Source organism: Mya arenaria, chromosome 7 (genome assembly GCF_026914265.1).
Source record: "Mya arenaria isolate MELC-2E11 chromosome 7, ASM2691426v1".
In the NCBI taxonomy this organism is placed as follows: Eukaryota; Metazoa; Mollusca; class Bivalvia; order Myida; family Myidae; genus Mya; species Mya arenaria.
The window spans coordinates 1579183-1647179 of record NC_069128.1 but is presented as its reverse complement, the minus strand read 5'-3'; the positions used below and the strand labels follow the sequence as shown (position 1 = coordinate 1647179).

At 34.5% G+C, this 67997-nt stretch overlaps 2 protein-coding genes across 4 annotated transcripts; both read left to right on the top strand.

Annotated features, from left to right (window-relative positions):
* The first annotated feature begins 11589 nt into the window (after positions 1–11589).
* LOC128241874 (uncharacterized) lies at positions 11590–44806 on the top strand. 3 transcript variants are annotated; one of them, XM_052958990.1, is made up of 11 exons: positions 11590–11665; positions 34701–34746; positions 35862–37076; positions 37813–37910; positions 38201–38259; positions 39895–40064; positions 40494–40671; positions 41194–41391; positions 42186–42327; positions 42581–42709; positions 43131–44806. In XM_052958990.1, the coding sequence occupies exons 2-11, from the start codon at positions 34710–34712 to the stop codon at positions 43176–43178; spliced, it is 2274 nt and encodes a 757-aa protein (XP_052814950.1). In that variant the 5' UTR covers positions 11590–11665; positions 34701–34709; the 3' UTR covers positions 43179–44806. The 3 variants fall into 3 exon arrangements, with proteins under 3 accessions (XP_052814950.1, XP_052814948.1, XP_052814949.1); XM_052958988.1 differs by lacking the exon at positions 11590–11665 and adding an exon at positions 22214–22310; XM_052958989.1 differs by lacking the exon at positions 11590–11665 and adding an exon at positions 32901–32939.
* Positions 44807–65811: 21005 nt separating this feature from the next.
* Positions 65812–67920, top strand: LOC128240399 (uncharacterized). The gene is made up of 3 exons (XM_052957035.1): positions 65812–65848; positions 66123–67722; positions 67884–67920. Exons 1-3 carry the CDS (start codon positions 65812–65814, stop codon positions 67918–67920), a joined length of 1674 nt encoding a protein of 557 aa, XP_052812995.1.
* The last annotated feature ends 77 nt before the right edge of the window (positions 67921–67997 follow it).

The following is a 67997-nucleotide window of genomic DNA, read 5'->3' as shown; positions in this document are numbered from 1 at the left end:
TTTGGCCAAACGCGATTATATACAAAATAAATAATTTTGCTATTCATCGTTTTTTAATCATTTATCATTAACATAAGAATACCTTTTTTGCTTCTCACCGGGAAAGAATATTTTTGTTTAGAATATTTTATTTATACTTTCGTCAAAACTCAAGAAAATAATATACACGATTTTTATAGGCACCAACGTGGCGTGTCAGTTTGGCCAAACGCGTCAACAATTGTACAATTACGGTTAAATCTATGATATATTTCATTACGTTAAGTGTTAGGTGCAAGATGGGAACATTGTTAATCCTCCAGGCGTCTTGAAACTTTATTTAAAAACATGGATTATATATGCAACGCTACAATGAACAATAATGATAAACTAAAAATATAAGTATTCAACATCGTGAATGTTTAATTAATTCTTATATCCGGTTTAATTTATAAAATTACAACAATTCTTAAACAGAAAGGTAATATGATACTATACTAATTTGAGAAAATTGCCTTGCATACATTTTGATAAATGGGCGTTTACAACTTGGTGCTACATGGTAGTTAACTCTTTATGATTGTTGTTATCAACATATAATAATGATTTAAATATACGAACATTTCGTGATATTAAGGGAGCTCATATAACGTCAGTTATTTGAATAAGTAACATTCGAAATAAAGAAGTAAATATATGAGTAACACTGTGTATATTAGTTTCATTACAATATACATGGGCTGAAATCCCATCTTATGATACGCGAGATTCAGGGAATATGTAGGCATTATAAGGGACTCACCCTGTACTCGAAATAGCTCGTTAATGAGATAGGGCACAACAAATTTGAAGCTTTCTTCTAATGTACCGATGTCTGGCGCTAGTAGTCGTAAATAGTATTTGGTACGAAATATTCTTTAATTGGATCACATTCGGGGCCAATACTGTCTTTGAGAATCATTATTCGCGTTGAATCAGTTTTGCATGTGCATACAAACTAATAATGGTCAACAGGGGTGTTCCACATCATTGTTTGGAAGTCGTTCAGATAGGTCAGAGATTCTTAAGAAACAGAAATCCCTTAATAATAGTTGAGAAGCAGGGCCACTTACGTTGAACTAATAGAACTCTTCTTACCGGGAAAAATATACGCCCAAAGAGCGTACTGGTCTTGAAATTTAGCACTCTCGATTTCCTACGTTACCCCAACCTCGGTTCATATCTGACGTAATTGCGTCACCGCTTCCATTCGCCTACAAGGCTAATTTACACTATAAAATGCCTTGAAAAATGCCTAAAACTGGGGTGTGCGCCGCCGAAGATATCTCAGCATCACCGCACTTGCTGCGGCTGGTACGAAATATTCCATTTAGGGGACGCTCTATCCTACAAGATGCACCTGTCGGGGTGCCCGGGATGATATTTGTTTCAACGGTTACCAAAGCGTCAAAGTATGATACAATTCTAGGTTCCCACGTTAACCGTATGGGCGGGCCCAGGTGACGTTAAGTGACGGAAAGTGACAGATACCTGTCTGAAGTAAGAACGTAGTCCCCAAGACATTTGCCTTCTAAGAAAAACGCGACCGGTCCCAGCCTTCTAGGTCGTCGAGAAAGTGCCTAACTTAGCGGATCTAGGATCCCGAGTTAACCGTATTGGCGGGTCCAGGTAGCGTTAAGTGATGTAAAGTGACATCATACCTGTCAACGCAAAAGTGTTCAAAAACGCGATTCGATTTTCCCACGTTAACCGTTTGGGAGGGCCCAGGTGACATCCGGTGACGTAAAGTGACGACATATCGGTGTGAACTAAGAACCTAGTCACCATGCCAGCCTCCGTCTTAGACGAACGTGCCCGGTTCCAGCCTTCTACGTCAACGCGAAAGTGTTCTAAAACGCGAAACGAGGTCCCCACGTTAACCGTATGGGATGGCCCAGGTGGCAGCCGGTGACGTCATATCGGTCTGAAGTAAGAACGTAGTCACCATGCCAAAAGACGAACACGCCCGGTCCCAGCATTCTACGTCAACGCGAAAGTGTTCAAAAACGCGATTCGATTTTCCTACGTTAACCGTATGGGAGGGCTCAGGTGACAGCCAGTTACGTTAAGTGACTTCATATCGGTCTGAACTACGAACATAGTCACCATGCCAGCCGCCGTCTTAGACGAAAGCGCCCGGTCCCAGCCTTCTACGTCAACGCAAAAGTGTTCAAAAACGCGATTCGATTTTACCACGTTAACCGTATGGAAGGGCCAAGGTGACAGCCGTTGACGTTAAGTGACGTCATATCGGTCTGAACTAAGAACGTAGTCACCATGCCAGCCGCCGTCTAAGACAAACGCGCCCGGTCCCAGCCTTCTACGTCAACGTTAAAGTGTTCAAAAACGCTAAACGATGTCCACACGATATCAGTCTGAAGTAGGAACGTATTCACCATGCCATTCGCCGTCTAAGACGAACGCAACTGGTCCCAGCCTTCTACGACAACGCGAAATTGTTTAAAAACGCGATTCCATTTTCGATTCTACATGGAAAAATTGGTCCCAGCCTGATCACGTGTAGGGATTCTGAGATATCTTCGAGATTTCCAACCCCATTTTAGGGCATTTTATGCGGCATTTTAGCTATAATATAACCTTATAGGCGTTCATTACATCATTTCGTCACAATTTTCATTCGCATATAAGGTTATTTTATACGCTAAAATGCAGCATAAAATGCCCTAAAATGGGGTTGTCAATCTCGAAGATATCTCAGCATTCCTACACGTGACCAGGCTGGGACCAATTTTTTTATGTAGCGGACGCTAAACCCTTCAAGATGCACCCCTCGTCAAAGTATGCACAAATTTGCGACACTTCGTAAACAAAACGCGCTCCCATATAGCTACTAAGGAGGAGCTAATTTCGAAAGTATCTTCGGAACCAATAATGACAGGAGGTTGGTTTTGGTATTGAAATTTACGTCTCCCCATACCCTACGTGACGCACACGTCGGCGCGTCGCTGACGTTATTACGTCACAGTTTCCATTCGCCTATAAGGTTATTTTAGATTTAAAGCCATTTAGTTATGGTATATTTGTTCTCTGTGTATACGATTTTAACACAGAACTCTATTTGGGTATAACGTCAAAGTTTATTAAATAGTTTGCTGTTGTTTATCTCTCATGGCATGTAGATTGTTTTGTTCAGTAACCTAAAATGCCTCTTTGTAAATGAGATACAAAATCAGAATTTGACTTGCTGCTGGAAGCGAACCTAAGTCCCTTCTGTCGACTGTAATGATAACACGCTGTACAACTATGGGCAGCTCCTCGCTTACGGTTAAATAGAACATATAAACATATTTAACAATAACGTGACCTTTTTGCAATGTGCTTAACCAATAATTTTACGCGAACGACAATGTAAAATACCAAAGGATTTCCGTATTCATGGCTTACACATATTAAATGATAAATTTTAAGTTTTGCATGTTTAGAGAGCTAAGCATTGTGGGGGATGTTTATCACACGATACAGTACATCCAAATTATTATGTTGCAGGCCCTAACTATATTACACACATACAATGTATTCACTCAGTATAAAACATTTTTAATAAAGATTCACAAATTCTACCATAGTGGAAAGGTCAGAAATTGTCATACGACATTATAGTGCACAACTAATCTAATTGTAAATACACGTTGGTAGTGTGTAAGCTTATTTATATTCTAACACGGGCCTCACGCATTCGACGGAAGCTCCAATAAGATGTTAGTCATTTTATGTTTTGAGCATAGTTCACAGACAGAATGTAACCTTGGTTAGAGCTAGCCTGGTTCGTTAACGTGCACCAGTGTTAACTTGCGCATATAGGCTACTTGTATTTTAACGTGCACGTGAAAGATACTTGTATATAAACGTGCGGCTGTAAGTTACTTGTATATTACAGTGCACGCGTCGGTTACCTGTGCATTACCATGCGCTTATAGGCTACTTGTATACAACCAGAAGCGTTTTCTACTTGTACACTACCGTGCTCGTGTAGGCTACTTCTACATAACCGTACACATGCAGGCAATGTGTGCCTTACCGAGCGTGTGTAGGTTACTTGTATACTACAGTGCACATGTAGCCTACATGTACATTACCATGCAGGTGTACTTGTTGAATATTTCTGTGACGCTTCTTGTACATGACCTTGCGGGTGTAGGCTACTGGTATATTACCTTGCTAGTGTAGGCAACTTTAACATTACCTTGCGGGTGTAGGCTAATGGTATATTACCTTGAGTGTGTAGGCTACCTGTTTATTACCTTGCGTGTGTAGGCTACTTGTATATTACCTTGCGTGTGTAGGCTACTTGTATATTACCTTGCGTGTGTAGGCTACTTGTATATTACCTTGCGTGTGTAGGCTACTTGTATATTACCTTGCGTGTGTAGGCTACTTGTATATTACCTTGAGTGTGTAGGCTACTTGTATATTACCTTGCGTGTGTAGGCTACTTGTATATTACCTTGCGTGTGAAGGCTACCTGTTTATTACCTTGCGTGTGTAGGCTACTTGTATATTACCTTGCGTGTGTAGCCTACTTGTATATTACCTTGAGTGTGTAGGCTACCTGTTTATTACCTTGCGTGTGTAGGCTACTTGTATATTACCTTGCGTGTGTAGCCTACTTGTATATTACCTTGCGTGTGTAGGCTACCTGTTTATTACCTTGCGTGTGTAGGCTACTTGTATATTACCTTGCGTGTGTAGGCTACTTGTATATTACCTTGCGTGTGTAGCCTACTTGTATATTACCTTGAGTGTGTAGGCTACCTGTTTATTACCTTGCGGGTGTAGGCTACCTGTTTATTACCTTGCGTGTGTAGGCTACTTGTATATTACCTTGCGTGTGTAGGCTTCTTGTATATTACCTTGCGTGTGTAGCCTACTTGTATATTACCTTGAGTGTGTAGGCTACCTGTTTATTACCTTGCGTGTGTAGGCTACCTGTTTATTACCTTGCGTGTGTAGTCTACTTGTATATTACCTTGCGTGTGTAGGCTACTTGTATATTACCTTGCGTGTGTAGTCTACTTGTATATTACCTTGCGTGTGTAGGCTACCTGTTTATTACCTTGCGTGTGTATGCTACTTGTATATTACCTTGCGTGTGAAGGCTACCTGTATATTACCTTGCGTGTGTAGGCTACTTGTATATTACCTTGCGTGTGTAGCCTACTTGTATATTACCTTGCGTGTGTAGGCTACTTGTATATTACCTTGAGTGTGTAGCCTACTTGTATATTACCTTGCGTGTGTAGGCTACTTGTATATTACCTTGCGTGTGTAGGCTACTTGTATATTACCTTGAGTGTGTAGGCTACTTGTATATTACCTTGCGTGTGTAGCCTACTTGTATATTACCTTGCGTGTGTAGGCTACTTGTATATTACCTTGCGTGTGTAGGCTACTTGTATATTACCTTGCGTGTGAAGGCTACCTGTATATTACCTTGCGTGTGTAGGCTACTTGTATATTACCTTGCGTGTGTAGGCTACTTGTATATTACCTTGAGTGTGTAGCCTACTTGTATATTACCTTGCGTGTGTAGCCTACTTGTATATTACCTTGCGTGTGTAGGCTACTTGTATATTACCTTGAGTGTGTAGGCTACTTGTATATTACCTTGCGTGTGTAGCCTACTTGTATATTACCTTGCGTGTGTAGCCTACTTGTATATTACCTTGCGTGTGTAGGCTACTTGTATATTACCTTGCGGGTGTAGGCTACTTGTATATTACCTTGAGTGTGTAGGCTACTTGTATATTACCTTGCGTGTGTAGCCTACTTGTATATTACCTTGCGTGTGTAGCCTACTTGTATATTACCTTGCGTGTGTAGGCTACTTGTATATTACCTTGCGTGTGTAGCCTACTTGTATATTACCTTGCGTGTGTAGCCTACTTGTATATTACCTTGCGTGTGTAGCCTACTTGTATATTACCTTGCGTGTGTAGCCTACTTGTATATTACCTTGCGTGTGTAGCCTACTTGTATATTACCTTGCGTGTGTAGCCTACTTGTATATTACCTTGCGTGTGTAGCCTACTTGTATATTACCTTGCGTGTGTAGCCTACTTATATATTACCTTGCGTGTGTAGCCTACTTGTATATTACCTTGCGTGTGTAGCCTACTTGTATATTACCTTGCGTGTGTAGCCTACTTGTATATTACCTTGCGTGTGTAGCCTACTTGTATATTACCTTGAGTGTGTAGCCTACTTATATATTACCTTGCGTGTGTAGCCTACTTGTATATTACCTTGCGTGTGTAGGCTACTTGTATATTACTTTGCGTGTGTAGCCTACTTGTATATTACCTTGCGTGTGTAGCCTACTTGTATATTACCTTGCGTTTGTAGCCTACTTGTATATTACCTTGCGTGTGTAGCCTACTTGTATATTACCTTGCGTGTGTAGCCTACTTGTATATTACCTTGCGTGTGTAGGCTACTTGTATATTACCTTGCGGGTGTAGGCTACTTGTATATTACCTTGCGTGTGTAGGCTACTTGTATATTACCTTGCGTGTGTAGGCTACTTGTATATTACCTTGCGTGTGAAGGCTACCTGTATATTACCTTGCGTGTGTAGGCTACTTGTATATTACCTTGCGTGTGAAGGCTACCTGTATATTACCTTGCTAGTGTAGGCTACCTGTTTATTACCTTGCGTGTGTAGGCTACTTGTATATTACCTTGCGTGTGTAGCCTACTTGTATATTACCTTGCGTGTGTAGGCTACTTGTATATTACCTTGCGTGTGTAGGCTACTTGTATATTACCTTGCGTGTGAAGGCTACCTGTATATTACCTTGCTAGTGTAGGATACTTGTATATTACCTTGCGTGTGAAGGCTACCTGTATATTACCTTGCGGGTGTAGGTTACTTGTATATTACCTTGCGTGTGTAGGCTAATGGTATATTACCTTGAGTGTGTAGGCTACCTGTATATTACCTTGCGTGTGTAGGCTACTTGTATATTACCTTGCGTGTGTAGGCTACTTGTATATTACCTTGCGTGTGTAGGCTACTTGTATATTACCTTGCGTGTGTAGGCTACTTGTATATTACCTTGCTAGTGTAGGCAACTTTAACATTACCTTGCGGGTGTAGGTTACTTGTATATTACCTTGCGGGTGTAGGCTAATGGTATATTACCTTGAGTGTGTAGGCTACCTGTATATTACCTTGCGTGTGTAGGCTAATGGTATATTACCTTGAGTGTGTAGGCTACCTGTATATTACCTTGCGTGTGTAGGCTACTTGTATATTACCTTGCGTGTGTAGGCTACTTGTATATTACCTTGCGTGTGTAGGCTACTTGTATATTACCTTGCGTGTGTAGGCTACTGGTATATTACCTTGCTAGTGTAGGCAAATTTAACATTACCTTGCGGGTGTAGGCTAATGGTATATTACCTTGCGTGTGTAGGCTACTTGTATATTACCTTGCGTGTGTAGGCTACTTGTATATTACCTTGCGTGTGTAGGCTTCTTGTATATTACCTTGCGTGTGTAGGCTACTTGTATATTACCTTGCGTGTGTAGGCTACTTGTATATTACCTTGCGTGTGTAGTCTAATGGTATATTACCTTGCGTGTGTAGGCTACTTGTATATTACCTTGCGTGTGTAGGCTACTTGTATATTACCTTGCGTGTGTAGGCTACTTGTATATTACCTTGCGTGTGTAGGCTTCTTGTATATTACCTTGCGTGTGTAGGCTACTTGTATATTACCTTGCGTGTGTAGGCTACTTGTATATTACCTTGCGGGTGTAGGCTACTTGTATATTACCTTGCGTGTGTAGGCTTCTTGTATATTACCTTGCGTGTGTAGGCTTCTTGTATATTACCTTGCGTGTGTAGGCTACTTGTATATTACCTTGCGTGTGTAGGCTACTTGTATATTACCTTGCGGGTGTAGGCTACTTGTATATTACCTTGCGGGTGTAGTCTACTTGTATATTACCTTGCGTGTGTAGGCTACTTGTATATTACCTTGCGGGTGTAGGCTACTTGTATATTACCTTGCGTGTGTAGGCTTCTTGTATATTACCTTGCGTGTGTAGGCTTCTTGTATATTACCTTGCGTGTGTAGGCTAATGGTATATTACCTTGCGTGTGTAGGCTACTTGTATATTACCTTGCGTGTGTAGGCTACTTGTATATTACCTTGCGTGTGAAGGCTACCTGTATATTACCTTGCGTGTGTAGGCTACTTGTATATTACCTTGCGTGTGTAGGCTACTTGTATATTACCTTGCGTGTGTAGGCTACTTGTATATTACCTTGCGTGTGTAGGCTACCTGTTTATTACCTTGCGTGTGAAGGCTACCTGTATATTACCTTGCGTGTGTAGGCTACTTGTATATTACCTTGCGTGTGTAGGCTACTTGTATATTACCTTGCGTGTGTAGGCTACTTGTATATTACCTTGCGTGTGTAGGCTACTTGTATATTACCTTGCGTGTGTAGGCTACTTGTATATTACCTTGCGTGTGTAGGCTACTTGTATATTACCTTGCGTGTGTAGCCTACTTGTATATTACCTTGCGTGTGTAGCCTACTTGTATATTACTTTGCGTGTGTAGGCTACTTGTATATTACCTTGAGTGTGTAGGCTTCACGTATATTACCTTGCGTGTGTAGGCTACTTGAATATTACCTTGCGTGTGTAGGCTTCTTGTATATAACCTTGCAGGTGTAGGCTACCTGTATATTACCTTGCGTGTGTAGGCTACTTGTATATTACCTTGCGTGTGTAGGCTACTTGTATATTACTTTGCGTGTGTAGGCTACTTGTATATTACCTTGCGTGTGTAGGCTACTTGTATATTACCTTGCGTGTGTAGGCTACTTGTATATTACTTTGCGTGTGTAGGCTACTTGTATATTACCTTGAGTGTGTAGGCTACTCGTATATTACCTTGAGTGTGTAGGCTACTTGTATATTACTTTGCGTGTGTAGGCTACTTGTATATTACTTTGCGTGTGTAGGCTACTTGTATATTACCTTGCGTGTGTAGCCTACTTGTATATTACCTTGCGTGTGTAGCCTACTTGTATATTACCTTGAGTGTGTAGCCTACTTGTATATTACCTTGCGTGTGTAGCCTACTTGTATATTACCTTGCGGGTGTAGGCTACTTGTATATTACCTTGCGGTGTAGGCTACTTGAATATTACCTTGCGTGTGTAGGCTTCTTGTATATAACCTTGCAGGTGTAGGCTACGTGTATATTACCTTGCGGGTGTAGGCTACTATTACATTTCCGTGCGTATGTAGGCTACTATTACATGATATGATAAAACGGATAGTTAACTTAAACGCTTCTTTTATGATACTAAAACAGCAACAAACATGCTTACTAATAAGTTATTTAATCGTATAATAACTTATTCTTTTCCCGTGGAACATAAGTTTAAACATGTATGTCTTATATATGCAACGCGTCAATAATGAATACTTATAAATATAATCTGAAAGTTGAAGAATTCATTAACGAGCATGGTTATTCAATTCCGCTTTAATGTAATATAGGATAGGCTTCAATAACATAATTTCCGTGGTTGTAACGTTTCTAGTATTGTTCGTATCGTTATAAATCGACTGAACTGATAAAAAGATACTTTACATAAAAAGGTTTCTATCTGACTCGATATCTGCGCATTGCAAACAGATCAACAAGGCAATCATCATACCGATAATGAGTTAAATGTACACATTTTGCACGATATTGTACCTATCATAGTGTCATTCATTTAAGAATGTGTACTGGATCTTATTTCTATAGTAAAAGTTAGTTTATTTAATTCAATACTTTTAAAAGATTGCACATTGGCTGAAATTCTCTCTTTTAGAATGCGAGATTTAGAGGGTATTTAGGCAATATTCGGGACACACAATGTCAGCATACTGTACTCAAAATAGCTCGTAAATAGTATTCGGTAGTTTTTCGGTATGAAGTCACTCAATTTGAATTCTTTTAAATTATGCTTTTTGCGTTGAATCAGTGAGGGACATGGCATACGAACCTCTATGGACACCAAGGGTGCTCCTCGAAATTGTAGTTTGAGAAACGTTCAGATAGATCAGAGAAAATTAGGTAATCTCTATATAATTGCTATGCATAATTAATCAAAAAAGGGCCACTAGCCCATGACATCCGAAATCACTTTAAAAACTTCTTGTAATTGAATATATCTTAATTGATTAGAATACCATAAATGTTTGTAGGAATGACATTGTATTAAAGTGATAATTTTGTCATATCCATTTGTGCGATGTTTCGATTGAATGACTAAAAGAATAAAATTTAACCAAAGTGAAGACAATATGGGATCAAATACAAGCCAAGTTAACATGAATGACATGAAAAACAACTTTATTATATTTCTTATCTGAAATCACACTCTTGAGTCTTGAGTGTGTACTTGAAACGGTCTTTTTCCATCCATTTGTGTCAACACATTCATTTTTAACCCTGAATGGACATTTTAAATGTGTTTGCATACCGAAGACATTGTATTTTAATTAAATTGGAAAAAAAAATAGTTATTTAAATTTTGTCCACTGTCATGATCTTTTTATTCCAATGCCTGTATAACTTTAAAGAACATCTGAAGTTTTAAACCGTTTCTTATTTTTTTTTCAACTTACCAGTGGACATTTCTGTCCTCTTGTAAACAAAATAAGCAGTAGACTGATAACATTTAGTCGAAATTGGGTAACACTGCGACATTTGTGGTACATTATAAAGAGTATGGCTGGATCTTGAGCGTGGCATAGCATTTCCTCCACTGCAGAATCGAGGAAGTACTGCGCCTCCAAACATTACAACCGTGTTCAAGTGATGAAAACGTGTTTACCGAAACATGCATAAGGACATTAACTACAACATAGTGCTCAATTGTAAAATTCATTCAGCTTACTTACTGTTAGTTGGCAATACGTCATACTGTCGGATATTAAAATATTAGTAAAATATATTGGTATGATTTGCTTGCATGTGTATAAATGAACCACGAGCAGAACTCACTATTTCTAAGAAAGCATATTTTTTCCTACAGTTCCTCTGAGCAATGGAGTATCTAATTGGCGTGTATAGCATTAAGTTTTGCATCCATCTCGACTGCTAATGGTCGGTTCACGCTGTCTGTTGACTGTTTCTTCGTTGCAAAATTAATTTGTGAACTCGATTGTACTACCTGGTTGTCGAGAATGCTTTGCTAAATATATATGTTGTCCGGTTAGCGCACTCGCTTCTCACCTAGGCGACTCGGGTTCGATTCCCGGCTCGGGCGCATGTGAGTTTGGCTCGTGGTCACCAAGCCGGACAAGCGGGTTTTCTCCGGGTTCTCCGGTGTCAGAATGGGCTGACTTTCATATATCTGATTATATTATCGTTATCGTTATTCGTTGATTTCAACACAGCCGTTACGAAATGACTCAATATGGCACACCCTTTTTAGCAAAAAAGGTTGTAATCTGATAAGATACAATCGATGTGTAAACAGGGCAACAAGGAAATCTTGAACAATTTAATAACGTAAATGGATAGCGATTCAATGATAGTTTAGCTGTCAAATTTTTGAAAGTGTATCCATAATTTTCAGGAAATAATTACTTAGAGTGACTGTCTGTGAGTACCTTTTTTATTAACATTTAAAGCGTTATAGTTATGGTATCGTTCTATTCTCAAAACTGAATGAAAAATGAATATGTCATGGTCATATATACACCAATAACCTACCAAGAAGTCCACAAACCTTTGATTTATTATAACATAATTCTATAGCAGATAATTAATTTAAACTCTCATTGTGAAATAGCATTGTTCGAAAAATCAAGTTGTAATAGAACTGTTAATTGAAACAAATACACAAGTAAGTTTTCCTTAATATTTAATTATTTGTTAATGAATACTTACTATTTTTTTATTGTTTAAGATTAAATATACAGTCCCTTCCCAATCATTGTGGAGGATGTGTATCACACGATACAGTACTTCCAAAGTATTATGTTGTAAACTGTTCCAGGCCTTTAACATGTTACAAACATACAAAGTATTCACGCGGTATAAATCACACATTTTCAAATAAGGGTTCACAATTTCTGCTATTGTGGTAAGGCCAGAATTATCAAACGACAATATCGTTTGCCCCAACGTGCAAGTGAAAGTTACTGGCAAATAAACGTGCACATGTAGGCTACTTGTATATCATCATGCACGTGTAGGCTACTTGTATATTAACCGTACATGTGTGGGCTACTTGTATATTAACCGTACATGTGTGGGCTACTTGTATATTACCAAACATGTTTAGGCTACTTGTATATTAACCGTACATGTGTGGGCTACTTGTATATTAACCGTACATGTGTGGGCTACTTGTATATTACCAAACATGTTTAGGCTACTTGTATATTACAGTGTACGTGTGGGCTACTTGTACATAGCCATGTACGTGTATGCTACTTGTATATTAACGCGCGCGTGTAGGCTACTTGTACACTAACTTGTACCTGTAGGATAGATGTACATAAATGTGCATGTGTAAACTACTTGTATATTTAAATGCACGGGTAGGGTACCTGTGATTTACAATGCACGTTTCGGATATGTGTACATACACGGGCATGTCCATGCTACTTGTACATTGAAACTCCCGTGTAGACTTTGTATAGATATCATCTTTTGCTTGTAGAATACTTGTACATTAACGAGCACATGTGGAATACGTGTACGTTACCGTGCATACCGTTGATAAGTATATAACTCAGGAATGGGTAGAATGCCTACGTTTACGGCCGTTAGTGTAGTACGTATAATTTTGTTATGCGTGAACGTATCTAACATAATTAAACATAGGCAGCACTTGAATAAAATGTACAAAATAACTAGAATAACTATTTGTAAGTGCGCATGCAATTCGTGTTTAGACTGACATTCGCAGGTAAGTGTCTTATTACCGGACGAACCAAACTTCCTCGTTTTGGAATACATTGTGTTATGCATCAAATTTATTTATAAAATCCATTTTGGCAAATTTCTCCTCTTGTACCACAAACTTTATCTTTTCAAATTATAAAACACAATCAATGAGCGCAAACATGCACTTATCTTACAACTTTCATGTGAAAATTGTGTATATAAATAAAATGACCATTTTTTTCTCTTGTTTATATTATGATAATGTTTAGAAGTAGTTCGTCGGATCCAATGATATGATAAAGCGGATAGTTAGATTAAACGCTTCTAATAACTATTTTACCACAGCAACAAACGTCGACACAAATGAAGGCATTATTCAAACATGTGTCCAGTTTACCTACCACACTAAGCATGAATATCTATCAGTTAACAAGTTACGTTTAATAATGACTCATTCCGATATAATTCTGATTTGTAAATAGTATGCTAAATAGCAACCATCAAACCCAGTCTCAAATGAACTATTTATTTCTTACAATCTATTGACTATGATCTCCAGCGAATTTCACTCTTGCATCATCGTAGGTAAATATTGTTCAAGTTTCTTTTCCCGGAGAATTGTCAGTGAAATAAAACTGATATTTCACTTAAGAAGTAGATGTGTTTCACTGTTATGAAATTTTAGCCCAATTTGACTTTCAAATCGACTGTCATGAAAGTTCATATCATTGGTATCCCTTCGTCATTACCAAAAGTTATAATACTCTTGAAATACAGCTTTTGTTGTTCACTAGTTGAAAAATATGACGATCTTACACTGAAACAAACAATTATCCTTAATATATTTCCCTTGTTTGCATATAAAGCAAAATGTCCAAAAGAGCTGCGTTACTATTCAAATATATGTCGATGTTTGCTAATTACCAAATACAGGGGTTGTCTTAATAGTACTCTAATTCAATAAGGCACCACCAAATTATTTGTTTTTATATCGACTTAAAATGTGACCTGTTGCAGTGCAATACGAATGTATTTAAAATTAGCTACAGTAACCGCTGGAATAAGATTAATTTGACATACATGAAAAAGTTCAGGATGTCCGAATATCGTGATTTCAAATATGTAATGAAGCAGGCTATAATACAAAACTTGCAATCAGACCAAGGGAAGAAATTACCAAAAACCATGTTAACAGTAAAAATAATGTATATAAGTTAAGTGGAAACAAAAGACAGTTAATTTGGCCTTATATACAATGTAATAAAGTTATTATCTTCCATGCTTTTCGATGAAATATGGAGTTTTATCAGTGAAATAACAACACTAAAATATCAATTTGATATTTCAACTACAAAATAAGGAGTGATAATATCAACTTTCGGAACTACTTTTAAAATTCATTGTAGTTACTCCCTCAAAACAGAACACTTCACTTTGAACCAGAAAATGTTGACAAATAAAATATAAGCTGCGGGAATCATGAAGCAGTCTGATCGTTAAAATAAAATCTGGGTAATCGGTTCGTTATTAACTAAAATGATGACCAGCTAGCTGACATTATAAAAATAGAGATAAACTGCTGAACAGGTGAAAAATGGCTGAAGAAATATATAAAAAAGTGAAATGAAAAGGTTTGAAGAGTAAGTTTATTTTTTATGTTTTGTTATATAGTAATTGTATCAGAACAGTTTGCTGTTTTTAAGCTATTACTTTTGTTTTAGTATTGCAAATGATTACGTGATTGGCCGATCCAAACCAAAAAAAAAGAAAGACCACGGCGAATGACTCAGGCAGATTACCGTTGATTACCGATTAAGTGCGACTGTAACCTGATGAAGGAAAATCACATAACATATGAGGAATACCAAAACCATTACAAAATGTCTGGATTATAACTCAATTGCAATAAGAAACATTTTCTGGACATTTTCTTTCATACACAATGCACTGCCAAGTATAAAGCATTCAGGCGTATTAAAGCTGCTTTCTCACAGATTGAACGTTTTGACAACTATTTTTAAAAATAATCTTGGAACGAGCCAATTTCTGCAAATTCCAAGGAAATCAGTTAAATAACACTGCTGACAAAAATCAGATCGCATATTTTTATATTTAAGTTCAAAAATTGAAGTTTAATGCTTATTTCCTAAACTGTTAGTAACGGTTTAGGCCATAAAACATTAATTTGCGAACGGAAATATATAATTCTACGATCTGATTTTTTGTCAGCAATCTTATGCTATTGGTTTGCAGATATCTATGCAAAAAATGCTCCTTTCCAAGACAAAAAGAAAATTGAAATCTGTGAGAGTGCAGCTTTAAGAAGTTCAATACAGACCCTACATTACAAACATGAGTTGTATATAATGTACTATTCCCGCCAAACCAAATGCATCAAACAACATGACACTGGACATGTTTATAAAGTTTATGTATACGATTTCTTTCTAAAAATGCGAGACCTTGGCGCACAATCACTGTTGATCGCATCACCCACGCACTTTTTATTCCCTGTATGTATTGATGTATTTAAGCATTGCCTTCAACCTATGTCAATTGTGAACGAAATGAACATACTTATATCAGTGGTTTATACATATACATCGTACTCAAGACTCTGAGCTGAAATAACTAAAACAAACGGAGAAATCTTGACACACTTTCCTGCGTTAGATAACTACGCAGAACATAGCAGACCACCTTTCATCGCTTAAAGCGCTTTGATTGGAGTAAAGTAAAGAATTTTGTATTTATCCACGATGTATAGCTATGCATTCCACGGACACTATATGGGAGGGGAACATAGGAAAGACCTTTGAAGTCGGAGTGTGGTGATGATCTCACATATCACTTGAAGATGTCTAAGAAACACCTATATCTACACGAAATGAACTGTTAAGATTATAATATTGTTGTTCTCGAGATGTCAACTTGCAAACACATATATCGAACATACATAACTTCCCATTAAGGTAAAACAAATAGGTGGGTTGAGCCTTGCATGTTTGTTTCATATCTATTTAATCCATTATGTTTTTAAGAAATTGATTGTAGTTCGTTTTGAATGTCATTACTTTATATATTCAAAGTTTACAAGGGAATCTCAAAAAGTTACTATTATACAATTGTTATCGTATTAGTCGTGAACTATGTATCATATTGAAAAAAAATATTATTGACGGAGGCGCCACCTTTTTTTTATATACGATATGATGCCGCATTATCTATTATCACGTCATGTTTTAAACTGGTTTCGGTCTATAAATAGGCCGGTCAATATGGCGTTCGTAAAGTGATTTTTCCTGCCATATTAGGTAGTCATATGACAAACTGAATCCGGTCCATAAAAAGACAGGTAGGTCAATATGGCAATAGTGCAGTAATTATGATCGAATGAATTATCAAATATTTTGCAAGTAGTACTGATCGAATTAATTTTCAGATATTTTGCAAATAGAAGTGAAGGAATGAGATTGAAGACACTTTTAACGTGTTATGAATTATATATAAAACAAGGATATCCTATCTTATTTTAAGGCAATGTAGAAAAAGTACATGTATCTTAACGAGAAAAGACACACATCGATTAAACATCCAAGTATGTTGAATCCCAATGATTATTTACGGTTTTATAGAGCTGCAACCAACATCTCAACAGTTTTCCCTGGTAAAATTCCATGCCATTCGCCTTCGAATAAAAAAATGTGTTTATCCCAATCCATGGAAATAAAACTACACGTACATGCATGTTTGTCAGAGTATAAATAATGTTTCGCCAAAACTATAATGTTTCGCCAAAACTATATGTGTTAGTTTTACATTTTACCATAAATATATATCTTTATCTAATCAAATAAATGCATATAGAAATGGAGTGGACGATAAGACATGAACATCAAATATAATTTTGTCAAAACAGCCGTGTGATGTGACGATGGAAATGGCTTAACAAAGCCATAAACATAATCCAGAAAAAAATCAAATATGAATATATCTTAATCAAAGGGAATATGATAAATGCATGTAAGAATGGAGATGACGATAGGGCCTGATCATCATTTTTTGTCAAAATCAGCCGTGTGATGTGACGATTGAAATGGCTAAACAAAGCCATAAACAAAAAAGCAATGTCCATGAAAAATTCAAACATTAAACAAAGTCAGGTGACATAAATTATCTGCAGAAATAGAACTCATGAGTGTTAACTTAAAAAATATTTTTGCCATTCCAATCCCAGTTTGGACAGCTTAACACCATCAAAGTTGTTTATGTGAATATAGTATGTGAATATCTTATGTTTTGTTCTGACATGAAACGATCGGACGAATCGTCTGTATGTTTGTTACATTATAATTCTATAAAAATGTTATAAAGTTGATACTGAGAGCAAAGATGTTTCTTCGAAACTTAGCAGGATCGCGGTTACTTTTGGTTTTTGACACGATACCTGCACACCGTAATTAAACTTAACTTAGGAAATGACTTGCGATCATCCAGGTTAAACAATGTCAACAATACTTGTACAGCAGATACGTTAAGTTACTTAATTATGAACACATGGCTGCCATCTACCTTTGGGTGATTGTCTAAAATAAAGCGAACTTTTAGGTGATGTCCTTTGTAGAAGAGATATCCATTTAATTTAGGGCTTTAATTACATGGTTCTTCACGATAATCAACTATTTATGATGTTTGGTATCTTTACTTAAACCACACAAACGGCAAGTACCGTAAAAGACAATCTTCTTTCATGTCAAAAAAATAGCTCATCGAACTAATGTTTTTTTTGGTCTCAAATACCCGTTTATAAATAAACATTCTTTTATCTTGTATTTTGTATCTTTTTATCGAATAAGGTTTCGATCCGATTGGATAGTGCCGCATTTATTACAGGTCAACAAAGGAATATTGAGCATGATACTAAAAATAAAAAAATAAAAATATACAAGCACATCACGCTACAGACGTCTGTTGTTTAAATTAGTGTACGTTCAAAATACAGGAGCTTATTTAAATGAGTAACAGTGAGTTGAGTTTTATCATTATTAATATACCAATGAAGTTCTCGCTTAAGTTGTTATTGGCACTCACAATGTCGGTGTTAATGATATACGTTTTGTTTTATTGTGTGTCAGCATGTTCGCTGTAAAAGAATTAAGAAAATGTAACTCTCCATTATTGTAAACATTTACCACTTTTGGGTGTGTTTGCTTTTATTTGATGGCCTTAGTTGGTCGCCAGTAGCTCTTACTGTTCAAAATTTGACATGTCATAATTTTAATACGTGTAAGTTACTAATTGCATGGTAACATTGACAACATTGTACAAAACAGTTACTACATCCGAACCCTCGTGCTGTAACAATGCATTTCTCGCGCTTTACGCGTTGTGTATGATTTCAACCCCGAGAAATGGGTGCATACATTGTTGCTGTTTCTTAAAGTAAAATAAGGTTTCTTAAGGTGGCGACATTTTCAGAAGACTAGTGTACATTAATCAACGATGTCTTGAGAAAGTAAATAAGGTATTTCATGTCTAGGTATGCCGCAGATGACTTTTGCGCTCAGTGTCAATGACAACATTTATGATGGATATGAAGGCTGGCTTTAACCACTGAGGGATATTACAGAATAGATTTGGAGAAAATTAGCATGACATTGTCATTATTTACAATAACAGTAGGCGTTAATGAAATAGGATTAGGGAACTTGTGGATACCATTCTAATAATTTATATTTTGTATTTTTGATATTTTATGAGGTTAGATATAGGCAATAATTATAAAGCTGTAGCAGATTGTTTAATTAAGGTATAAACCGCTTATGCATTTTTAAAGTATTAAAGTCACAAATAATTTAAACATTCCATGAACCAGATTTTTATACCTAGTGAACCCGCATACTGTTGGTATTATTTGGAAATATTTTGTTAAAAGGTAAACAAAACAACCCGTCATGTTTATGGTTACACATGGTATGTCGTAGTGGCAATATATTGTTTTTCAGCAGCAGTTAATAATATTTAAAAAAAAAAAAGTTACAATTTTTAGTAAGTACTTAATAAGTACTAAATAAATGGTTAGTGGAATGTTTATTAGATGAAACTAAATACTAGCAATCATTAAGTTTTTTGTGGTCTACAATCTTGTGAAAACTCATCTTCTTGGATAGCCACTGTCTACATCTACCGCTTCACTTGATTTAAATCGATAACGCATTGGTCAAAATATATATGACGACCAAATATTGTTGAAAGTTTAATTCAGGATGCAATCACTTCTAAAAGTGAGATTTTTTACTGATAATTGAATGCCACAATGCGCCAAATATGTATAAGATACAATTTTCACAAAACAATAAAATAAAAAACAATTATTGCCCGTTAATAAGGCAGAAATAGACATGTCACTTTGTCCTCTGTATGACTCATTTTTTGCGGACGACTTCATATACTTACTTAAAAGTGTTATAACAAGCAATATCACAAAAGGAGGCGATATAATACAAATAATAAGTGTTTCCTTCAATATAAGATGGCAATGATTAAACAGGTAAAAACAGGCAAATCTCCATAAACCAACCTAATGCATGTTCTTATTTTTGAGTAAGTGATACTTTTGTAAAGCCTCCTGTCTGCGTACACACACAAAATCTGTTTGGTATGCAATTGCCAATATGTGTTTTTGAACAAAACCATAACGCAAAAGGTGCCATCTGCCGTCCCAAATATATGTGCGATAAATACAAACGTATAATGTATTATGACCTTTAAGTAGTTCTTAATGTAGTCTGTCCCCTTACTTAGTCAAATAAAATTAAAGTTCAAAACATCACCCAGACTTCACGATCTTGTTTTAAGCCAAAGATTCCCTTATCTGAAATAGGACACTTGAGTGGGTACTTGAAAACGATCTTTTCCCGTCTCATGCGAGATTTGTCAGCCTTGCACAATCAACGGTGTTTAGGTGTATCTATCTAAAAATATGTGATAGTGTTTTTGTTTTCTGACATAAAACGATAGGGTGATCGCCTGTGTGCCTGTTAAATAATGAGTAAGAATTATTGCTACATGGTGTTCACTGACTGCGAATGTATCGACATTTTTAAAACCTATCAATAATAAGTTTCAAACATATCAAATATTTATTTATAAGTTATTTAATCATGTCATAACTCATTCTATTTCCATGGAACATAAGTTTAAACATGATTATTATGTATTATATATGCAACGCTTCAATAAAGGCAACTGATAAATATGAACTGAAAGTTTATGTAGTCATTAATGAGCATGTTTAATTCTTTCCATTATTCACTTTAAATGCAATATAGGATGGGCTTTAATAACATGGTTTTCCGTGGTTGTAACGTTTAAAGTAGTGTTCTTATCGTTATAAATCAACTTAAATGATAAGGAGAAACTTCACGAGATCATATTTTTGGGATCAAAAAAGGTTTCTGTATGACTCGATACCGGCGCATTGCAAACAGATCAACAAGGCAATCATCACACTAATAATGATTTAAATATTGCACAACATTGTACCCGTCATAGCGTTATTCTTTAAGAACATGTACATTCGAATAACAGGAACTTATTTATATAGTAAAAGTGAGTATATTTCATTCAATACTGTTTAAAGATTGCACATTGGCTGAAATCTCCACTTTTAGTATGCGAGATTCTTATGCTTATTTAGGCAATACTCGGGACACACGATGTCGACACACAGCACTCAAAATAGCTCGTTAATAGTATTCGGTTGCTATTCGGTATAAGGCTTTAATTTGAATCTCAATCGGGGCCAAACATGTCTTTTAAATTACTTTTGTGCGTTGAATCAGTTAAGAATATGTATAAAACTATTTATTGTACACCAGGGGTGTTCCACACCACAGTAGTTAAAGAATCGTCCAGATAGGTAAGAGCAACTTAAGTAATTTTTAAATAATAATTATGCATTATAAAAGAACAGGGCCACTAGCGCTTGACTTCTGAAAACACTGAATATCTTGATGAAACTGATATATCTTAACAAACAGAATACGAAAGATTTGTGTAAGGAATGTCTTGATATAATTGTCAAATTCATTTATGCGATGTTTTCATTGAATGCCGAAAATAATAAAATATAACCAACTTCTAGACGATCAAGAGACAAGGCAAGTTGACATTAAAGACGACATGACAATTACTACTTTTAAGACATCAAACAACTATTTTTTTATCTCCCTTATCTTAATTGAGACTCTTGGATCTTAATTGTATCTTGATACGGTCTTTTTCCATTCTACCCCTGACAGGTTTGCGTCAACAAAGGCGCGGACATGAATTGCTATCAGTATTTTATCATTTTTATTTTTATTTGACATTTGTTTTTATAGTGCATGTGCCGACAATATTGAAAAACCAAACAGCAATTACGCCAAATTATTTAACAATTTCATTGATGTTTTTAGAGTATTATCTGAAATAAAAGTTAAAATTAAAAATAATAATTACAACAAGCAGAAGTGTAAATAATATTTAACTATTATATGACGAGTTCACCGAGCGAGCGATTAAACTTGGCAAAACGATCGATAGGCAACACATCCTTACAAATACTTTATAGAAAATTTAGCATGTGTGCTCAATGATGAGGGATGAGTAGACGCAGTTAAGAACATAATTTATTTTTATATTAACCAAGATCTGCACGGTATGTGCGTTCAGTAAACTTTTTCAATCGGGACTTTGGCTGTCGAAGGTTCGAATGCAATGGAACATGCCTCTTCCAATGAGCCAAACAATTTAACTTTATACGTGCCACACTCTTGTGTTGCTCCCGTGCATGACAAACTTCTGCATGTAGCGTCGTCAAAAACTATACACGGACTGTGATATTCGTGATGGAATCTAACGCAATCGATCAATAGCAGAGTGTTACTTTGTTTCGGATTATAAACGGAATTTGTCATTTGTAATGCAAATTTAATGCAATCGATCAACGACCGAATGTAATTTCACGAATTATGAACAGAACTCGTCATATTTACTTTACCACATAAACGGCAAGTACTTGAAATGGCAATCTTCTTTTATGTCGAAAAATAGCTCATCGAGGTAATGTGGTTTTCTGTTCTCGTATACCAGACTTTAAAAGAACATTCTTGTATCTTCTATCTTGTATATTTTTTATCGCCGTGGTTTCGACCCGATAAGATAATGACGCATTGCGAACAGGTTAACAATGTAATATTGAGCATAAAACTGATAATAATTTAAATTTTCGAGCTTTAACGCTATCATAACATCAGTTATTTTAGACAGTGTAGATTCAGAACACAGGAGCTAGCTTATATGAGTAACAGTGAGTAGATTTTTATCAATTTCTATAAAAGTGATTGCTAAAGGTAATAGATGAAGTTCCCGCTTAAGTAGCACACGTGACCATCAATGTATGTACACCGTACGCATTAGTAAACATTAAAATGAAATTTGGTACGTAGGTCACTTTATTTGTAACACAATCAGGGCTAAATATTTCTCTTACCAAAGAATGAAAAACATTGGAAAATGATAATTTGATCATTTCAATCTTACTCCAGAACAATTATAACAATTGATCATTTCACTCGGGACGACTGTTTATTTTATAAGATTTGCGTTAATTGACTTGAAAAAGTTTATATTATGCAATATGTTTAATAAAACAAACATTTTGCGATTGACTTTTTCATGGAACATACTGTTACAATTAACCCGCTCGATAGGTATCGGTTAAATATTTACTTGGCAACGTGCTATTAATAGAGTTGTAGATCATTTCTACTTAAAAACTTTGACCGCGTTCATGTATACCCAATCCTTTTGAATTTGACTAGTCCTTCAACGGTTTACCTTCATCAGTTTATCAATTCAGTTTTATTTTTTAAATAAAATAATGCATAGAAAAGGCTCGTCCAACACCTCAACGCTAAAGGAGTTCCGCCTTATCAAATTGTTCAGATTATCGGCTATAAAAACCTGGACAATTATCGCAGATTGAAAACCAACCAGGCCATGATGATATCCGACATGTTGTTGAAATAACCTCCGAAGTCTGCGCTCCTTCCTTCTCAAAAGCATATTCGGGCTCATGGGTTTTTTGTAAACCCAAAGTTTAACAGAAACGTGACATTCAACTTGTCAAATTGATATGAAACTAATTCGCTATCTCATCAATAAATCACCCTTCAGCTGCACAGCATGAATCCCCCCTAATAAATACCGTAAGATCTAGAGCCCGACAGCGACAATGAATATATATGTACACTACGAAACACTGAACACAGACCTCCGTTGATTTTACGCAAATACTCTACTCTATTATAAGTCCATATTTGTTAGTTTAAATATGTTCCAAGTTGTTCTCGAATGTGCAAAAAATGTCACATGATCCAGATTCATTCAACTGTATTTATACGCAATATAAACAAACTTCCGACATGCTTTTGATTATAAACTTGTTTTGTACCTCAATTAATGTCAACGATCATATGTTTCGTTGATGGTAGTAGGGTTTTATCTATACATAAGTTCAATTATAATAATCATTTTCATAAAGAGTGAAACATTTTGTTAGTGGACGGCCTGCTCGCGCGAATAGGACTAAGAGTTATTTCCCTTTGCATGGAGGCAACGGAAAGTGACTGTCGTCAAACAAAATTTCCTCCATCAGGGAAATATGTTGAAAAACACACTCACGAGAATGCATGAAATAAAAATAAATTTTGTTGAATTCAGTGTACGACCGTTTTAAAGATCGTGAAAATATTTTCTGTGACACTCGTGAAATATAATACGAGCTTACACTGAATTCAACAAATATCTTTTATATGATAATTTGTGTTGTGGTATATGTTTTGTTTGCATGTTTTCTGTTAAAAAGTATTACGAAAATACAATATTTGCTAATAAGCAATGTGTCATTCGATATGTGTCACTTGACTCCGGAAATTGTTTACTGCGAACTCAAAAAATTAACAAAAAGTTCACTTATGCATGACTGTACTATAAATACCATACATGGGGTGTTTTCGCCTTTCATGTGATGGCCTTAGTTGGTCGCCTGATGCTATTGCTGTTCAAAACTTGACATGTCATAATTCAATATGAGTACCATACTAATTGCTTGGTAACTTCGACAAGATAATACAAAACATATTTTAAATCCGAACCTTCGTGCTGTAATAATGTTTTGCTTGAGCTTTCGAGCGTTGTGTATGATTTAAACACGAACCCCGGGAAAAAGGTGCATAAACTATTGCAATTTTTTTCTTAAAGCATAATAAGATTTTTCAAGATTTCGACATTTTCAGAAGACTAGTGTTCACTGTCAACGATATCTTAAAGTACATTTGCTCAAGAAAGTAAATTAGGTAGTTCATGTCTAGCTATGCCATAGATGACTTTTATTTTTTGTTTCAATGAGATAATTGATTATGAATATGAAGGCTGGGTATAACCACAAAGAAACATAACAGAATAGATTAGGAGAAAATAAGCACGACACAGATACCTTTATAATACCAGTCGGCGTTTATAAAATAGGATTAGGGAATTTGTATGGGTAACGTTCAGAAAATTTGCTAGTTTGTATTTTTTATATTATATGAGATAATATAAAAGCAGTTCCTATAATGGACTTATTATTACATAGCTGTAGCAGTATTTTCAATTTAGGTAATATGAAATAAGGCACTGCCTTAGACGGGCTCTAGGTATGTTATCAACTGCAGAAAATGCTATTGCAGTATATTTTTTCTTAGGTAAACAAGTGTTAAAGGCAAAAATTCATTTTATATGACATACTATGACTTTGACTACACCAATTAGATTATTAAGGTGCATAACAAGTAAGGTTAAGGCAATGCAAAGCAAATTTAATATTTTAATGTTTGAAAAAACTCATAATAACAAACACAAGTATATCAATTTACCTAATACTGAATATCATACAAGCATTTACAGTACAAATAAATGACTCCTACTTTAAACATAAGAAGGTAAACGAAACAGATTGAGTTTACTTAAAACTAATTATTACAGTTATCTGACAATTAACCTGTACTAAACTATTTTAATGTGTAAAACAGCATTGGGTATATTTTAGATTTTTAAGGTTCTGCAAATAACCTGGCAAAATGGTTTGACTACCTCAGCAGTTTGAAATGAATAGGAATTCCCTATAGTTGATGTTGTTAGCACCATTCCATCATTGAATATAACGATGTATGCAGAAAATATGAAAATATTTAATTATTTAAAATATGAGTCTTTACTGAATTATACATCTATAACAGTTAAAAAAACAAGAGGGCCCTGACGGCCCTGTATCGCTCATCTAATCCAATACAGATCATCAAGAATAACAATCTGATCAAGTTCCATGAACATATGGTCATAAATGTGGCCTCTAGAGTGTTAACATGCTTTTCCTATTACTTGACCTGGTGACCTAGTTTTTGACTGCACATGACCCAGATTCGAAGTTGGCCTAAAGTTAATCAATATAAACATTCTGACAAAGTATAATGAACATACAGTCATAAATGTGACTTCTAGAGTGGTAAGAAACTTTTCCTATGATTTGACCTAATGACCTAGTTTTTGACCACACATGACCAAGATCGAACTTGGCCTAGAGCTAATCAATATAAACATTCTGACCAACTTTCAGGAAGATACCGTCGTAAATTAGACCTCAGGCCTCAATTTTTTTGAAACTTCTTAAGTCCCTTATAACCGGATTAAGCTAAACTCACTATTTTTGGTTTTCAATAATTTGGATAATATTTACTTCTTTAAGAATTTTTATACTTTAGATAGGAATTATCTATATGTTAGTTAAATTAAACCATTTTTCATTTATCAAAATTCCATTCAAGTATGTATTTTGAGTAATTGAAATATTAAAAGCTACCTAAGCCTGTTAAGCTTAAGAAGTTTGGAGAAAGTGGGGCCTAGATTATGAACAAGCTTTTCCTTCAATTTGACCAGGTGACCTAGTTTTGAAACCACACTTGACCCAGATTCGAACTTGACCTAGAGATTATCAATATTAACATTCTGATTAAGTTTCCTGAAGATACAGTCATAAATGTGACGTCTATAGTGTTAACAAGCTTTTCCTTTAATTTAACCGGGTGACCTAGTTTTTTACCCCAGCTGACCCAATATCGAACTTGTCCAAGATTTTATTGAGAGTAACATTCTGACCAAGTTTCATTAAGATAGTGCCCAAACTGTGACCTCTAAGGTGTTAACAGTCAAGTTGTTGACGACGGACGACGACGGACAACTACGACGGATGACTGACACAGGGCGAATACAATAGCTCACCTTGAGCACTTTGTGCTCAGGTGAGCTAAAAACAAGCACATAGATTATTCAACAAAACATTAGTTATTGTTATTGATACATATATATTTATGTTGTTAACTTGTTATATATGCACAATAAAGCAATTTAACTGTTCACAACATTATCAGAACAAAAATGTACTATAATTATGCTTACATTAGCTCATTCATAAGCTCATTCAATTTTAAACAACAAAAAGTATATACTTTGCCAATACATTTAATTGTTTAGAACGTATTAGGCTTTGTTTTAATTTTCACTGTATTTTAGACATAGTAAATTGCCCCCACCCCCCACCCCCACCCCCAGCAAGAGTTTAACAGCCTACTGACAAGATGACTGTAATAAACTATGATGTATTGATCTATTAATAGGGGAATACTCTCCAAGAAAAATTGACACATTTCTCTGTATTTGATACATATGCAATTCTTGTATCTTATTTCAATTGTTCATGATGATTACAGTACTGAAGTCATCGATCCAAGATACATAATGCACTCTGGTATAGGGTACTAAAGTGATCGTCCCATATGCCAACTCTGGTATCCTGGATAAAATGTTACTGGTGAATACAGTTCTGAAGCGATCAAATCCTGATGCCACTCTGGTATCCTGGATAAAACTTTACTGGTGAATCCAACTTACTGAAGAGATCAATCCCAGATGCCACTCTGGTATCCTGGATAAAACCTTACTGGTGAATACGGTATTATAGTGATGAATTCCGATCTAAAACAGATTAACACCTATTTTAAACTCAGAATATAATAAACAAGGGTCAATTTGTTTACATTGACGCTGATAAAGAGACTATCACGCTAACAAATGAAGTCACCGTTGTAAAAAATATGTAAATATGGCCTAAGACCAGTATGTTTCATATAGACACTAACCACGCATACAATGTATCTCTTCAAAACAGTATTTTCATATAATATTTTTGCAAAAACAGACTTCAAAACTTCTTTAGTTCAACTTCAGGCTGTATGCAACACATACTGAAAGTTTGGCAATGATATATTGAACACTTTTAGAATGAGTATAAGCACCTGTGGTGTTTTCATAAAAAGCAGAAATAGCCATTTCCATCAATCGGTAAGCCGCAAACTTTTAAAGAGCCATTATTTCCCCATGCATTGGATTATTCTGACCAAGTAAAGTTTATATATATATAAGACAGCACCATAAAATTGGCCTGCCTACTCTATTAAGATTTTTTTCAAAGCAAAATAAGATTTCCCACTTTATCACTTAGCGTTTATATAACAAGAGCTGTCACAGAGACAGCGCGCTCGACTATTCCGCCGCTTTTCAATGTAAGGATTGAACAGTTTTGGCGAAACATGCATGGATCACTGTTAGATTAGATTTCAATGCAATATATGGTGTGTTGAGATATTAACATAAATGTGGTTCCATGCAAAATTTTAACGACAATTTCTAAGTCTAATAATAAAGGGCATTTATTTGCAAAGTACAGTTATCTAACTTGGTTATTCAATTAAGTTGGGTGGTTGAATACCATTGTATAAAGTCTCAATGCAATACATCGAATAGTTGCTGAGATATTATCCTATGTGTGCTAACATGCAAGACCTTAACCAGAATTTCTAAGTCGCATAATAAAGGGGCATAAATTATATATTATAAAAAAGATAGAGTTATCTTACTTGATTAATAAGAAGGTTAAATAGATGGGAGCCTGTGTGTAAAGTTTCAATGCAATACATGATGTATTGGCTGAGGTATTGACTTAAAAGTGGTTACATGCAAAACCTTAACCAGAATTTCTATGTCGAATAAAAAAGGGGCCATTATTTTAATTTAATGCAAAATGGAGTTATCTTACTTGGTTATTTAAGTAGATTTGATGGTTGAGTACCATTGTATAAAGTCTAAATGCAATCCATCAAGTAATTGCTGAGATATTAACCTATGTGTGCTTACATGCAAAACCTTAACCAGAATTTCTAAGTCAAATAATAAAGGCCCATAATTTGCATTATATTCAACAAAGTGTTATCTGGAAATACATATCTAATGTTTCAATGCAATACATGATATATTTGCTGAGATATTGACTTAAATGTGGTTATGTGCAAAACCTTAACCAGATTTTCTAAGTCAAATATTAAAGGGCAATTATTTTGCATTAAATACAAACTAGAGTTATCTAACTTGGAAAATCAAGTAGGTTAAATGGTTGACTACCATTGTATAAAGTCTCAATGCAATACCTCAAGTAGTTGCTGAGATATTTACCTACGTGTCGAATAATAAAGGGCAATTTGCAAAATGCAAACTAGAGTTATCTAACTTTGGTAATTTAGTAGGTTGGATGGTTGAGTACAATTGTATCAAGTATCAATGCAATACCTCAAGTAGTTGCTGAGATATTAATCTATGTGTGCTTACAAGCAAAACCTTATCCAGAATTTCTAAGTAGAATAATAAAGGCCTATTATTTGCATTATATTCAAATAATTGTTGTCTAACTTCATTAATTTAGTATGTTAGCTAGTTAGCTAGGGAATACATACCCAAAGTTTCAATGCAATAACTGATGTATTTACTGAGATAATGACTTAAAGGTGCTGACATGCAAAACCTTAACCAAGGTGTGACGCCAACGTATAGCTCTCCTATAGCTCTCCTTATTCTTCGAATAGTCGAGGTAAAAAATGACATAGAGCCAAACTGAAATGCTTTCAGGGACAAATGGCGCAGCAAAGGAAATGGCAAAAAACCACCAAAACTGAAAGATTCATGACAACTGCTAGTGTTTTCATGTATGAGATGGCTACATGATGTACAAAATGCTGTGATAGCATAATTATGCTAAGTTTAAAAGAAAATTGCTTAAAGTATCTGTTTTGAAGGCTAGATTTGCATTAAAATTAAGATTACAGCTCTTAACCAGTGTCTATAAGTTGCTTTTTTACACCTGATTAGTATAAATCTCACTCTTTGGAATCGTTCACACATAAACAAGTACTACAAAGTTAACTTACATCTTCATTCTGATATATTAGATTCAGATCTGCAACTGGAGCTTATTGACACATCATATTCTGCAGGCAAGACACAAAATCAATGTTTGACACAGAGTAAGACTATCTTCTTCTACTGTAAAAGTATAAAAAAAAAATGCATGTAAACACTCATTTGAGACATACATAACCTTTTATGTTGGAATTATGCTCCAGTCAATTGTAAACACCACCCAGGGTAAAATCCCCGCCCTGTAGGGAAGAAATGATGTTAAAATACCCACCAAATGCCCCTGCACTGCTGTATTTTGCACCAAGACAAAACCACCGCATTCACCCGGCACTGCAGGGACACCTGAATGGTAAAAACACAGCCCTTTTCCCCGGCTATCCCCTGTTTACCACTGGACCTGGAGGGTCAAAGGTTACAATTGACTGGTGCATTAATGCGATAAACGTGCAGAAAAGTTAATTAATTCCAAAAAAATATGACAAAAAATATTAAATATATAGTCTTTTGGACGATTTGCAATAACTTTTTTTAACAACTCAAAGGTTAATCTTTACTAATCGAGTAACCAGATGCATTTTGAAAGCCTTTAAACCAGACTTTCTTAGAAATCTTTCTTACTTGCAGACAATATTCCTTTCTAAAAAATCCTTGCCAAGAACGGGTATGGAATTCCATCACTAGACCATGTTTTGATCAGCATTGGTTCTTGTCTTTGAAAATACCTCTGTGGCTTCAGCATCCAGGATGGCTATATTAAATAAACACAAAATTAGTGTTTTAATTTATTAAAGCTGCACTCTCACCGATTGAACGTTATGATCAAATTTTATGAAACAATTGTACCGAGATTCGCTACAGAAAATAATCTTTTTGATGCCAATCTGGTGTACCCTTTAAGGCATTTTGAGTGTATTTAGGTTTTTTTCTTTAATGCATAAAGGGAAAAGGTACTTATCTCAATCCCCCTACTAACTTTTTATTGCTTTTGCCATCAGAGATGTAAAAAAATTTTTAATGTATTAACTTCAAGTAAATGAATATATTCATGAATGATTGACAGTATGAATGAATGAAAAGTAGCAATATTTCTTTAGATAGGGATCTCATTGTGTTGCTGTGATTGTTTAAGTAGATGTTTTTCATGTTCATAAGCTTAAAATCATATGCACAGTAAATGAAACATAATTCTGCACCATGTGTAGTAAGTTGTGGTACTTGTTTGCAATTAATACAATGTTTGCTTAAAAGAGCAAACAAAATGTGCGAATAGATGCACAATACAGTCTAAAGACCAATGAAGGTCAGCAGTTTTATTAGAAAATGATATTATCTCAAAGCCGCAACAAAACAGCATGAAAGAAATTCAATTCGGAAAGAAACAGTTCATCAATGAGCTATTGAAATAAACACGATCTGTGGCCAACAGCAAAACCATCAACCCGCATTTGCCGATTTGTCTTTCAATCACAATCTTGCACTCTTATGGTGTCAGTCTTCCTCTCAACATATTCAGTCACAATCTCTCATCTCCCATAGTGTTGCTTGGCACGAGGCGTCACTCGGCACTATTTATTTGCAATCTTGCACACAATCTGTGGATCAAAGCAAAACCATTCATCTTTACAGTCACAATAGCTCACAAAGCCATGGTGTTGGACCGCAACCGTCCATTTATCTTTTCAGTCATAATCTTGCGCTCCGCCATGGTTTTTTTTGGCAGGAGGGGAAACCCCTCCCGCACCCTCCCCTTCCAACTTCTTAATTTAATAACATCTGTCACAAAAAAGTTGTGTTGCATTTCAGTTACTTGGTATTTGGACTGCAATTGTGGCCAGTCGAGCTATTTGATTGGGGCGATTTGGTCCCTTGGGTGATCTCTTGGTCTGAGAATTATAAAAAAAAATGTGTTTGTCACTGTGTACTCTATAATACATATAATAAACAAATAATCCACTTTTGGTCGTATATTTTTACATATTAAATATTTTAATATTACAAACAATCTTTATCATTCACATGGTGTCGGACCGCAACCGTCCATTGATCTTTTCAGTCATAATCTTGCGCTCCGCCATGGTTTCACTTGGCAGGAGGGGATACCTCTCCCGCACCCTCCCCGCCCAACTTCTTAATTTACACAAAAGTGGTGTTGCATGGCACAAGATTTCACCTGTCACACAATTTCTGTATATCTTTTCAGTTTCAATCTCTCAACCAGCGTGTTGGTAATTGAAAGGTGTTCCCATCCTTTGATCTCAGTCAAAACATCTCACTCATCCATTGTTGAGGTTCACAGACGGTACACCCCATCCATCTTTTCAGTGACAATATCACGCTCAGCCATAGCGATTTCTGAACTGGTCAACCGCATATCATATGTTTATGAAATTGATATATTCATTGTATGATTTACTGAAAAGTGTTTTTACAAAATAATCATTCTGTACCTGGCTGACGTGACAAGCTCTGCTGTGTGTACCGGTATAATCCATGGTCGTATTTAAATCGGTAATCCAACAGGAATTATTCTTCGCTATTTCTATCCGATCAACAACTGTCAAACATCTAAATAGTATCGATATTGTAAAGCCTAAAATGACAACTACTAACTGTCAAGTGTGACCTTCGTATAGAATGGTAAACAATGCATATGAATATCTTTAATAAACAAGTGAAAACAATGTATATATCTCAGACAATCTATAGAAATATGTTTTATTTGTCTTTTTGAGTTTACCAAAAGTATTCATAGCAATTGTTTATAAGCATATTTCGAATTATTTTAATAACTAGTGGGGCACTATTTCGCCGCATCGCATAGTTTAATTTTTTTCTTCCGTGTTGTCACGCTCTGATGACGTTGGTGTCCGGCATGCATGCGCTCAATATAGTTTATGAACAGAAAAAATACTGGTTCAATCACCTTTACGTCTTTTTTTTCAAGCTGATAGTATGTGCAACTTTTGAACGAAAGTAGTGCTATGTGTGATCGTATTAGGGCTCTCCGAGCTTCGCTCGGTGTAGAGCCCGTATTAACCGCCAATGCATATTTGAAGTTTTAAAATCACAAATAATCATATGAACGTTCCATGAACCCCGCAGATGAACAATAAATTAGTGAATAAATTTCAAAACAATGTTGTATATCCAACATTGAGCACGGTTATTCGATTTAAATATCCGCTTTAAATATTGTAAAACTTCTTAAAACAATTCTTAAATGCTAGAGTGATCAAATAGTGTACCTTATTGAAGGAAAAGTTCTTAATACATAGTTTGATATATTGGCTTTAATGACATGGCTTTCCGTGGAAGTAACCTTTTTATGATTGTTCTTATCGTTAATTATCGTTAATTATCAACGGGAGAGGAGAGGAAAGATTTCACAATGCAATATGTTTGTAATCAGAAAAAGGTTTCTATCCAATTCAAAATCGGCGCATTGCAAACAGGTCAACAAAGAAATTCGCAGCATGATACTGATAGTTCTTTAAATATACGAAGAGTTCACGATATGGGAGCTGCCATAACGTAATATAATTGAGTAAGTGTACATGTGAAGTACGGGAGTTAATGTGTATCGGTAGCAGTGAGTATTATATTAAATTCATGACTTTTTTATAGAATACATATGGACAGAAAGTCCCCCTTAATTGGTATGCGAGTTTCAGGGCGTATTTAGGCAGTATTCGGGACTCAGAATGTAGACACACAGTACACACAGTACACACTACACAAATAGCTCGTTAAAGGTTATTCGGTTCGTAAGCTTTTTCATTTGTATCACAGTCTGGGCAAACAATGTCTTTGAAAATCATAATGCGCGTTGAATAAGTTTTGCACGTGCATACACCCTTTTATTTGACATCAGGGGTGTTCCACACCACTGTATTTTGCAACCGTTCAGATAGGTCAAAGCTACTTAAAATGTAATCTCTAAATAATAGTTTTGCATTTGCGAAGACCAGGGTCATCCGTGCTCTATTAGTAAAAGTTTCTCGAGAAATATATACGTCCAAATTACCGCTGTAATTATTGTCCTCTCTGGTCTGAACTACTTGCAAGATGTCATTTTTCAAATTTAAGGTTGGCTCAAATCATAAGCCGGGACCGGGCTTAACAATGTCATGATGTCTTTATATTACTTCTGGTTGGACTCAAAACAAGGATATCATGTTACTGTATTTGAAATCCGTTTCAATTAATGTTGGAAATTTTTTCACAAACTTTCATAAGAAAGATGCATATCGATACAAACATGAGTATGTCTTTAATCACTATGATGCATTCGGTGTAACAGAGCTTCACTCAACTAGTCAACAAACTTCATTGACATTCGCCTTGAAACAAACTCATAGGCTTATCACAACCCATGGAGCTAGCAAAATATTAATGCACGTTTGTCATATTATATAAAGTGCTTTATCAAGGGTTTATGTGCTAGTTCCGCGTTTTTAAATGAAAATATCTTTATCGAATGTGATACGATTAATGTATGTAAAAAGGTATTTTATAAAAAAAAAATATAGTTCACTTTGAAAGGCCAAAATAAAAAAAAAAATCAGAGTCTAGGCAAATTGCGATCATTAGACAAGCTTAGTTGACATAAAAGAAATGCGACCAACTATTTATTTATCTTCCTGATCTAAAATGAGACTATTGACTGTTAAGTGTTTAGTTAAAATGGTATTTTCCATCTTAATCTTGACATTTTGACGTCAACAATGTCACTGACATGAATCTTTAAAATTATTTTAACATTTAGATATTATCTTGACTTTTTTCCGACAGTGACGGTGCTGACCTGAATCAATAAAGCAAATTGGAGTTACGGAATTCACAGAGCAATTTCATTGATAAACAGCAGTAACTTAAGCATCAACTTCGACATTCACTATGTACTAATTTGCTTCGCTGTTATATATACAATGAAAACACACTCACCCGAACACACATACACACACAAACTGGCACACACACGAACTCTCACATAAACTCACACACACGCGCGTGCGCGCACGCACGCTCTCACGCAAGCACACATACGCACACGCACACACACACACTCACACACACATAAGAAAACCCTAAAAAATAAACTTATTATAGATATTGATTATGAATAATGCGTTCCAATATTGTTTGATTTTGATTATAATATCTAAATATTGGCTTCTCTGGTGATTTTATATCAGTTATAAATCACGTGTGTACACTTAAAAAATGAAGGTGTTTGCTGTTTATACACATGGTTTTAAACAACCAGGATATGCATGCAGGAATTGCCATTGTTTCGTAGTTGGTTCAAAACTTAAATATTTTCTCAAATGAACATTTGATTTTCTTACAGAACGTGACAATGCGCTTGTGTAACTTGCAGACGTACTTCATCCTAGGTAAACCATGCTTAGAAGTTGTTTATGATTGTACCATAAGTAAAAGGGGCACAGTAAGTTGATGAAAAAACAACAACGCATTATTATGTATTTAAATTTGACTTAAGTTATCAAAACAAGAAAAATGGTATGTGTACAGAAAAAAGATATCAGCTTTTGAAATGGATTTTTTCAATTTATTGCTGCGTCACAAATTCTCCGCAAAAAGGCGCCTAACTATCGCTTATTTAATTATGTTTACACAAACCATTTTCTTTGTTTAAAATGTATTCGCATTTATCAATATTGTGCACCTTTAATTGAAGAAAACGTTATATCACGACATAAATTACGCAACGCCATTTGTCAAGGTTTGGTCATGCGGTGACCGCATATTTTTCCATATTGTGTCACCAAATTTATATCGTACCAAAATGACGTCTATTTTCCGATTCCGATGAATAAATGAAACATTTAAATATGTAAACAGGTTGTCGACATGATATACACGTTTCAGGGTTAGTATGTGACCCGATATAGGATATACGGGGCGCGAGAAAATAATATTCGATATGGTTTACTTTGTCCCGTATATCCCATAACGGGTTACCTACTCACCCCTTAACTAATAATATTGCAACAGTATATGAATAGAAATATACATTTAACGATAAATGTGAGCTTTGACTTAAACAATTGTTTACTTCTGATGTTATAAGTAAAAATAAATCAAGATCGATTATTAGTCGTTAGGTTAGAGACAAAAGTACCAAAAGCTTCCATGGTTCCCTCTTGCATATGCCCCATACCTTTTCAATTTGATAAGTAAACCGCTAAAATGATCCATTTGAAAAGTTACAGGACAGGTGAAAGAGAAAAGGTTCTATATTATATACTTTGTATTGTTTGACATCTAGTTATGACAATAACTAGTTGTTGACTTGTTTAGGGATTAATACATACTTATTTTATTGACCCAACTTTGTGCCATGTATCCATGTAATACCGTACATCCCTTTTCAGACTCGTTATTGCTACACGCATTTAGCTCCAAAGTGGTTCAGCTCTAATTAGATGCGTTTTATTGTATAAAATCACTTTTTAAACATATTTATAATAGTAGCATAACGTTTCAGCTTCTGCTTTTCATGGAATATACAGAGTAACTTCATTACAACATGGAGATGTTTGTACATGCAATTCACAAAGCCCTTCACCAAAATCAAGCTCATCATCTACGTACCCAACTACGGTTCAAAAGTTGACTACTTCAACAGTTAAAGGTAATCTAGAAACAGATACCACTCTACAAGAGGCAACAAAAACAAAACCTACATCTACAACCAATAATGAATTATCTACTTCTTTAGTAGAGCCAACTACAACAGAACCGACTTCTACAACCAATACTAAACCAGGTACCACTCTATCAGAGGCAACTAAAATACCACTGACTTCTGCATCCAATACTGAAACAACTATCACTCTACCAGAGCCAACTACAACAGAACCGACTTCAACAACCAATACTGAAACAACTACCACTCTATCTGAGGCAACTACAACAGAACCGACTTCAACAACCAATACTGAAACAACTATCACTCTATCTGAGGCAACTACAACAGAACCGACTTCAACAACCAATACTGAAACAACTACCACTCTATCTGAGGCAACTACAACAGAACCGACTTCAACAACCAATACTGAAACAACTACCACTCTATCTGAGGCAACTACAACAGAACCGACTTCAACAACCAATACTGAAACAACTACCACTCTATCTGAGGCAACTACAACAGAACCGACTTCAACAACCAATACTGAAACAACTACCACTCTATCTGAGGCAACTACAACAGAACCGACTTCAACAACCAATACTGAAACAACTACCACTCTATCTGAGGCAACTACAACAAAACCGACTTCAACAACTAATACTGAAACAACTACCACTCTATCTGAGGCAACTACAACAGAACCGACTTCAACAACCAATACTGAAACAACTACCACTCTATCTGAGGCAACTACAACAGAACCGACTTCAACAACCAATACTGAAACAACTACCACTCTATCTGTGGCAACTACAACAGAACCGACTTCAACAACCAATACTGAAACAACTACCACTCTATCTGAGGCAACTACAACAGAACCGACTTCAACAACCAATACTGAAACAACTACCACTCTATCTGAGGCAACTACAACAGAATCGACCATTTCTGATGAAAAAAGAAGAAGAAAGCGGGAGGCAAACGAGAGAGAACGATCTGGTTTCTGGAGAAATGGGCATTGTGACTGCAACAGAAATGCATCATCAACTTTCAGTATTGGTAAAGTATATGTTACATTTAAACACTGTTGCAATTGTTATGTTAAATTATTAATAAGTGTAAAATTATGAGCCGAATAGCGTGATTTTCAAATCTATGAAATTTTAATATCTTTGATATAAAATACCCAAGACGGAAAAATCAAAGGATTAACAATTTCTTTTAAACGTCTTTCCACAGAACAATGTTAGCGGTGCATACTCATTTTCTTGATAATTTATGTAATTAACTATACTCGTGTTTCCTTAGCAACCATTGGTTTCGTTCCGACTCATTTCCGCTGCATTCATATTGTTCAGTTTAAATGTTAAATGTTTTTGTTTTTGTTTTTAAAAACTATGAATCATCAAACTTGTCTTTATTTGAGTTTCATCAAGAATCAAGATTCAAGATTATATTACTATGACAACACGTATGTGTTGACACATTAAGTGAACAAGATTCGCATTGCATGTTCGTGCATGTACACAGGTATCTTACACAATTGTAGAGATAACATATTGAGACTTTCAGTATTGCTTCATGAAATTCAATTTGATTCAAAAGGTATGTTTTAGTCATTTGAATCGCTGGGCTTTTGCACGTTATGCAATTGATAATTATAATTAATACGCTTTACCGTTATTAAAATAAAGTGGTAAAACTAGAGTTAAATTACGTATTATATTCGATTTTGTTTTGTAATATTGACGAAATGTCTGCTGTTATAGATAAATAATAATAATTTACCTTTAAGGTAGTTATAGTGTGCCAATACAGCTGCAATTATCATTACCAAATGCTACGTTTCATGAATCGTCGATGAAAACATACGAACAGGAATTTAAAGACAAGGTTAGTACAATGCCCTATTAGCAGTTTTCTTATCGTGTGCTTATTGCCAGAAGGTACCATGTTTTAGTACGTTCTATCATTAACCAAACCCCAATATTGAAAGAACATCAATGTGATATGATTTTGAGCATGTGTATAATAATGAACACATACATTATACAACAAGTAAGTACTACGTTTGAAATGCATATCCCTGAAATGTTCAACTTATTAAAGTAAACAATGCGATTAGCCAAGTAACAATGAAATTGGAACGGATATAAATTTCTTTCATTTTCGATTATTTTCAGCTTACTCAGTTATACAACAATATGGACAAATTTCAACGAATAAATATACTAGACGTGAAGTAAGTTCAATATGCCTAAAAATATCAACATAAACGTAAAATAAACCTGATACATATTCCAAATTCTGCTAAGGCTGTCGATATATATATATACGGTAAGCATGCCTTTGAAATATAGTATCGAGCCAACGAGGGTCACGTTTTTCACAATAAGTATGTGACAACACGTCCGGCGAATTCCCTTTCAATCTTTGATTGTAAGAGGCAAGTCGACGGTTTTAAGAGAATCATATACAGCTTTAATAAAGTCATGTAACCTGCAATGTGAATGAATTAAAATAATCGTTACATTCTTATTAAGGCAATACCTTATTAAAACGGTACTACATATATTAATGTCTTCAATAATATGTCAAACGTGAAAAACACGAAATGGGCACAAAATAATGTGATTCAAATTAACATTAAATAACGTGTCTTTTAAACGAGTATTACCAGAAAGGTATACAGCAAAGATCATCAGCCTCGAGTAAAAAACGAATCAATAGATCAAATCGCAGTTTTAATCACAATTTATTCGGCAAATACGGTTTTGTACTCTTTTTATTGATAAATAGCTACGATTAAACTATTAGCAATGATGTTTTGTGACAGATCGAAGATTAAATGTGTCAATATTTATTGTTTTATTACCTCACCTTTTTTGAATATAATTTATTTATGTTTTAAGTGAAATATTTCATGAAAGTAACAGGTTAAGTATGGTTAATTTATTTAAAATATATCTCAAGTAAAAACTCCTTTTAAAAAATGAAAATCAATACTTCATAAAGCAACAGAGATATCATAGCATTCAGAAGGCCACGTGATATGAACATTTGTAATTACATAGTGAGCGTTAAATTTGGATCGTTGTTTTCGGATCTGTTGCATTTTGTAATTGCGTTAAATGCATTTTTCCTATCTTTCTATAGTTAAAGGTTAAAGGTTAAAAAAAATGTAAAGAAAATAAGTGATTTTGACATACATTCAAAAGATGTTTACATCTCTAAAACATACTGGGACTTTTACCTTCAATTACACATTTCACGTTGGATTAAACAAATACAATTGCAGGGAAAAGACAAGAACTCAGTTTAACTTTTAAAAGCCAAAGAGACAAGTTTACTTTTCTAACAATTGTAGATTTTTTTGTGGTAATTTCAATCAGTCGTGTGAACTATTAACCACAAATAAAAATCAATAATATCTCAAAATTTACAACACATATTCACTGATCCTGGTAATTTTAAATGTCCTCATATATGATCGAACATAGTATTTGTGCACTAATTAAATACATAAACATGTTATATACTTTTAACATAATCATTTAATTAAATATAGGCTATACGATTTTATCAAGCACTGGGAAATATTTAATTAAACTGTTTAAGGAAACTAACTACTAAACTCCAAATATCAATGTTACCCTAATATACCAAATAAACATGTACAAGTATTCGAACTTTTTCTCACATTCTTTAGATAAAGCGTGCATTCTAAAATTTGATCACATGGAATACATAAAACTTTCTAGAACTTTCTAGAACATCTAAAACAATTACATGTAACAATGCATACTTGTCAAATGTGATATATTTATGTCAAACACTAATACATACTAAAGAGATGTGTGTTTGTTTATCGGTGCAGAAAGGGAAGTATTGTCTGTGACTATGAAGTCATTTGCAAAGGAGATGTGGATTTACAGCAGATAAATACAACTACAAAAGAGATGGCCGATCAACCACTTAACTTATCATTTTGCGAGAACTGCACAGTGGATGTAGATATAGCGGCTATCGCACAATCTTTACAGGCTGGTAATGTAGTTTGTCAATTGTCGCCATACAATGATTGAATTATTCTGAAATAAAACAATACAAATATGTTCATTGTATATCATATCGTCAGGTTCGCAGTTACACTGCGGAGACGATGGCTATGTAGGAATAAATAGACCGTTAGTGTCAAAGAAGTTGCATATTGATATACAGATAAAAACAGTATCTAAAACAAGTATATTGATACAGAACCTGCTCTGAAGACAGCAAAATAAAGGAATCAGTCTCAAAACTAGTTTTGGGCTTGTTTATTAGCTTGAAATTATGCATAATAGCTTGCTTATTACCTTGAAATTATGCATAATTAAGTTATTTCTAATGTATTCCTTGTCATATTCTGGTATCTCTTTGTATTGTTTAAATATGAAAACTTATGCAAAACTCATTCATTCTACAAAAATATTATAGCGGAGCAAAGGAGGACTTCGAGTGCGTGTTCGAACTGTATAATTGGCGAAAGATGTGTTCTTAATTTGGACAAAGGTAATGTTGAGTGCATTGACCCTTGCAAAACAACGGATAACGGAGGATGCATAAACGATGGTGTTTGCTACTTTGAGAGACAGACAAATTCCACACAGTGCAGGTAAATATTCTGAACATGACATTCCAAGTTCATTGAACCCGTTCAATTTCTGAAATCAAACGCATGTGCGTATAATGTTTATGAATCAATTGCTATAAATTGATATCCATTCGTATATCCATTCGAAAATATCGCCTGCTTTACGCATGCGTTCAATATTATATAAAAACGCAAATTTCTGTGTTCTGTAATTTCTTAGTATGATCGTAAATAAAAACAGCGTAGATGGACACATCGGCACATTTTGTCCACTAAACGAACACTATGAGAACAACATCGAAACTGCAGTGACTAGGATTAAAAGTTTCTGGCATCTGGATAGAAAAACGACAGACAATAAAAAAAAATAAGGTCCGATTTCGTAAATCAGATAACACACAAAGCGACCTATCGTTTCAAGTAAATGATTTGGTAACAGACTTGTCACGGCCAATAGATTCTTAATAAAAAACAACCTGACTGTTTAATCTCTGTGTATCCTTAACTCATACTATATTATTTATATTCATATAATATGATTAGATGCCCAAGTAGCGGTGACCGTTTTGTTTACTCTGGAGAACATTGCGAGATTCCTGTTGAGAAACTGTCCCTGTCGTCGACATACATCGCTGCAATAGCGGGTGGAATAGGGGGAGCAATCATCGTAGTACTGTCATTGGTCATTATTTGCCTTATCGTAAGGAAAATGAAACAGAAGAATGTTGACAAAAATGACAGGTAAGGGACAGGTTTAAACGACAATAAATAATAAATAATATATTAATCTATCATTTTGTTTGAAAATTATCACACAATTATACGTTGATCCCGTTAGTAAAATGGAGTTAATAATGCATAATGCATAACATAGTATCTCGTTCTACACGTTATACCACAACATTCTTTCATGGCCGAAAGAGAAACATAATTATGCTCATCCCAACCAACGCTAAATGTGTTTTTCGGAGATGAGGTTTACCGAGTTTGGCAGAACACCCTACACCGGACATGTTAGATATTGTTCTCCAACCTTAATTAAACAAAATATTGAAAAAATGTATTTTAATCCATTCATATGAACAATTAATTAACATATTTTACGGATAACTGGTCCCAATATCACGAACATAATTAAATCTAATCTCAATCCCAACTCATTTCACCTTATAACAATAAGAGTTCTGATATTTTACACCTGATAAGAGCGCATTCTATCAAAGAATATGTTGATTAAACCATGTGGTCAAGATTTTAATGAAATATTATTCCACAGCCAAAAGTATTTGAGTATTCATTAATCAATAGAATTTTCTGCTCAATATTTTTTTCTTTGAAGCTTGACCATTTTTAATCATCCCATTCCGCTAACAGGTATGTTTTGAAAAAGTATAAACACATGCAAAGTTTTGACTCACAATATGGTTTTATGTGGTTTAATGAGTTGGGTCAGATACTTGACATAAGTATTTTCGTGACATTGGGGCCAGAACATTGCGAATAATTACGTTTTAAATGTATTTCTCCATTTAAAGTATAAGCATCGAGGAGTTAAATCGATTTCCTACAAAGGGCGGCGTGCGTCTTTCTTACGATGGGTATCCGTCAACAAAACGCAAGGACACATTAACGGTTGAAGGGAAAGAACACAAGATCACCAACAGCCTAGGAAACGAGGTTATATTGTTTATTATAATAATAAAACAAGTGATCTAACTGTGAGGGTTTTCTAAACACAAATATTTTGTCTGTTATTATAGCCGGAAATGAGCAACCAACTTTATTATTCTCATTCTGTATATGTTATAATACAAATTCAGCGAACTCAGCGAAACCAAGACTGATAACATATATTTCATATATCTCCCAGAATATATTGTGCACTAAATAAAGATTAAACCTTTGGTTTCATTAGATTTTTCTTCCGCAGATGTATATGTACCAGCCGAATCCAAGCGACATTCGACGACATCCTTCCTCACGTTTGTCGTCATTGGAGGGTGACTACAGCAGACCAAGGACTGCATCTGTGTATGACTACATCGACACTCAATCAACGGTTAGTCTGACAACCGACAGATGTTTTGAAAGACAGAAAATTGAACACTCAGTTTATTTCTTATACTGTTAAACATTTTACACATTAACATTTGATTTAGACTGTACACTTGATAAGAACAGATAATGCTACTAACGAAATTGTAATGCTTAAAATAATATTTTTTAGTTGATATGAACACAATCTTGTATATAATAAGAAAACAAAATGTATACATGTTTATTAAAATTTTGTTGGATTTCAAATTCGTTTTGTGTTACTGCTTTAAATAAGTCCGATATGTCTGACCCTTACTGTGCACTTTTAGCAACTTGCATAAATTATAAAGTACTGTGTCTTGCAAAGCATGTTACGTAACTCAGCTTGTCAAAGAGACTATTAAATTTGTAATGTGAAATTTATTATGTGTTTTTTTATTCAGTTTGAGATTCTGCGGCCAACTCTACGCCCAAATATCAACAGAATATGAACCACTTCAAATCATGTCTTTACACCAGCATAATTTCTAATTGATATTTCTTGGCTCCATTGTAAACATGTTGTATTTCAAAGTTTTAAAGTAACATCAAACTATGTTGCTAGCGTACCACATTTAAATTGGTCGATATTGCTGTACATTATTTTTGAATCGCATTGTATTAAGATAAACGTGAACACACTAGTGATCAATATTGATATAGTGATGTACGAGAATGTAATTCATAATAGTGCATGTACTATAATGCATAATTCAAAATTATCTAAAGATAAGTAATATAGTGTTGTAAATTTATCGTAGATAATTTGGTTAAAAAATCAAGAGGGGAAGTGAATCGATCTTTATAATTGTGATAGCAAATGCTCGTCAGTCACTTGAAATAGTTAGAATCAGTACTTAATGAAATACTTGATGATTACTATGTCGAGCATTTCAGTCTTGATATAAATCGAATTTTAAGTCGAATTATAACAATATTATATCAGAATAAGTAGGTTCATAGTGAATAATAAAATAAACCAAATTGTGCTCTTTAATATAGATCGGATACGTATCAATTATCATTGAAGAGTTTTATAAATAGTGGAAGTTATGACTGTGTTTATAAACTGGAGTATAGACATATATATTTAATATTATAAACTATTTTGTTATTCGGAGTAAGTTAACACACAACAATCAGATCATATTGATGACAAATATGCATACTTGTTCGCTCAAGCTTGAATTTTGTATTCTATATATATTTCAAACCCAATTCTAAACCTGACATTCTTTATAAGAGTTATTTGTACTCGAATACTATAATAGCAGCGTTTACACTTCTTATTAACACATCAGTATTGTGCAAACGTTATAACGTTCAATTATATATATACAATAGTGATATAATTTAATATTTAATATATTCAGAAAACTATTTTCAATTCTATAGATATATTTTTGTTTAAACCATGGTATACATAAGCTTGTTTATAAATTGTTTCGCCTTGCATGCATACAAAAACACTCGTATTACATGAATTTGGTTACGGGTCATGTTGGTCTGTTTCAAATATGTATTTTGTGCTATAGCCTTTGAATAAAGTTTCTTCTTCTTTCTACTATGCACAAAACAAAATCCCCACGACATGTTTGAGAAGGAAGTTGTACAGCTGATACTATGTTTTAATGGATACACCTGTGGTTTGTATCAATTCTGACAGGATTTGAGATCTGTTTTAGTTGTATTTGTTTCGTTGAATTAACTTTCATAATTTCATATAAACATGCGAGCCTATGTGCGGTCTGTGCTCACCTGACCGTAACGACCTTTGACTAGGCGGGTTCTGAGAGTGCCATTCATTACGTTACTCTGTGCGCACTGAGCCAACTGGTAATTTCTTATTAAAATTCGGACCCAACCACTCCCTTATTCTTTCTCTTTTTTATTTTGTTGTTTTATCATGCTGCTTAAGACGATAATGTTCATTCATGCATTCATTCATACTTGCTTTATGACTTACTATTAATATAGTATGTATTGTTTGCTATTATAAATGCTTGTATATCAGTTACCGTCAATTGCGCTGAATTGAGTGTCTCGTATTGTTATTATGTGCGCGTTTACTCTTAGTTTGGAGCTGTAGTTAATTGTACTAGTAATAAATAACCTCAATATCCCTAATATGAGTTGGTTGTTTGTTTATTTCAAAATTAAATATATTAGCACATCATAAAATCTTTAACCTCTTAAAGTTAACGACAAAGCAGTAAACATCGTTATAACAAGAGCCTTGAAATCGGCCTGTTTCACATTTCAAAATATTTTTTTTTTATAATACTTTGTGTTATTGCCTTGGTACGTTCAGCAAAAAAACGACGTCCAACCCCACCTCCAGATGCTTAGTGAATTCAGAGTCATAAAAACAAACGGCGAATGTATCTATCATGTTAAAATATATATAACAATGCATTTTGACCGGCCACTAAATGGGAGTGGAATACAATAATGACCTTTGTCGTCTGACTGTACGGATACGAAACTTCTAATGAAATTTAAAGATTGTAATGAACGTTTTGGTATATGTTCATTGTCTTCGTGATGAAATTGGAACCAATACTTTACTTCGCATTCGGTTTAAGAACTATGTACAGGGGTGAGCCTTTCATATCCCCTAAAGCCATTCAGCTTTAAAGACATTGCTTGTAGTTGTTTTCGAATGTCAATGCCACATATATAATGTTTAGAGTTCTAAGCTCTACTAACAGCGTGTTTGCTTTTTCTTTATATTTTAAGTTATTGGCAGAATTTTAAATCTTACAGACATATTTTTCCAGTACTAATGATCGAATGAAATATCAAGTATTTTGCTAGAAGTAACAATCGAATGAATTGTAAGACATCTTTGAAATACCAATGATCAAATAAATAGTCAGTTGTTGTCTTTGCAAGAAGTTATCATGATTTTTTTTCAAGTAATATTGATGTTAATTAATGTACTCAAACTGTGTCTTGCAAAGCATGTTACGTAACTCAGCTTGTCAAGGAGACTATTAAATTTGTAATGTGAAATTTAATTTTTTTTTTTTTATTCAGTTTGAGATTCTGAGGCCAACTCTACGCCCAAATATCAACAGAATATGAACCACTTCAAATCATGTCTTTACACCAGCATAATTTCTAATTGATATTTCTTGGCTCCATTGTAAACATGTTGTATTTCAAAGTTTCAAAGTAACATCAAACTATGTTGAAAGCGTATCACATTTAAATCGGTCGATATTGTTGTACATTATTTTTGAATCTTATTGTATTAAGATAAACGTAAACACACTAGTGATCAATATTGATATAGTGATGTACGAGAATGTAATTCATAATAGTGCATGTACTATAATGCCTAATTCAAAATTATCTAAAGATAAGTAATATAGTGTTGTAAATTTATCGTAGATAATTTGGTTAAAAAATCAAGAGGGGAAGTGAATCGATCTTTATAATTGTGATAACAAATGCTCGTCAGTCACTTGAAATAGTTAGAAGCAGTACTTAATGAAATACTTGATGATTACTATGTCGAGCATTTCAGTCTTGATATAAATCGAATTTTAAGTCGAATTATAACAATATTATATCAGAATAAGTAGGTTCATAGTGAATAATTATATAAACCAAATTGTGCTCTTTAATATAGATCAGATACTTATCAATTATCATTGAAGAGTTTTATAAATAGTGGAAGTTATGACTGTGTTTATAAACTGGAGTATAGACATATATATTTAATATTATAAACTATTTTGTTATTCGGAGTAAGTTAACACACAACAATCAGATCATATTGATGACAAATATGCATACTTGTTCGCTCAAGCTTGAATTTTGTATTCTATATATATTTCAAACCCAATTCTAAACCTGACATTCTTTATAAGAGTTATTTGTACTCGAATAATATAATAGTAGCGTTTACTTCTTATTAACACATCAGTATTGTGCAAACGTTATAACGTTAAATTATATATATACAATAGTGATATAATTTAATATTTAATATATTCAGAAAATTATTTTCAATTCTATAGATATATTTTTGTTTAAACCATGGTATACATAAGCTTGTTTATAAATTGTTTCGCCTTGCATGCATACAAAAACACTCGTATTACATGAATTTGGTTACGGGTCATGTTGGTCTGTTTCAAATATGTATTTTGTGCTATAGCCTTTGAATAAAGTTTCTTCTTTTTCTACTATGCACAAAACAAAATCCCCACGACATGTTTGAGAAGGAAGTTGTACAGCTGATACTATGTTTTAATGGATACACCTGTGGTTTGTATCAATTCTGACAGGATTTGAGATCTGTTTTAGTTGTATTTGTTTCGTTGAATTAACGTTCATAATTTCATATAAACATGCGAGCCTATGTGCGGTCTGTGCTCACCTGACCGTAACGACCTTTGACTAGGCGGGTTCTGAGAGTGCCATTCATTACGTTACTCTGTGCACACTGAGCCAACTGGTAATTTTTATTAAAATTCGGACCCAACCACTCCCTTATTCTTTCTCTTTTTTATTTTGTTGTTTTATCATGCTGCTTAGGACGATAATATTCATTCATGCATTCATTCATACTTGCTTTATGACTTACCATTAATATAGTATGTATTGTTTGCTATGAAAATGCTTGTATATCAGTTACTGTCAATTGCGCTGAATTGAGTGTCTCATATTGTCATTATTTGCACGCTTACTCTTAGTTTGGAGCTGTAGTTAATTGTACTAGTAATAAATAATCTCAATATCCCTAATATGAGTTGGTTGTTTGTTTATTTCAAAATTAAATATATTAGCCCATCATCACATCTTTAACCTCTTAAAGTTAACGACAAAGCAGTTAACATCGTTATAACAAGAGCCTTGAAATCGGCCTGTTTCACATTTCAAAATTACTTTTTTTATAATACTTTGTGTTATCGCCTTGGTACGTTCAGCTAAAAAACGACGTCCAACCCCACCTCCAGATGCTTAGTGAATTCAGAGTCATAAAAACAAATGAATGTATCTATCATGTAAACATATATTTAACAATGCATTTTGCCCGGCCACTAAATGGGAGTGGAATACAATAATGACCTTTGTCGTCTGACTGTACGGATACGAATGAAATTTAAAGATTGTAATGAACGTTTTGGAATATGTTCATTGTCTTCGTGATGAAATTGGAACCAGTACTTTACTTCGCATTGAGTTTAAGAACTATGTACAGGGGTGAGCCTTTCATATTCCCTAAAGCCATTCAGCTTTAAAGACATTGGTTGTAGTTGTTTTCGAATGTCAATGCCACATATTTAATGTTCAGAGTTTAAGCTCCACTAATAGCTTGTTTGCTTTTACTTTATATTTTAAGTTATTGGCAGAATTTAAAATCTGACAGACATATTTTTCCAGTACTAATGATCGAATGAAATATCAAGTATTTTGCTAGAAGTAGCAATCGAATGAATTGTAAGACATCTTTGAAATACGAATGACCAAATAAATAGTCAGTTGTTGTCTTTGCAAGAAGTTATCATGATTTTTTTTCAAGTAATTTTGATGTTAATTAATGTACTCAAAACGAGAACATCCTTAATAAATTTAAGGCAATATGGAAACATAGTACATATATCTTGAAGAGAAGACACACACCGATTCAAACTATAAGCATTGTTGAATCCCCTTTTTATAGAGCTCCACAAAACAACTCAACATATTATCCTGATAAAAACACGTGTCATTCGCCTTTAACGAATGAGCATCGCCCCAAATTAATTCATATCCGCAGAGATATGTTTATTCAATTGTTTTCAATTTTGGTTATTTATTCAACACAGTCCGGTGACACCATTTTGTATCCAAGAATGTGCATGTAATCAAGTCCGAAATAATGACTTGAAACGGATATGATAAAATAATTTTAATAAAATATTGGTATGACGTCAAAATGATTTGTGACGTAATTTTGCGAAAAAGAGGGACATAACATATCATATCTGGAGAAAATTAGCATGTTAATTTACAATACCAGTAGGCGTTTATGAAAAAGGATTTTGGGTACCGTTCTGATAATTTTCCATTTCGTATTTTTATCACTAAATCTGTTTGGTATGCAATTGCCAATAAGTTTTTTTTAAACAAAACCAGAATGCAAAAGGTTCCATCTGCAGTCTAAACTATATGTGCGATAAATACGTTTAATGTATCAGGCCATTTGAGTAGTTCTTAATGTAGTCCGTTCCCTTCACTTAGTCAAATTTAATTACAATTTTAAACAACACCCTGACAGTGCGATCTTTTTTAATCCAAGGATTCCCTAATCTGAAATTGGACACTTGAGTGTGTACTTTAAAACGATATGTTTCCCGTCTCATGCGAGATTTGTCAGCCTTGCGCAATCAAAGGTGTCTTAAATTATGTGATTATGTTTTTTTCAGACATGAAACAATAGGCTGAATCGCCTGTATGACTGTTCAATAATGAGTAAGTATTATTGCTATATGGTGTTCACTGACTGCGAATATATCGACAGTTGCTTTTAACCTAGCAATAATAAGTTTGAAGCATATCACATGCTTTCTTATAAGTTAATTAATCGTATCATAACTCATTCAATTCCCATGGAACTTAAGTTTAAACATTAATGTATTATAAATGTAACGCTTCAATCATAGCAACTGGTAAATATAAACATAAATTTTATGTATTCATTATTGAGCATGGTTACTCAATTCCATTATCTGCTTCAATGCAGTACAGGATAGGCTTTAATAACATGGTTTTCCGTGGTTGTAACGTTTTTAGTATTGTTCTGATCGTTATTAATCAACTCAACTGATAAGACGAAACTTGGTAATCTTTTGGTTATCCAAAAAAAGAAGGTTTCTATATGACTCGGCGCATTGCAAACAGATCAGCAAGGCAATCATCACACTGATAATGATTTAAAAATCGCACGACGCATTGTACCTGTCATAGCGTTATTCTTTAAGAACGTGTACATTCGAATAACAGGAGCTTATTTATATATAGGCAATTCTTGGGACACACGATGTCGACACACAGTACTCAAAATAGCTCTTAAATAGTATTCGGTTTTAAGCTACTTCATTATTTTAAATACCATCGGGGCCAAACATGTCTTTTAAACAACATTTCTGCGTTGAATCAGTTTAGAATATGTATACCAGGGGTGCTCCACACCATTGTAGTTTTAGAATCGTCCAGATAGGTCAGAGCAACTTAAGTAATCTGTAAATAATAACTATGCATTGTAAAAGAACAGGGTCACTAGCGCTTGACTTCTGAAATCTGAAAATCCTTTTAAGTTCTTCTTGAAACTGTATATATCTTAATCTAATAGAAACGAAAGATGTGTGTAAGAAAGGTCCTGTATAAAAATGATATTTTGTCAAAATTCTTTTGTGCGATGTATCCTTTGAATGCCTAAAATAATAGAATATAACCAAAGTCTACAAAATATGCGATAAAGAAACAAGCCATGTTGACATAAAAGACATGAAAACAACTATTTTCTTGAAACGGTCTTTTTCCATCCTACTCTTGAAAGGTTTGTGTCGACAAAGGCGCTGACATGAATTTATCAGTATTTTATCATTTTCATTTTAATTTGACATTTGTTTTGATAGTGCATGTGCCGACAAGAAACAAAAAGCAAATGGCAATTAAAGTAAATGTTAAAAATGTATTTACAACAAGCAGAAGTTTAAATAATATTTTACTATTTTATATATATGACGAGTTCAGCGAGCGAGCTATTAAACTTCGAAAACGATCGATAGGCATTACATCCTTACAGATACTTATAGAAAATTGAGCATGTGCGCTCAATGATGAGGAATTGGTAAACGCAGTTAAAAATGTTATTTATTTTTGTATTGACCAAAATGCACGGAATGTGCGTTCAGTAAACTATTCGGTAAACTTAATCGGTACGCATTATTCTTTTTGAATTTAAGCGAAAGCAATGGAACAAGCCCCTTCTATTGAGCCAAACACTATAACTTTAAATGTGCCACACTCTTGTATTGCTCCCGTGCATGACAATTTGCTGAATGTAGGGTCGTTAAGAACTATAAACGAAATGCGTCATTCGCGTTGGAACCTAACGCAATCGATCAACAGCCAAGTGTATCTTTGTTGCGGATTATAAACGGAATTCGTCATTTGTAATTCACATTTAATGATATTGATCAACGACCGAATGTAAATTTGTCACAAATTATAAACAGACTTCGTCATATTTACTTTACCACACAAACGGCAATTACTTAACGTGGCAATCTTCTTTTATGTCGAAAAATAGCTCCTCGAGGTAATGTGTTTTTTGTTCTCGTATACCCGACTGTAAAATAACATTGTTATATCTTCAATCTTGATTTTTTTATCGCCTATGCTTTCGACCTGATAAGATAATGACGCATTGCGAACAGGTTAACAATGTAATATTGAGCATAAAACCGATAATAATTTAAATTTACGAGCTTTCAAGCTATCATAACATCAGTTATTTTAGATAGTGTGGATTCGGATCACAGGAGCTATTTTGTATGAGTAACAGTGAGTAGATTTTTATCAATTTCTAGAAAAGAGATTTATAAAGGTATGGGATGAAGTTGCCGCTTAAGTAGTACACGTGACCACCAATGTATGTACACAGTACGCACTAGTAAATATTAAATGGTATTTGGTACGTAGGTCACTTTATTTGTATCACAATCAGGGCTAATTATTTTTTTTATCAAATAATGAAAAGCATTGGAGAATGATAAATTGATATTTCAGTCTGACTCAAGTAAAATGATAACAATTTATCATTTCACTCGGGACTACTGTTTCCATCATTTATAAGATTTGACTTGAAAAAGTACAGCGTATGTAACAAGTGGAATTTACATGTTTATTGTCGTCTGTAGTGTCGTAATAGACATATTGGCCGAATTGCCAATATCAAATTATGCAATATCTTTAATAAAACAAACATTTTGCGATTGACAATACCTATTTAAAAAAAGAATGAACTACCTATTTTATGTATGGACTATTTCATGGAACATACTGTTACAATTAACCCGCTTGATAGGTATCATTTAAAATTTACTTGGCCACACGTGCTATTAATAGAGTTGTAGATCATTTATTCTTACAAACTTTGACCGCGTACATGTATACTCAAGCCTTTGACTAGTCCTTCAATGGTTTACCTTCATCAATTCAGTTTTCTACGGCCTAGCTCAGAAAAGGCTCGTCCAACAGCTCAACGCTAAAGGAGTTCCGCCTTAGCAAATAGTTCAGGTTATCGGCTATAACAACCTGGAAAATTATCGCAGATTGAAAACCAACCAGGCCATGATGATTTCCGACATGTTGTTTAAATAACCTCCGAAGTCTGCGCTCCTTCCTTCTCAAAATCATATTCGGGCTCATGGGGTTTTCGTAAACCCAAAATTTAACAGAAACGTGACATTCAACTTAAATTGATATGAAACTAATTCGCTATCGCATCAACAAATCACCTTTCAGCTGCACAGCATGAATCCCCCCTGACAAAATACCGTAAGATCTAGAGCCGGAGAGCGACAATAAATATATATATACTCTAAGAGAAACACTAGACAAAGACCTCCGTTGATTTTACGCATACATCCTATAATAAGTCCATATTTGTTAATTTAAATATGTTCAAGTTGTTCTCGAATGTACAAAAAATGTCACTTGCTCCAGGTCTATTAAACTGTATTTATATAAACTATATAAACAAAATTTCGACATGCTTTTGATTAAAAACTTGTTTTGTGCCTCAATAAATGTCAATAGTCATAGGTTTCGTTGATGGTAGTAGGGTTTTATTTATACATAATTTCAATTGCAACAATCATTTATATAAAGAATGGAACATGTTGTTAGTGGACGGACTGCTCGCGCGAATGGGACTAACCTTGACACAGCGGTTTTTCTACAGTAACTTCCCTTTGCATAGAGGCCACGGAAAGTGACTGTCGTCAAACAAAGTTTGTCCATCAGGTAAATATGTTGAAAAAACACACACACGAGAAATGCATGAAATAAAAATAAATGTTGTTGAATTCAGTGTACGATCGTTTAAAAGATCGTGGATATATTTTCTGTGACATTCGTGAAATATAATACGAGCTTACACTGAATTCAACAAATATCTTCTATATGATAATTTATGATAATGGTATTCGTTTTGTTTGCTTGTTTGCTGGTATTACGAAAATACAATATTTGCTATTAAGCAATGTGTCATTCGATATAGTACTTGCCTCCGGAATGGTTTACTGTTCACCAATTTATAACTGTACTATTTATACCATACATGGGGTGTTTTTCGCTTTTCATGTAATGGCTTTAGTTGGTCGCCTGTTGCTATTGCTGTTCAAAACTTGACATGTCATAATTCAATATGAGTACGCTACTAATTTTTTAGTAACTTTGACAAGATCATACAAAATAGTTTTTAAATCCGAGCCTTCGTGCTGTAACAATGTTTTGCTTGAGCTTTGCGAGCGTTGTGTATGATTTAAACACTAACCCCGGGAAAAAGGTGCATAAACTATAGCAATTTGTTTCTTTTAGTATAATAAGATTTATCAAGATGTACTAGTGTACACAATCAACGATGTCTTAAAGGATAATTGCTCAAGAAAGTAAATTAGGTAGTTTATGTCTAGCTAGGCCGTAGATGACTTTAATTTTTGTTTTAATGATATAATTTATTATGAATATGAAAGCTTGGTAACCACAGGGAAACATAACAGAATATATTAGAAGAAAATAAGCACGAGACAGATATCTTTTACAATACCAGTCGGCGCTTATAAAATAGGATTAGGGAATTTGTATGGGTACCGTTCTGAAAATTTGCCAGTTTGTATTTTTTATATTATATGTGATAATATAAAAAATATGTATAATGGACTAAACATTACATAGCTGTAGCAGTATTTTCAATTTAGGTATAAACCGCATATGCATATTTGAAGTTTTAAAGCTACAAATAATCATTTGAACGTTCCATGAACCCCGCAGATGAACAATACTGGTAAATTTCAACAAAAATGTTGTATATCCAACATTGAGCACGGTAATTCGATTGCAATATCCGCCTTAAATATAGTATAACTTAACAACAACAATTCCTAATTGCGAGAGTGATCAAACATTTTACCTCATTGAAGGAAAAGTTCTTAATACATTGTTTGTTAGATGGGCTTTAATGACATGGTTTTCCGTGAAAGTAACCTTTTTATGGTTGTTCGTATCGTTAATTATCAACAGACGAGGAGAGGAAAGATTTCACAATGCAATATGTTTGTAATCAGAAAAAGGTTTCTATCCAATTCAAAATCGGCGCATTGCAAACAGGTCAACAAAGAAATTCTCAGCATGATACTGATAATTATCTAAATATATGAAGAGTTCACGATATGGAAGCTGTCATAACGTAATATAATTGAGTAAGTGTACATGTGAAGTACGGAAGATAATTTGTATCGGTAACAGTGAGTATTATATTAAATTCATGACCTTTTTTATAGAATAAATATGGACAGAAAGTCCCCCTTAATTGGTATGCGAGTTTCAGGGCGTATTTAGGCAGTATTCGGGACTCAGAATGTAGACACACAGTACACACAGTACACACTACACAAATAGCTGGTAAAAAGTTATTGGGTACGTAAGCTTTTTAATTTGTATCACAATCCGGGTCATAAATGTCTTTGAAAATCATAATGCGCGTTGAATAAGTTTTGAACGTGCATTCACCCTTTTATTTGACATCAGGGGTGTTCCGCACCACTGTATTTCGCAACCGTTCAGATAGGTCAAAGCTACTTAAAAATGTAATCTCTAAATAATAGTTTTGCATTTGCGAAGACCAGGGTCATTCGTGCTGTATTATTTAAAGCTTCTCAAGAAATATATATGTCCAAATGATCGCTGTAAATATTGTCCTCTCTGACCCACATCTACTAGCAAGATGTCATTTTTCAAATTTAATGTTGGCTCAAATCATATACCGGGACCGGGCTTAACAATGCCATGATGTCTTATTATTACTTCAGGCTGAACTTAAAACAAGGATATCATGTTGCTGTAATTGAAATTCAGTTCAATTAATGTTGGAAAAAGTCCATAAATTCCATGCGAAAGCGTATATCGATGCAAACTTAAGTATGTCTTCAATCACCATGATGCATTTGGTGTAACAGTGCTTCAATCAATTAGTCACCAATTACCCTTAACATTCGCCTCCTTGAAACACATGTATAGGCTTATAGGCTTATCCCAACTCATGGAGCTAGCGCGATGTGCATGCGCGTTTGTCATGTTATATAGATTGCTTCATCAAGAATTTATGAGCAAGTTCCGCGTTTTAAAATGAAAATATCTTTCTCAAATGGAATACGTTTAATGTTTGTAGAAAGGTATTTTATTGTATATATATATATATATATATATATATATATACACCAGAGAAATAATCCAATTCTTCTTATCTCTACTATGCACAAAACAAAATCACCACGACATGTTTGAAAAGGACTATTTTGCAGCTGATACTATGTTTTATTGGATGCACCTGTGGTTTGTAGTATTTCTGACATGGGTTAAACTCCGTTTTAGCCGCAATTGTTTCGTAGAATTAACTGTCATAATTTCATATGAACATGCGAGCTTATGCTAGTTCTGTGCTCACCTGACCGTAACAATATTTAACAAGGAGGGTTCTGAGAGTGTCATTCATTCAGTTACTCAGTGCACGTTAAGCAGACTAGTAAATTCGTATTAAAATTCGGAACCTACACTTTTTATGTTTTACTCTTTGTTGTTGTTGTTGTTGTTGTTGTTGTTGTTGTTGATGTTGTTGTTGTTGTTGAAATTGATTTATAATGCTGCTTAGGATGATTATATTCATTATTGCATTCATGCATACTTCCTTAATGATTTACTATTTATGTGTTATGTATTGTTTTGCTATTATAAATGCTTGTATATCAGTAGCTGCCAATTGGGCTGATCTGGATTTCTCATATTGTTATAATGTGCGCGCTTACTCTTATTTTGGACCTGTATCTAGTTGTTTTAACAATAAAGCTCTCAGTGCCCCTCATATGTGTTGGTCGTTTGTTTAAATAAAAATATATTAGCACATCATAACAGACAATGTTGTAGCTCACCGTGCAAAGTTAACAACAATGCCGTTAACATCGTTTTAACCTGTAATAAAGCTCTGGAAATCGGCCTATTTTAAATTTCAAAATAACGTTGTTGTTTTTTTATAATTATCTGTGTTTCCGCCTTGGTACGTTCAGCAAAACCTGACGTTCAGTCCCGTCTCCAGATGCTATGAGAATTCAGTCGCGGAGTGTATCTATCATGTAAACATATATAGCAGTGCATTTTGTCCGGCAATTAAATGGGAGTGGAATACAGAAATGACCTTTGTTGTCTGACTGTACGGATACGCAACTTTTAATGAAATTTAAAGACTGTAATGAACGTTTTGGTATATGTTCATTGTCTTCGTGATGAAATTGCAACCAAGACTTTACTTTCCATTGGGTTCAAGTACTAGGTACAGGGGTGAGCCTTTCATATCTCCTTAAGCCATTCAGCTTTAAAGGCGTTGGTTATAGATGTTTTCGAATGTCAATGCCACATATTTAATGATCAGAGTTCTAATGTCCACTAACAGAGTGTTTGCCTTTTCTTTATATTTAAAGTTTCTGGCAGAATTCAAAGTCTGTCAGACACATTTTTCCAGAACATTTTTTTTTTCAACGAAGTCGAATGACACCATGTTGTATCCAAAACCTTCCTTGTAATTATGGCCGAAATAACGACTTTAAAACGGATATGACATCAGAAATTTTAATGAAATATTAGTATGACGTCAGAATGATTTGTGACGCAATTTTTTGAAATATCATAGACAAACATGGAAGAAAGGATTGTTGTTATGGATACTAAAATGGTTTGTAGACGTACATTTTGGACGGTGCCTCGACCGCACGCTCCGGATTGGTCTGAAGGTCTAATTTTTCGATCCGGATATTTCATGTATCCGGAAACATATGATATTTTTCTTATATACTTATCAATATGTGGAAATATTGACGTGGAAACACGTTTTTTGTTCATTCCATCAAAAAGCGCGTTCGACGTTGTTTGCTTTCGTCATCAAGCGTCATAATTTTATATCACTGTTGACGTCATAAAGTTCCTCTCGAAATCGCTCTTTTGACGATTTTTAATATTTTCTTCTATTTAAAAGAAATTCTTCTTGCATACTGATAATATCAACTTGCGCTTTCTTAAAATGAAATAATAAACTTCTTCGCTAGGCTTTGTTGTGAACCGTGGGTAATTTGAAAATCTCGTAAGCAGGCATAACTAATGAGGCAGTTCCATTGGTTCCGCATGGTTCCAATGCGGAGATGTGCATCAATTATACTATCTTACTAATGTTTCTCTTAGAAAAAGTGTTCTAGTAAAATGCTTGATTGGAACTCGGTCCGCCTTGTCACAACACTTAAAACAGCGAAAAAGACCACTCATCTGTGAAGAAAACCGACAATAAACAGTAAGACATGGAATGAGTTCAATTATAAAGTGGATTTATTTAAAACTTACCGTGAGTATCATAGACAATTTGGCACGAAATAATACATCCATTACAAATTCGTTGGATCACGATCAGAAAGTGGTAAAATTGTGAAATCAAAGTCACTTTTTTTGCAAACGAAATTTTGTAATTCGAAATATGCACATACTTATTCAGGTTACTTTCTAAATAAAGCTAAATGTATGAATATGTGCATAGCGTATAGATCATGAAAATGGTGGCATTTTACTGGCGCCTTGAAAAGTGTTTGGAATAATTTTCATGCCAATCAGGGTAAGTAAAAATTAACTTCATACCTTGTCCACAGACACTGCGATAAACCAATGATACCGGTTCAACGGTCTTCGCTGTTAAATTTGGATTTTATCTTTAGTTATTAAAATTGTAAGGCTTTATGTCCGTTTGAGTGACAGTCATTATGTAGCTACATTAATGAGCGGTCAATGAAACCTTTTTATTATTTTGATATTTGATATGTATCCCTGTACATATAGAAAAGTAATGTACATTTAGATTGAGGGTTTGGGTGCGTAGTTGACAAATCACTCCAACCTAATAGCGATTACCTCTTCTTTGCCAATTATGTGGTCTCTATGTATATGCCATTCGAGGATTGCGCAAAAGCAGATGTGCAGAATATACTTAAGACTTGCTCTTTGTGTATACTTTCTATGAAGATTAACAAATACTATGTGATTCTTATTGTTTCATACCAAATACAAATACCTCGCAGGGTAAATGTTAATTGTTAATTTGGGTATTTCATGTCTATGTATGCCGTAGATGACTTTTGAGCTCTGTGTTATTCACAGAGGGACATAACATATTATATTTGGAGAACATTAGCATGATAAAGTCATTTAACAATACCAGTAGGCGTTTATGAAAAAGGATGATGGTTACCGTTCTGGTAATTTTCCATTTTGTATTTTTGATATTATATGAGGCAAGATATTAGCAATAATTATATAGCTGTAGCCGAATTTTCAATTTAGGTATAAACCACACATGCATATTTGAAGTATTAAAGTCACAAATAATTTAAACATTTCATGAACCGGATTTTTATACTTGAACCGCATACTTTTGGTATTATTTGGAAATGTTTTGTTTAAAGATAAACAAAAATACCAATCATGCTTATGTTAACACGTGAGATGTCGTAGTGGCAAAACATTGTTATTCAACAGCAGTTAATAATGTTAAAACAGTTAAAGGTTTTAGTAAGTACTTACCAAAATAAATTGTTAGTTATACTTTTATGAGATGAAACTAAATACTAACAATCATTATGTTTTTAGTGGTCTACAGTCTTGAGTCTTGTGAAAACTCATCTACTTGGATAGCCACTGTCTAATTCTACCGTTCACTTAATTAAAATCAATAATCAATAATATGGTCAAAATATATTAATGACGACCAAACATTGTTGAAAGTTTAATTTATAATGAAATAAGAGATATTTTTCACAAAAAAAATGAAATAAAAAAACCTTATTGCCCGTTTATGAGGCACACTTTTGAGCAGAAAGAGACATGTCACTATATCCTCTGCATGACTCATTTTTTGCGGACGACTTCATTAACGTCATTACTTAAAATCGTTATAAACAAGTTATATCACAAAAAGAGGCGACATAATATGAATATAAAATATTTGTTTTTTCACTATAAGATGACAATGATTGAACCAGTAAAAAGAGGCAAATCACCATAAACTAACCTAATGCAAGTTCTTATTTTTGAGTAAATGATACGATTGTAATACCTCATGTGTGCGTACGTACCCAAAATCGTTTTGGTATGCAATTGCCAATATGATTTTTTTAAATAAAACAATAATGCCGTCCAAAATATAGGTGTGGTAAATACAAACGTATTATGTATGATGACATTTGAGTGGTTCTAAATGTAGTCTGTCCTCTCAATTTGTCACATATATTTCAAGTTTTAAACATCACCAGACAGCGCGAGGTTCCCTTATCTGACATGGGGGTGTGTACGATCTTTTCCCCATCTCATCCAAGTTTTGTCTGTCTTAGGCAAACAAAGGTGTTGAGGTTAATCTTGATAAAACATGTGACTATCTTATGATTTTCCTGGCATGAAACTATAGGCAGAATCGCCTGTATGTCTGGTAACAAATGATTTTGAATTATTGCTTCACGGTGTATAATGACTGCGAATATATCGACATTTATTTTTAAAATTTTGCAATAATGAGTTTAAAATATATCACATGATTACTTATAAGTTATTTAATCGTATAATAACTCGATTCTATTCATATGGAACATAATTTCAAACATTTATATATTATATATGCAACGCTTCAATAAGAAATACTAATAAATATAATCTAAAAGTTTATATATTCATTATTTAGCATGTTATTAAATTTCATGATTCGCTTTAAATGCAGTACCTTTACTACAACACTTTTTAACTGCTAAATTGATCCAAAATTTATCTTATGGGTTTTCCGTGGTTGTCATGTTTTTAGTATTGTTCTAATCGTTCTAAATCTTCTATAAGACGAAACTTTACATGGTAATCTTTTTGTCATTAAGCAAGGTTTCTATCTGAGTCGATATCGGCGTATTGCAAACAGATAAGGTCATCATCATACTGATAATGATTTAAATGTTCGCATATTGTACAATATTGAACCAGTCATCGTGTCAGTCATTTGAGTAAGTGTCCGTTCGGATTGCAGGAGCAAATTTATATTAGCAATAGTGAGTATATTTAATTTATGTTTTTAAAGAATGCCCATGGACTGAAATTTTCTTTCTTTTAGTACGCGCGATTTAGATCGTATTTAGGCAGTACTCGGGACCTATAATGTCGGCATACAATACTCAAAATAGCTCGTTAAAAGTATTCGGTAGCTATTCGGCATTAAGTTACTTCATTTGAATCTTAATCGGGGCCAAAAATGTCTTTTGAAACATTTATGTGCGTTGAATCAGTTAAAACATGCATGGAAACCTTTATTCGACACCAGGGCTGCTCCACAGAATTGTAGTTTTAGAATCGTTCAGATAGGTCAGAGCAAGTAATCTCTAAATAATAGTTATGAATTATTAAAGAGCATGGCAACTAGCGCTTAACATCTGACAACTCTTTCAAAATCTTCTTGAAAATGAATATATCTTAATCGATTAGAATACGATATAATTATGTGTCTTAGAAAGGTGATGTATTAAAATGGTATTTTTGTCAAATTCATTTGTGCGATGTTTCGCTTAAATGACTAAAAGTATGCATTTAAACCAAAGACTAGACAATATGCGATCATAAGACATGCCAAGTTGACATGAAAGACCTGAAAACAACTATTTTTATCTTTCTTATCAGATGTCAGTCTCTTGAGTCTTAAGTGTTTACTTGTTTAAATATTATTTAAATGACGACTGCACCGAGCGAGCGATAAAACTGGCCAAATGACCAAAAGGCATAACATCCTTACACATATTTGATTGGGAATTGAGCCATATTGTTCGCGGATATAATTGAGCATGTGCTCTCAATGACGAAAACAAAGTGCAGTTAAAATATAATTTATATTTTATAAAAACCCTGATGTGCACGGAAGGCCGTAAAATAAACCATTCAGTCGTTATTCAACTTTCGTTTGGAACTAGAACGCACCTGCTTCATTATTTTCATACATACTACGGTTTGGTTTTCCATGGTAATACAATGTTTAGCACCGAGTTGTTTTTATTAACTTAAAACTTGACTTTGGGTGTTCGGAGATATTAGAACCTGCACATTCCCATGAGCCAAACAATTTAAGTTTAAATGTTCTACAATGCTGTTTGCTTGTTTTCGAATGATATCCGAATACAGTTTGTTTTATCAGAAGATAATAAGCGTAATAAGCCTTGAGTGGCATCAGGGATTGTACTCAAACTTGAAAGGTGGTGTGACACCGTCATAAAAATCACCAACGTTTCCCTAAGTTAATCCGAAAAAGATACTTCGGTTGTGAATATTGATCATTAAACTATATACACGTTTTCATGCGAACCGCTTGTATCTGATTTCGTTATTTGGGATGAAAGCTCACGCACATGACCAACTGCTGAATACCAATGTATTAAGAATCATGAAAGGAATTCGTCAGTTGTGATGAAATCTTTCGCAATCAACGGCCAAATGTCACTTTGTAACAAACTATAAATGGACTCGTCATGTGTTATGAAATACAACGCGATCGATCAACTGTCAAATGTTACTGCAAAACGAATAATAAATGAAAGTTTAAACGAAAATTCAGCGCAATCGATCAACGGTTGAATGTGATATTGTTACGAATTATAAACAGAATTCCCATCTGTGATGAATGCAATCTCAAGCAAACAAGTGGCGAATGTGACTTAAGTGCAATTAAAGTGGCCGCAGCGTTATTGATTACCTACTGGTAAAGACCTCTTTAGCAATTTGCATGATAAATTGTCGAAATCGCTTAAAAGGTTTGTTAGACTACACTATTCATAAACTCATTTCCATCAAAATGTATCGATAGTGCGGGTTATATTCCTATCATTCTACGCAATACATAATTATGTATTTTTTATAAATGTTCTTGTCACAATTTTTCGTCATTTTTGTCAATTATTACTATTTTGATTTATATTAACGTTGCTGATGACATTGTTTCGACATTAGTCGAAAACATCACGACTAAATGTTTGGAACATTATCAACAATATGGCTTGATCCTGAGCTTGACACAACATGACACAACATGTTGTCCTCTAGCGCTTGCGGAAGTAGTGCCGCTCCCCACAATATAAAACTTGTCCAAGTGAACGGTGATGAAAATTCGTTTTACGAAATATGTATAAAGAAAAAACAGTACACCACAATGCACTATTTTACACAAAAATTAGCTTACCATGTTTCTCTGTCTTTTTGTTACTTAGCTATTTGTACGATGTCTTCACACCATGGTAGCTGTCATTTAGTCAGCTTTTTAAAATATTTTATTTGTTTCTCATTGAATCAGCCCAGAACGTGTTTACGTCCTTTACAGGGCGCCACATATGTACCATTTCATTCATAGTGTTCCAATTTATTTCGAACGGTGGGAGCTCCGAACCACTGTAATATTATAATTGTTCAGAAAGGTTAGATCTACATAAAATAATCACACAATAATAGTTTTGTATTTGCGAAGAACAGGGCCATTGAACATCGCTTGAGTATTATAATATTTTTTAAAGATTTAATTTTCTAGAAAGATATACCTTCCAAGAGCGCCATTTGTCCTATCGTTCAATCATATTGTTAGGACCGGTGTAAACAAAACCGTGCGATTTTATTGTAATTTCAGATATTCTTTATCTCAAAGATATCCAGATATTATAAGCTAAGCTAAATTTTTTATTGAAGTATTTATTGATTAATTGATTGATTATTTAAGAGTTTTAAGACTGAATAGAAACTATCATTATGATAATCACGATAACCATTTTTTTATTTTTCAAAATCAATTTTAAATATGTATTTTGGCTTATTGCTATCAGCTACTTAAATCTGTTCAGCTTAATAGTTTAATTCGGGCCTTTTCATTTATTTTGAAACCTTTAAAAGAAAGATATCGATGTAAACTTCCAAGTATTTGCTCTCATGAACTTCCATGTCTCACTCGACAATTCAACAATTTACTTCTGTAATCGTGTTCGATGATATTTTTATCCTAACCAATGATACTAATAGAACAACGAAAGTTGTTCATATATGTTTGCCATATTATGTAGATTATTTCGCAAAAATGTATATGCATTAGTTTTGGGCTTTTAAAATGAACATACTTTATCGAATGGAGTACTATTAATAAATGTAAGAAAGGTATTGTATTTCAATGATATGGTTGTGAAAAATCAGTTGCGTCGATCATGGCTAACACATTGAATAAAGTCAAAGTCTATACAAAATGATTAGACAAGCTCATTTGACCTGATATAGATTAAAAGAAATTCTTGTCTAATATTCCTTATCTGAAATGTGACTCTTGACTCTTAAGTGTTTACTCTACTTAAACAATATTTTAAACATACTAGTAGTTGAGTTGAACAATTATAACGACATTCAGTAGGTACTCTGTTGCTTCGCTGTTGATATTTTCTTGTGTCATCCCCCATCAATACACCTAAATCCGGAATACCGCTTATTTTAGGACGAAACACGGAATACCTATTACTTTTGAACTTAACCTGGAAAACCGCTTTTTGTAATTTGTAATACCTCTGAGTCTTGAACTGGAATGTGACATTCCCCTTGGTATAACTGTTTTCACCCAGCTGTCATATCACGTCGATGTGTAATGTTATGGACAGAGTCAAAGATGCCTTCGACGCTATTACAACGAGAGCTAATGACCACTCATTATTTGTCTCTAAAATGTTGATTAATATCATTTTTGGTAAATATAATGAGATAAACAACACATCTGAAGATTATAAGTATCTTCCATTGTCGAGAGTGTAAGATAGGTTCATCCCGACCCGAGCGTAAAGTGTTTTGCAGAAACGAGGTTTACCGTGTTTCCGCAAAACAGCCTGCGCCAGGGTTGCGATGAACCTATCGTACACGAGCGGCTATGGTAGATGCTTTTACTTCCACCTCAGTTAAATAAAATTAAGTAAAAATGCATTTTTGCTGGCACTCTTTTGTGCGTAGTGAAAATAAATGCGTATCTCTGCCCGAGGACAAGATATGCATTTCTAGCATGGTTAAATCATTTGATCTACTTATCTGAGGTGGGAGAAATGTAATGCCCTTGATATCATCTGAGAGTTTGTAATGGAAATGGCCGCCTCATACGAAATTTTTAAGTGGATTTAGTTTGAAGAAATACGATTATTCCTAAAATTGTGGTGTTTGTCATTTTGTGATTTTTCGAAATGGAATTGTATTATCTATACACAGAAGCATTAAATCACTTTAATAGTTCTGTGTGTGGTGCAGTTTACACGGAAACTTCAGAAAGTACTTAAGAGCATGGGACATTGCGTTATGCATGTTTGTCTTCAGACAATTAAGTAATACCAACATATTGCATACTATTTTAAAGGAAATTGACTCCTCCGTTCATGTCACCTATTTTACGATGGATTGTTTCTATGTTGACATATGAATAAAACTTGACTCTAACGTGAAATCAGGTAAGTTTGAGTCAAATACCTTGTTTCTTTCTTGTCATTACATATCTTCAGATTTGTTGTTGATCTCATTATATAAATCATCATTTTAGATACAAACAATAAGTCAGACGCCTGTGGGAGAAACCAGAAATCATGCCTTATTCGCTACAGGGAAGTTTACTTTAGTGCCTGTTCTAGTACACCTTCGGACAAACATTGGGGATTCAGTGACTGGATCGTTCTTTTAAAAGCTAATAAATCACATCTTATCAAAATTGATCCGAAAGAAACTAATTTACGATATGTCGGTTAAACGGGTATGGACCACAGGAGTGCATTTTTATGCGAACCGCAATAATCTGAATTCGCGGCCTGTAATAATGATACTGTGGCCAGCAAAGTGATTTACAGCCATAGTGCGTAGCATGTGTTTCTGCTGTTCTTGCATACAGCTCCCGTGTTGTGCAAAACCGCTTGGACGGGGGAAACAATACACACAAATTAGTTGTCAATACAATGCAAACTAAATAACGCCACAAACATATTACGTTTGTCATTTTGTTCGAATGTTTAAATTGCAGAGCAAATTTGGATTGCCTTTCGATACACACATTAAATAAGGAAATTTTGTTACAATGATTACACTTTGGTATATGATGAGTTTTCTTTACAAGATGACCATTATTCCTTACGTTTTGAATCAAGTATATTGTTTGCAATAAGGAAATCAATTTATTGTTTTGAATTTGAAAAGATCCCCTGCATTGATTTTGGTAAATAATTAAAATTTGTTTATCATAACTTACGTAAGTTTTAATTTCCCAAATGTGATACTTTTAAACGTTTCTAATAGATCGACATGTATGCCTGTGTCGGTCTTGATGACCTAGTATTCCTTTCAAAAGTATGGCTTCCTTTTAGGATATTTAAAAATGAGACTATGTTAATTCTGAGTAATTTCAAACCAGAACGGTAATCGCTCAGGATAATTAACTTTTTACATAAAGCGCACTCTTAACATTGGAACCCCAAAAAATCATTTTATAATTTAAACGTCATCTTTACCTACACCGTATATAAATCAACGTTTTTATTTCAGAAAAGTTGCAATGCAGTTTTTTGGGCTTAAATCATTCGTCATCGCAGGTAAAACACTTAAAAAACAATTAAAATATTCTAGTTTAATTGTTCAAAGCGCAAACGTGTTACGTAAACGAAGATATTGAACTCTAACCAAATAAATTGTATCACCGTTATTATTATGGCCAAAATGTCTGTGTTTTATAACTGTTTCAATAAATGCATAGGTAAGTTTCGTTATTGAAAAGTTCTTTTTAACTTTTTACATTGCATTTTCTAAAGAGTGTACTAGTCTTATGTCTCAAAGATATGCATCATAGTCGTTTGTATTAAGGCAAATATGATAGTATAACAGCCTTTGAGTGTTAATCTTGGAGATAACTGCAATACGTTAGCATATGATCAAGTTTAACCTAAACTAATAATCAAACTGTAGGTAAATGGAATCAAAAGAGCCCGATCGAATCTAGATTGTAATAGTTAATATTGAATGTATTTCAGTAATTGTTCTTTACGGAGCACATAGCGGGTATTCAATACAAAATGGCGATGTTTGTTCATGTGTTGAAATCAAGACATCACCATCTAGACCCCAATTGACATTAACAACTACACCTAAATCAACACCATCAAGTAACAACGGTAGCAAGACTACTTCGGTACCATCTACATCTAAATCAACACCTACAAGAAGCAACGCTAACAAGACTTCTTCGGCACCAACTACACCAAAATCAACACTTACAAGTAGCAACGCTAGCAAGATTACTTCGCCATTAACTACACCTACGTCAACACTTACAAGTACAAACGCTAGCAATACTACTTCGGCACCAGCTACACCTAAATCGGCACTTACAAGTACAAACGCTAGCAATACTACTTCGGCACCAGCTACACCTAAATCAACACTTACAAGTACAAACGCTAGCAATACTACTTCGGCACCAGCTACACCTAAATCAACACTTACAAATACAAACGCTAGCAATACTACTTCTGTACCAACTACACCTAAATCAGCACTTACTAGTTCAAACGCTAGCAATACTACTTCGGCACCAGCTACACCTACGTCAACACTTACTAGTACAAACGCTAGCAATACTACTTCGGCATCAACTACACCTACGTCAACACTTACAAGTACAAACGCTAGAAATACTACTTCGGCACCAGCTACACCTACGTCAACACTTACAAGTACAAACGCTAGCAATACTACTTCGGCACCAGCTACACCTACGTCAACACTTACAAGTACAAACGCTAGCAATACTACTTCGGCACCAACTACACCTACGACAACACTTACAAGTACAAACGCTAGCAATACTACTTCGGCACCAGCTACACCTTCATCAACACTTACAAGTACAAACGCTAGCAATACTACTTCGGCACCAGCTACACCTACGTCAACACTTACAAGTACAAACGCTAGCAATACTACTTCGGCACCAGCTACACCTACGTCAACACCGACAAGTACAAACGCTAGCAATACTACTTCGGCACCAGCTACACCTACGTCAACACTTACTAGTACAAACGCTAGCAATACTACTTCGGTACCAGCTACACCTACGTCAACACTTACAAGTAAAAACGCTAGCAATACTACTTCGGCACCAGCTACACCTACGTCAACACTTACAAGTAAAAACGCTAGCAATACTACTTCGGCACCAGCTACACCTACGTCAACACTTACAAGTACAAACGCTAGCAATACTACTTCGGCACCAGCTACACCTACGTCAACACTTACAAGTACAAACGCTAGCAATACTACTTCGGCACCAGCTACACCTAAATCAACACTTACAAGTTCGAACGCTAGCAATACAACTTCTGTACCAACTACACCTATATCGGCACTTACTAGTACAAACGCTAGCAATACTACTTCGGCACCAGCTACACCTACGTCAACACTTACTAGTACAAACGCTAGCAATACTACTTCGGCACCAACTACACCTACGTCAACACTTACAAGTACAAACGCTAGCAATACTACTTCGGCACCAGCTACACCTACGTCAACACTTACAAGTACAAACGCTAGCAATACTACTTCGGCACCAGCTACACCTACGTCAACATTTACAAGTACAAACGCTAGCAATACTACTTCGGCACCAGCTACACCTACGTCAACACTTACAAGTACAAACGCTAGCAATACTACTTCGGCACCAGCTACACCTATATCGGCACTTACTAGTACAAACGCTAGCAATGCTACTTCGGCACCAGCTACACCCACGTCAACACTTACAAGTACAAACGCTAGCATTACTACTTCGGCACCAGCTACACCTATATCGGCACTTACTAGTACAAACGCTAGCAATGCTACTTCGGCACCAG

Coding starts and splice junctions, on each gene's coding strand:
- LOC128241874 (XM_052958990.1), top strand. CDS start 34,710: ATGCGCTTGTGTAACTTGCAGACGTACTTCATCCTAG. Junction 37,911..38,200: donor AACAGGAATTTAAAGACAAG/GTTAGTACAATG, acceptor GATTATTTTCAG/CTTACTCAGTTATACAACAA. Junction 41,392..42,185: donor AATGTTGACAAAAATGACAG/GTAAGGGACAGG, acceptor CTCCATTTAAAG/TATAAGCATCGAGGAGTTAA.
- LOC128240399 (XM_052957035.1), top strand. CDS start 65,812: ATGTCTGTGTTTTATAACTGTTTCAATAAATGCATAG. Junction 65,849..66,122: donor CTGTTTCAATAAATGCATAG/GTAAGTTTCGTT, acceptor AATGTATTTCAG/TAATTGTTCTTTACGGAGCA. Junction 67,723..67,883: donor TCGGCACCAGCTACACCTAC/GTCAACATTTAC, acceptor CTTCGGCACCAG/CTACACCCACGTCAACACTT.